Source organism: Bos mutus, chromosome 6, assembly GCF_027580195.1.
Source record: "Bos mutus isolate GX-2022 chromosome 6, NWIPB_WYAK_1.1, whole genome shotgun sequence".
NCBI lineage: Eukaryota > Metazoa > Chordata > Mammalia > Artiodactyla > Bovidae > Bos > Bos mutus.
This window is the reverse complement of record NC_091622.1, coordinates 85577320-85649408: the sequence shown is the minus strand read 5'-3', so window position 1 is coordinate 85649408 and position 72089 is coordinate 85577320. Positions and strand designations below refer to the sequence as shown.

At 39.3% G+C, this 72089-nt stretch overlaps 1 protein-coding gene and 1 pseudogene across 1 annotated transcript; one reads left to right on the top strand and one right to left on the bottom strand.

Annotated features, from left to right (window-relative positions):
• Positions 1 to 31348: 31348 nt before the first annotated feature.
• On the bottom strand, positions 31349 to 44716 carry AMTN (amelotin). Its single transcript, XM_005897063.3, has 8 exons — positions 44663 to 44716; positions 42167 to 42253; positions 41123 to 41188; positions 39922 to 40011; positions 36470 to 36505; positions 34776 to 34802; positions 32327 to 32591; positions 31349 to 31511 (listed from the first exon to the last, which is right to left on the bottom strand). Exons 1-8 carry the CDS (start codon positions 44714 to 44716, stop codon positions 31501 to 31503), a joined length of 636 nt encoding a protein of 211 aa, XP_005897125.2. The 3' UTR covers positions 31349 to 31500.
• Positions 44717 to 49708: 4992 nt separating this feature from the next.
• On the top strand, positions 49709 to 62087 carry LOC102270961 (mitotic checkpoint serine/threonine-protein kinase BUB1 pseudogene; annotated as a pseudogene).
• Positions 62088 to 72089: the final 10002 nt, after the last annotated feature.

Here is a 72089-nt window from a genome sequence, read left to right as displayed (position 1 = left end):
GTCATTCATAAACACTCACAGGACAACTTCTATGAACTAGTCAGTGGATTCTGATGCTGAGGTTACAAGGGTGAATAATCAGAGTCCCTTTCCTCTCCAACAATTGTGAGAGAGTCAGATATATAAAGAACTAATTAAAGTTTGGTCTGACAAGTGAGATGTGCTGAGAACTATGCTATCAAATAACGTTTAGAAGTTGGTTTATTGACTCAGCCAGAATTTACTGAATTCTAACTTTGTGCAAAGTTTAGTGTTAGAGGATATAGTCTGGTAAATGATTTTGTTTTCTAGGAGCTTGCATTCCATTTGGTGAGGCAATAATGCACACACATTTAAGATTAGCAATGGTAGTTCAAGGCAGTAGGAGATTAAATTTCAACTACTTATAGTAAATAAATAAGAGCCGTCGAACACAGAAGAGGCCTTCAGAGGCAGGAGTAGTTTCAAAAAGCTAATTATGGGACTTCCCTGTTGGTCCAGTGGCTAAGAATCCGAGCTCTCGGTGCAAGGCGCCTGAGTGTGATTCCTGATTAGGAAACTAGGTGCCACATGACTCAACCAAATATTCCGCATGCTGCAATGAAGATCAAAGATCCCGAGTGCTGCAACTAACCCAGTGCAGCCAAATAAACACATTAAGAAAAAAAATCTAATTGCGAAACTCCCTGAATGAGCCTTCTAAAACAGAGCCACAGGGCAGAGAGGAGGAACAAGGTGTCTGAGGGTGGAGGTGGCAAATAGTGTCCATTTTTTATCCTCCTCAGACCTGAAGCCCTCTTCTTAAATAAATGTTTCATTTCCTGAAATTAAATCCTTTCTGTAACCTTCATGAACACATAGTTTAAAAACTGAATTACATTAAGTATTCATACATATAATATCCTTACTATAATTTAAAGGAGAAGGAAAAATATAATAAGCAGTGTGCATTTCAATATATAATGCTTGAGTATGACTACAGAATAAGCCAAAATGAAGAAGTCAGATGTTTGTACCTACTTGTCATGATGATGACTTTAGAAGAAACAAAATTAAAAGCCATGTTGAGCAAGATGTAGAGGAAAATGAAAGAGCAGCGGTACAGTAGACACTAGAATAAAAACTAGTTTTACGATAAGTGATGACAGACTGGACCTGTCTATATATGATAAGAGAAAGAGGGAAGTAACCTTAATTGCAGTAGGGAAAACAAGTCAAGACAAATTACAGATTGTTGAAGTGAGAAAATGAGGAAGTATGATTTTCTTGCAAATGAGCTGTACCTTATTTACAAGTGTGTGTCAAATAATTCCCTGCGTTGCATAGGACAGAGGCGAGACAGAGTAGTTCAATAAACAAATTCTGTCTTAAAACCGCATATGGAGGCATACATTCGGTCTTGAATTTACTAAGGGACCGAAGAGACCATGTGCTTTGACAGTCAACAGGAAATTGGAGAACTATTGAAAAAAGAAAGAGCAATTCAGGGGATAATAGCAAAGTTTTGTGGCAGACCTCTGGGGAATAAGGTTGAAAAGAAGGCTCGTAGTACAGGTGGTAAAGAATATGCCTGCAATGCAGGAAACCTGGGTTTGATTCCTGGGTTAGGAAGATCCCCTGGAGAAGGGAATGGTAACCCACTCCAGTATTCTTGCCTGGAGAAACCCATGGACAGAGGAACCTGGCAGGCTGCAGTCCATGGGGTCACAAAGAGTTGGACTGAATGACTAACACTTTCACTTTCCTTATTTACAAGTGTGTGTCAAAATAATTCCCTGCATTTCGTGGGACAGAGACAAGATAGAATAGTTCAATACACAAATTCTGTCTTAAAACCACATGTTGAGGCATAGATTAGCAATTTAAAGAAACTTCAAGTTTTAATTTTCATAATATAGATAATAAGAATCTGTTATGCCCATTTGAATAATAGAGTTATTCATAAAATGTGGTGGTATCTGTGCATTTCATGTATCTCGATTAACATTAATGGTATCTCAATCTTCACTTTAAAAGACTGCCAAAATTCAACTACAAATGCAGATGGTACAAGTGTGGGCCATTAGCTCAAAGGCCAGGAATGGTGCTTGCCCTTAGGAACTTGAATTTTCCCAGTGGTTAACAACTCTTGGAAAAGTTTGAGCAAAAGCACAGTATACTCTTTCTGTAATGAAAAGGAAGGTGTGAAAGCCTAACATATTCTGAATGTATTAACATACAAGGGCTTCCCTGGTGATTCAGATGGTAAAGAATTCACCTGCAAAGCAGGAGATGCACTTTTGATGCCTGAGTTGGGAAGATCCCCTGGAGAAGGGACTGGCAAGCCACTCCAGTATTCTTGCCTGGAAAATCCCATGGACAGAGAGCGTGGCGGGTACAGTCCATAGGGTTGCAAAGAGCATTATGCTACAAAATAAAAAAGGCTTAGGCTAAGTTAAGTTATTGCAAAACTAATGCATTAGAGTGATTTGAAGGAGAGTGTGCAGGCCTTCTTTTGGATAGAGCCAATTAGTAGAGACTTTTAAACCAAAGCCTACAGATTTTATTCAAAAAGTCTTGAGAAGCATTGGAATGTTCTAATGTCTTAACTTACTTTAAAATTCACGCCTCTGTAGTTTTTCATATTTTTATACTATCATAGCTCAAAAGGATCAAAATGCTTGATAAAAAGACAGTGAGTTTGCAAGTTGTATCAATTTATTGTGAAAGTACAAGTGTTAGCTGCTCAGTAGTGTCCAACTCTTTGTGACCCCATGGACTATAGCCCTCCAGGCTCCTCTGTACGTGGAATTCTCCATGCAGTAATACTGGAGGAGCTTGCCATTCTCTTCTCCAGGGGATCTTCTTGACCCAAGAGTTGAACCTGGGTTTCCTGCATTGCAGGCAGATTCTTTACCATCTGAGCCATCAGGGAATCAGCTTACTAGGAGACGTTTAAGCAGAGTTCAAATTCCAGCTGTCACCATGGCTATTTGTGGTTGAAACATCAGTTGTAGGGAATATTCATTTCAGGAATGTCATTCCTTTAATATCACTCCTGCTTTCCACATCAAACAGGTAGCTACTGGTCATGTAATGAAAAGGGTAAGAATGGAGCATCTCTGGAATTTTTGTTTTGTGAAGTTTCACAGCCTTGCAGCAGTGTAAATCTTTAAATCATGTCCAAAGTTAGGAAAGAATCAAGCACATATCTGATTTTTTCTTAGGGCAGCTGACCACATTTTTAATCCCAAACTTCTCATGGTTTTGTGTTACTTTTATCTTTTAATGTCTAGATCTCTTCTTTTATGCCGACTGTCTCAGTTTTGGGCAATTTGAAGCTTAAATATGTTAGTATCTTCCAGAGCTTCCCTGGTGGCTCAGTTGGTAAAGAATCTGCCTATAATGCTGGAGACCTGGGTTCAGTCCCTGGATTGGGAAGAACCCCTGGAGAACGAAATGGCAGCTCACTCTAGTATTCTTGCCTAGAGAATCCCAAGGACAGGACAGAGGAATCTGGTAGACTACAGTCCATGTGTTCTCAAAGAGTTGGACACCACTGAGTGACTAACACTTCACTTCAGAGGGTATTGTAGAAAGGTGTCCCTGATTTTCACAGAAACATGTTATTTTCATAGTCCAGCATAATACATACCAGTCATCCTGTCTAGGCAGAGCAGACTTTTTTCTTGAGTCCCAGGCTCATAAAATCTTCTGGGGCTGGATAATTTCCTGGTGAAAAGTATAGGACAATTTCAAGGACTGAGATTGTATCTTATTTATTTTTATTTCTAGCACCAAGGATCATATCTAATACAAGCAGGTGTTCAGTAAGTGTCTTTTGATTGAATGAATGAGGGAAGGCTGTGGAGGGTAGTTGTGCTCTGTGATTTTCCAGATTTATTCTCAATTCAGTCTTTGGTTGTATCTTCCCTCTTAACTCAGTTGGTAAAGAATCTGCCTGCAGTGCAGGAAACCTGGGTTTGATTCCTGGGTTAGGAAGATCCCCTGGAGAAGGGAATGGTAACCCACTCCAGTATTCTTGCCTGGAGAAACCCATGGACAGAGGAACCTGGCAGGCTGCAGTCCATGGGGTCACAAAGAGTTGGACACGACTGAATGACTAACACTTTCACTTTCCTTATTTACAAGTGTGTGTCAAAATAATTCCCTGCATTTCGTGGGACAGAGACAAGATAGAATAGTTCAATACACAAATTCTGTCTTAAAACCACATGTTGAGGCATAGATTAGCAATTTAAAGAAACTTCAAGTTTTAATTTTCATAATATAGATAATAAGAATCTGTTATGCCCATTTGAATAATAGAGTTATTCATAAAATGTGGTGGTATCTGTGCATTTCATGTATCTCGATTAACATTAATGGTATCTCAATCTTCACTTTAAAAGACTGCCAAAATTCAACTACAAATGCAGATGGTACAAGTGTGGGCCATTAGCTCAAAGGCCAGGAATGGTGCTTGCCCTTAGGAACTTGAATTTTCCCAGTGGTTAACAACTCTTGGAAAAGTTTGAGCAAAAGCACAGTATACTCTTTCTGTAATGAAAAGGAAGGTGTGAAAGCCTAACATATTCTGAATGTATTAACATACAAGGGCTTCCCTGGTGATTCAGATGGTAAAGAATTCACCTGCAAAGCAGGAGATGCACTTTTGATGCCTGAGTTGGGAAGATCCCCTGGAGAAGGGACTGGCAAGCCACTCCAGTATTCTTGCCTGGAAAATCCCATGGACAGAGAGCGTGGGGGTACAGTCCATAGGGTTGCAAAGAGCATTATGCTACAAAATAAAAAAGGCTTAGGCTAAGTTAAGTTATTGCAAAACTAATGCATTAGAGTGATTTGAAGGAGAGTGTGCAGGCCTTCTTTTGGATAGAGCCAATTAGTAGAGACTTTTAAACCAAAGCCTACAGATTTTATTCAAAAAGTCTTGAGAAGCATTGGAATGTTCTAATGTCTTAACTTACTTTAAAATTCACGCCTCTGTAGTTTTTCATATTTTTATACTATCATAGCTCAAAAGGATCAAAATGCTTGATAAAAAGACAGTGAGTTTGCAAGTTGTATCAATTTATTGTGAAAGTACAAGTGTTAGCTGCTCAGTAGTGTCCAACTCTTTGTGACCCCATGGACTATAGCCCTCCAGGCTCCTCTCTGTACGTGGAATTCTCCATGCAGTAATACTGGAGGAGCTTGCCATTCTCTTCTCCAGGGGATCTTCTTGACCCAAGAGTTGAACCTGGGTTTCCTGCATTGCAGGCAGATTCTTTACCATCTGAGCCATCAGGGAATCAGCTTACTAGGAGACGTTTAAGCAGAGTTCAAATTCCAGCTGTCACCATGGCTATTTGTGGTTGAAACATCAGTTGTAGGGAATATTCATTTCAGGAATGTCATTCCTTTAATATCACTCCTGCTTTCCACATCAAACAGGTAGCTACTGGTCATGTAATGAAAAGGGTAAGAATGGAGCATCTCTGGAATTTTTGTTTTGTGAAGTTTCACAGCCTTGCAGCAGTGTAAATCTTTAAATCATGTCCAAAGTTAGGAAAGAATCAAGCACATATCTGATTTTTTCTTAGGGCAGCTGACCACATTTTTAATCCCAAACTTCTCATGGTTTTGTGTTACTTTTATCTTTTAATGTCTAGATCTCTTCTTTTATGCCGACTGTCTCAGTTTTGGGCAATTTGAAGCTTAAATATGTTAGTATCTTCCAGAGCTTCCCTGGTGGCTCAGTTGGTAAAGAATCTGCCTATAATGCTGGAGACCTGGGTTCAGTCCCTGGATTGGGAAGAACCCCTGGAGAACGAAATGGCAGCTCACTCTAGTATTCTTGCCTAGAGAATCCCAAGGACAGGACAGAGGAATCTGGTAGACTACAGTCCATGTGTTCTCAAAGAGTTGGACACCACTGAGTGACTAACACTTCACTTCAGAGGGTATTGTAGAAAGGTGTCCCTGATTTTCACAGAAACATGTTATTTTCATAGTCCAGCATAATACATACCAGTCATCCTGTCTAGGCAGAGCAGACTTTTTTCTTGAGTCCCAGGCTCATAAAATCTTCTGGGGCTGGATAATTTCCTGGTGAAAAGTATAGGACAATTTCAAGGACTGAGATTGTATCTTATTTATTTTTATTTCTAGCACCAAGGATCATATCTAATACAAGCAGGCGTTCAGTAAGTGTCTTTTGATTGAATGAATGAGGGAAGGCTGTGGAGGGTAGTTGTGCTCTGTGATTTTCCAGATTTATTCTCAATTCAGTCTTTGGTTGTATCTTCCCTCTTAACTCAGTTGGTAAAGAATCTGCCTGCAGTGCAGGAAACCTGGGTTTGATTCCTGGATTGGAAGATCCCCTGAAGAAAGGTATGGCAACCCACTCCAGTATTCTTGCCTGGAGAAACCCTTGGACAGAGGAACCTGGTGAACTACATACAGTCCATGGGGGTTGTAAGAGTCCAGCAGGATTTAGCGACTAAACCACCAGCACCACCACCACAGTCTTCTGTTGATGCTGTCTGGCCAGCAGAGGGAGTCCAAGATCCACCACTGGATTAGGGAGCAATTTAGGGAAAGGAGCATCGGTTCAGTCGCTCAGTCTCGTGTCCGACTCTTGCGGACCCCATGGACAGCAGCATGCCAGTCTTCCCTGTCCTTTACCATCTGCTGGAGCTTGCTCAAATTCATGTCCATTCAGTTTGATGCCATCCAACCGTCTCATCCTCTGTCATCCAGGTTAAAGCGTCCGCCCGCAATGTGGGAGACCTGGGTTCGATCCCTGGATCCGGAAGATCCCCTGGAGAAGAAAATGGCAACCCACTCCAGCATTCTTGCATGGAGAATCCCATGGACAAGGGAGTCTGGTGGGCTACAGTCCACGGGGTGGCAAAGAGTCGGACACGACTTCACTTTCACTTTCAATCTTTCCAGCATCAGAAAGATATTTCTAGCCCAAAAGAAACAGATATATTTGAAATTGCCAAGACGGCTTAAGTCTTTCTAGAAAATGCTACTTGCAGAATGTTAACTAATCTTGATACCATGTTGATAATATTTATGAAGAAAATATCTCTTTTTATATAACTTTGAAACATGGAGCAACCAAAACGTTTAAAGAAGAAAATAAAGACTGCTCAGAACTAACTTTGACTCACATTTGACTGTATCTATTTTTGTTTTTAAATGCATGATATATAGGGTGTAAGTAATTCAAGGAAAGGGATTTTGGCATTACTTACTAAATTATTCCAAGCACCTATTAGAATAGTGCTTGGCACATATAGGCACTAAATAATTAAATTTTTGATTTGATCAATAATTGAACTTATACTATTTGTATAATTTGCATTATTTTTAAATTTAACATTATGTTATCCATTAACAGAAAGATAAAGAAGATACATGTGTATACATGCAATATATATATATATATATACACACACACATACACATATTATTGTGTATATAATGTGTGGTAAAATGCTATTAAATCATTAGAAAGGAGGAAATTTTGCCATTTGTGTCAACATAGATGGAATTCGAGAGCATTATGCTAAGTAAAATAACTCAGAGAAAGAAATACTGCATGGTGTCACTTATATGTAGAATCTTAAAAATAAGTCAGACTCATAGAGTACAGAAGTTGTTGTCAGGGGCTGGGGGCTGTTGGGGGACAGGGGGAGAAGCTAGAAAAAAGAGTACAAACTTTTAATTATAAGATGAATAAAGTCTGAGGATCTAAAGTATAGGATGATAACTGTCGTTGATAAGACTATGTATAACTGAAATTTGCTAAGAGAGTAGAACTTAAGTTTTCTTAAAAAAAAAAAAAAGAACAAGACAAAGGATGTGTTAATTAACTAGATGGAGAAATCGTTTCATAATATATATGTCTACCAAGTCACCACAACATACATTTTAATTATCTTGCGATTTTATATGTCAACTATACCTTAATAAAACTAAAACAATTGGCATTATATGGTAAGCATTTTCCTGTTATATTTTTAACACATAATGTTTCATTAATTACTCTTAAAATCACAATTTTATCTATTCAATAAAATCTACCTTAAAAAGACAAACTACTTTCCAAAAGGTTGTACTGATCTACAGCAGAATGAGTTACATACAGCACACAGCTGTTTTCAGCCCTCATCATTATGGTTACAGTTTGTCTGAGTGCCTGAAGTGTGGCCCTCAAGCTCAGCAACATAGTCATCGCTTGAAGATTATGAGAAATGCAGACTCTGTCTGATCCTTTCTTTGCCTCATTGAATCAGGATCTAAATTTTAACAAGATCCTCTGGTGTTTTGAACATTCCTTAAAGTTTGAACTTGCAGAGGTTCAACTTTTAAATTTAAACTTTCTCTTCCAAATGTTTATTGTGCATTTTTGGCTCTTTTTGAATTGTCCGTTTCCATCCTTTGCCTGTTTTAAAATTAGGGCTATTTTCTGAGTTGTTTTGAAGATACAAAAAACCTGATGGATTTTAACAGGAACATGAATGAACTATGAAAAAGAGATCTAATGATGTTGAAGTTTAAATCTATCTAGAAGCAAGTGACATGAAAGGGTGATAAGGGGAGAATAGTTTGAACACAGGAAAACATTTAAACTGATCCTTATTTAGGACTCTTAGCATATATATCTCTTTTCTTAGCATTTATCAAATATCCATTCATTCACTCAGTACATTTTCTGACTGTCTCTGTATAGTACACTGTACCAATGCTGTGAATCCATGTAACCATAGGAAGTCTGTTTGCTCATCTTGGGGGCATTACAATCTATTTGGTGTAGTCACATGTATGCAAAATTAACTAATGACAAGAAGTTTCAATGATTATGGTTGATTGAATGCTAACTATAGGGCTCAGACATGGGACTCATCTGGATATTAGACAGTGGGTAGTGGAAGGAATGGGATGTATATTCATTGAGTGCTTACCCTGTATGTGTTCTATCTTATTCAGTTCCCTTTATAACTCTGTAAGGAAGTCAGGACATTTGGATCATAAATCATGCAAAGGCAATGGCAACCCACTCCAGTACTCTTGCCTGGAAAATCCCATGGACGGAGGAACCTGGTAGGCTGCAGTCCATGGGGTCGCTAGAGTCAGACACGACTGAGCGACTTCACTTTCACTTTTCACTTTCCTGCATTGGAGAAGGAAATGGCAACCCACTCCAGTGTTCTTGCCTGGAGAATCCCAGGGACAGGGGAGCCTGGTGGGCTGCCATCTATGGGGTTGCAGGGAGTTGGACACGACTGAAGCGACTTAGCAGCAGCAGTGGAAGGAATGGGATGTATATTCATTGAGTGCTTACCCTGTACATGTTCTATCTTATTCAGTTCCCTTTATAACTCTGTAAGGAAGTCAGGATATTTGGATGATAAATCATGCAAAGAGTTGGACAGTGATTGTTTTTGGTGACAAAGCAAATAAAGTTTATTTTGGGGAGAGGGGGACAACTTTTCCTTACATAAGAATTCCAATTAATAAATGTAGAAGGAATGAGGGAAATAGAAAACTATCATTAGAATGCCGTCGGAATCATTTTTGCAGGCAAGATCCACAGATGAATGTTAAAATTTTGGTCAGAGCTTTAAGGAGAAACAAAATATTTGCATAGCCAAAAATTATCTCCCCCCTAATGCTTATTTTGTCCAAAGAGAAACAGTAAATTTTATAGTGGAAAAATCTAGCAGGTACCACTTAAGTATCACATAAAACATATTGACACCATTTACTTCCTCAGGATGGACATGTTCACCTCTATGGTATTCTTCCTCAAAATTTATAACTTCAATCCAATTATGAGAAAACATAATTTGATAAAAAGGCTGAAACAACCTTTTTATACTACAAAGGAAAAAGTTTAACTATGCCTCTTTATCTTGATTCAGTCCTCAGCATAGGACTGCAATCCTAACCAGCTTCATGAAAAAGAAGAAATAAAAAAAAAAAATAAATGAAGTTAGGTTTTCCTTTTGTAAAGAGTGACCATTTCATTCCAGAATATAAAAGTATTGGCTCTACAGAGCCACTCCTTCACTGTCAGGTCTTTCTGCAAAGCATTGCTCATGTGAGATGAAAATTACATATTATACAGAATCATAGACAGTTCTGAACCTTCTCTTCACAATCAGTAGAGTTTTAAAATCTCGGTCATCGAGTTTCCCAGTCTGTTATTTTCACTTTGTAATTAAAAAAGAGGATGGAAATAACAGTATGTGTTTGTATATTACTTTATATCTTGCAAAGGAGTTTTAAATTTATATTTCATCTCAAGCTCACCAACCTTATGAGATAGGCTACTTATTATCAGCAGCCTTGTATTGGGATTTCAAAATACAGACTCTGGAACATTCATTAAGTTCTAAGGATACAGAGCCAGTTATTGCTGGTACTCTTTTCTACCTTCCTGGAACTTTCTTACGCTCTCCAAAAGTGAAAGTGGAGAGTCAAATTCTCTTGTCCTTGCTGCTGTTGTTCAGTCACTCCATCGTGTCCAATTCTTTGCGACCCCTTGGACTGCAGCATGCCAGGCTTCTCTGTCCTTCACTGTCTCTTGAAGTTTTCTCAAACTCATGTTCATTGAGTCGATCATGCCATCCAACCATCTCATCCTCTGTCACCCCCTTCTCCTCCTGATCTCAATCTTTACCAGCGCTGGGGTCTTTTCGAATGAGTTGGCTCTTCCCATTAGGTGGCCAAAGTATTGAAGCTTCAGCTTCAGCATCAGTCCTCCAGTGAATATTCAGGGTTGATTTCCTTTAGGATTGACTTGTTTGATCTCCTTACTGTCTAAGGGACTCTCAAGAGTCTTATCTTGTCTTTACAGGTCAGAAAACAGGGTCATACTCAGGGTAATACTTATGATAATAATAATAACACCTGTCTTTATTGCATTCTTAAAATATGCTTAAGAATTTGCCAATTATTTTCTAAATATATACTTTCATTAAATCTTTTTTACAATTTTACAAGGGGATTGAAAAGTAGCCATGGAGAGGATTGGCATCTGATTGGATGTAATGGGCAGGAGAAGAGGGAAGTGTATAGTGTTATGATGATTATGAACTTTGGTGATGTGGAATATGGTGGGACTACTGATAAAAACAGAGGATGCAAGAAGAGGAACATGAGGGAAGATGATTTCATTTTGAGTATGTTGTGTGTACTATGTCCTACAGTATGTCCCCAGTTTGGCTTCTTTAAAGCACTTAGAATAACTTGTGAACATCAAGCAAAAATTAAATGTGCATTTTATTATAGTGGTTCAGAGACCAAGATTTAATCAGATATGAGAATGCAAGCTCAGAACTCTCAGCAGACTCATCTAGTAGCCACTTGCTTGGCATGAGGGAAAGCTTTTCTAAGCAAGTTTCTGGAGACTGTGTTACTGCAGCTAGCTTCAATTAGCCTGGTGAGACATTACTTTGAAAAGCAAATCAGACTACAATTACAGTGTGTGGGACAGACGGGGTGTGGAGGAGTTAAATGATTGACAATTAACCGTGAGAAGCTTGCTGACACAAAGTCTGACTTGAACAGTGATTAAACAAATATGTCTACAGTTATTATAGTACATGGATTTTCCCCTCATTGTAACCCCACAGCTGTATCCCTTGGAGTGGAGGAGGATGAGGAAAGCACTACATTATTAAGCAATCATACGTCAGCTGATCAAGCATACACAGTGCCCACAGAATGTACAGAGCAGTTTTTCAGGGCAAAGACAAGTCCTTCAACCCACACAACTCCACAGGTACCAAGGATTCAGTTATCCTCATTAGTTATTCACAGATGACAGACCCTTCATCTCTCATGGAAGTAACAGCTTATACTTCTATATTACTTTATATTTTGTAGGAAAAAAAACCCAAGCCTTCTCTTGGGACTTAAATCTTTTCCATGGCCTCTAGATGCCTTTAATCTAGGGCTCCACTCTTTCTTGTACCAGATTTCGAAAGCCAGTTCATTCTCCACTGGATGCGGTTCATTGAGGTGGGTCTCATCTCATGGGTGGAGTGTCTACCAGCAAGTTCATATCTTCGACACTGCCAAGATGCACCACCTTTTAACTGGTCTTACATTTGGTATTATCCCAAGAAAATCTCTCTTTCCTTCCTATACTTACTTTTTCTTCTCTACTGAATGCTTACCTTGGTATCTCTTACCCTTGGTATCCATGTCACTATGATGGGAGGGATGAAAGAAAACATACCAAATCATCTCATTGACACTCATTTTCAGGTAGGGAGAAGGAAAAAAAGAATCTCCCCATGATTTGTTGTTGTTCAGTCGCTCATTTGTGTCCAACTCTGCAACCCATGGCCTGCAGCATGCCAGGCTTCCCTGTCCTTCACTATCTCCCGAAGTTTGCTCAAACTCATGTCCATTGAATTGGCAATGCCATCCAACCATCTCATCCTCTGTCATCCCCTTCTCCTCTTGCTTTCAATCTTTCCCAGCATCAGTGTTTTTTCCAATGAGTCGACTCTTCGCATCAGGTGGCCAAAGTACTGACACTTCAGCATTAGTCCTTCCAATGAATATTCAGGATTGATTTCCTTTAGGATTGATTGATTTGATCTCCTTGCTGTCCAAGGATTCTCAAGAGTCTTCTCTAGTACCACAGTTTGAAAGCATTAGTTTTTTGGCGCTCAGCCTTCTTTATGGTCCAACTCTCACATCCATACATGACTACTGGAAAAACCATAGCTTTGACCATATGGACCTTTGTTGGCAAAGTGATGTCTCTGCTTTTTAATATGCTGTCTAGGTTTGTCGTAGCTTTTCTTCCAAGGAGCAAGCGTCTGTTAATTTCATGGCTGCAGTCACTGTCCTCAGTGATTTTGTAGCCCAATAAAATAAAGTCTGTCACTGTTTCCATTTTTTCCCCATCTATTTGCCATGAAGTTGCAGCCTCACTTCTCACATAGACAGATCAACAGAGATCATTAAAGATTTCTTACTGTATAAAATCCCTTTCAAATATTAGGGAATTGGTTGTATAAATTATGACCAATTGATAAAATAGAAGATAATTTAGAGACTGAAATTGTTTTAGCGAAATTACAGCAGAAAATACTTATGGTATATATAATAGTTAAGTGGAAAAAATATGTTACATGACAGTATATACTGCTGCAAAATAAACAACTTTGTCAAAAAATACATAAAATGTTCACAGAAAAAAGTGACTGGAAAGTATTTATCAAAGTGTTAATGTTCATAAAATATGAATGATGGAGTTTGAGTGACTAATTTTCTTTCTTATAAATTTTCTTATAATTTATAATTATAAAAAATTAAACTTTTTTTTTTTTCATTTGCTTCTACTTTAAAAAACAGAGTCATGATAATCAGCTGGTGACTGGCTGACAAACTCCACCAGCTCCAAAGAATAGTGTGTATTTTTTTGTAGAGCTGGTATGATAATGTGCTTTGCTTTTTATTTTAAAAAAATTAATTAATTAATCCTGCTGTGCAGCTTGCAGGATTTTAGTTCCCCAACCAGGGATTGAATTATACATTGCTTTGAAAAAACTAAGACTATATGCAAAGAGATAAAAGCAAAGCTTGAAAACTTTGACAGGGAACAGGAAACTAAATAATATAATGTAGCAGATTTCAAAAATAGCCAAATAGAAATTCTGAAAATGACAATGTAAATAAAATTAAGAGAACCAATGGATCAGTATAGCAGCAGATTAGATACAGCTGGAGAAAGAACTCATGAACTCATAGGTCCAAGTTTAGAATGTAAGGTGACTGTAAACATCCTTAGCAATATGTATTGGCATCCAGGAAGTTGCATTCAAAACACTGAAGATGCAATTTGCAACATAAGTATGTCCACAATGCCAGTGGAAACTACCTGGGTGGCAGTAGGAGGGCAATGTGTTTATGTGAACAAAAGTGGTCATCAGTTCAGTTCAGTTCAGTTCAGTCGCTCAGTCGTGTCCGACTCTTTGTGACCCCATGAATCGCAGCGCACCAGGCCTCCCTGTCCATCACCAACTCCTGGAGTTCACCGAGACTCACGTCCATCGAGTCAGTGATGCCATCCAGCCATCTCATCCTCTGTCATCCCTTTCTCCTCCTGCCCCCAATCCCTTCCAGCATCAGAGTCTTTTCCAATGAGTCAACTCTTCGCATGAGGTGGCCAAAGTCCTGGGGTTTCAGCTTTAGCATCATTCCTTCCAAAAGTGGTCATATATGTGCTATTTTCCTTCCAGGACTTCTAGTCTATGACTTCTCAAATTGTTGTATTTTCAGTTACATAGGGACACTGAAATGGTAGGATCTTTGGATTCTAAAAATATTTAGTAGATTGTATAAGGGATATAAGTATACTACTTGAGATGTTCTTATATGTAATGTCTTCTTGAAGTTTAAAGGTAAAGGAAGTTTAATTCAAATTAGTTGTTCTTTTAAATTTTACTCTAAAGTGAAAAATTGTTGCAATTATTTGTTCTATGTGTTGATCTAAAATCTATTGGAACCTATTTCATGTTGGTATATAGTTACCTGTTTTAGTTTAACAAATGTAAAGTTTTAATTATATTATTAATTAAAAATTCTGTTTGTTTTTTCTTAGTCTCCTTGAGTTTCCTGAATGTGGCTTCTTACCTCTTAGATTAGATGTCTTTTGGTCTGATCTGCCAATATTTTCGGAGAAGGCAATGGCACCCTACTCCAGTACTCTTGCCTGGAAAATCCCATGGACGGAGGAGCCTGGTAGGCTGCAGTCCATGGAGTCTCGAAGAGTCAGACACAACTGAGCGAGTTCACTTTCACTTTTCACTTTCATGCACTGGAGAAGGCAATGGCAACCCACTCCAGTGTTCTTGCCTGGAGAATCCCAGGGACGGGGGAGACTGGTGGGTGGCCGTCTATGGGGTCGCACAGAGTTGGACACGACTGAAGCAACTTAGCAGCAGCAGCAACACTAAATATTTTACTAGGAGGATAGGCCTGCATTAAAAAAATAATTTTACTTTTTAAATTAGTTAATTTTTTGGCTGTGCTTGGTCTTTGTTGCTGCGAGGGCTTTTTTCTCTAGTTGTAGTGAGTGGGGGCTACCCTCTAGTTCTGTGCATGCTTCTCATTGCCGGGCTTCTCTTGTGGAGCACAGGCTCTAGGGCATGCGTTCTTCAGTAATTGCGGCTCCAGGGCTCTAGAGCACTGGCTCAAAAGTTGTGGCACAAGGGCTTAGTTGTTTCGCAGGCATGCATTTTTATGGCCCTTTTAGTATGACATTCTTCCCCATCGGCAGAGGTTTTCCTACCCTAGGGATACTTAGCCAGTTGAAGGATTTATAGAATTTGGTTTCCTTCGTTCAGAGTCACTCCCGTGGTATTGATTTTTCTTAAATTGTCCTTAGTCACCCTTCTTCCTGACTACTTGAACTATTACTTGGATTTATGGATGGCCATCATATTTCAGACCTAATTTGTTTTTGGAACTACCTTTTCCCACAAAAGGGGCTGTTGCTGACTTTTCCTTGGCTCTAGCTGGTTCATTACACGTGTAGTTTTTCTTTCTCAGAGCCACTAGGGGGCGATATTTTCTATCTCAGTCATTTCTAGCAAACTGCTGCTGCTGCTGCTAAGTCGCTTCAGGCGTATCCGACTCTGTGCGACCCCATAGACGGCCACTCACCAGGCTCCCCCGTCCCTGGGATTCTCCAGGCAAGAACACTGGAGTGGGTTGCCATTGCCTTCTCCAGTGCATGAAAGTGAAAAGTGAAAGTGAACTCGCTGAGTCGTGTCCGACTCTGTGCGACCCCATAGACAGCAGCCCACCAGGCTCCTCCGTCCATGGGATTTTCCAGGCAAGAGTATTGGAGTAGGGTGCCATTGCCTTCTCCGTTCTAGCAAACTACCAATTTGCAAATATTGTGGGCTAATATTTTAAAATACTAGCCAGTAATTTGGGGGATATATTTAAAAATTAATAAACTTAAAATATCAGGTTTAGGTTTACAGAAAAATTGAGCGTAAAAGTACAGAAAGTTCCCTTTTATCCCTTTTTCTCTCCCCCACAGTTAATTTCATTGTTAACAGTTTGCATTAGTGTGGTTTATTTGTTACAATTGATGATCCAATAATGATACATTTTTGTTAACTAAACCGCACAGTTACATTACGGGTTATCCTTTATGTTGTATATAATATCGGTCTTGACAAATGTTGATGTGTACCCACCCTCAGTTTCATACACAACAGTTTCATGGCCCTAAAAACCTCCCGTGCTTCCTCTGTTCCTCCCTCCTCCCAAAAATGTGGCAGTCACTGATCATGTTATTGTCACCACAGTTTTGCCTTTTCAGAAATGTCCAGCTGGAATTGTGCTGTGCATATCCTCTGCAGATTGGCTTCTTTTGCTTAGCAGTATGTGCTGTGATTCATGGGGTCGCAGAGAGTCGGACACTACTGAGCGACTGAACTGAACTGATGCGTTTAAGACTATTTCCTGACTTTCTGTGACTTGATAGCAGAATATTAATTATTTTGTTGTATGTTGTACCACAGTTTGGTTATCCATTCATGTATTGAAGAACATCTTGTTTGCTTCCAACTTTGGTAATTATGAGTAAAGCTGCTGTAGACATTTGCATGCAGATTCTTATATGAATGTATATATTTTCAACTCATTTGGGTAAATACTAAGGAGTGCAACTGCCGGATTACATGGCTAAAGTATTTTAAGTTTTGTAAGGAACTGCCAAACTGTCTTCCAAAGTGGTTATGCCATTTTGCACTTCTACCAGCAATGGATGAGAATTTCTGTTGCTCCACATTCTTAGCAGCAATTACTTTTACCAGTGTGCAGGTTTACATGTTCAACATTTCATTGTTTCTGAGTTTGCAATTTCATGCTGGCATAAGAGATTGAGTATTTTTGCCCATTTTCCAAACAACTGCCATCTTTATGCTTTTTTTTGGGGGGGGGGAATGTTGGTTTAGATCTTTTGACTTATCAAAAATATGGGTTATTTTCTTATTGTTGATTTTATGAATTCTTTGTACATTTTGGAGACCAGTCCTTTATCAGATATACATTTTGCTGAGATTTTCTCCTAGTCTGTGTCTTGTCATTTTACTCTCTTAACTCTAGCTTTGATAGAGCAGAACAATTTAACTTTAATGAAAGTCTTTCTTACTGCTTTTTATTTCAAGGAGAGTACTTTTGATATTATATTTAGTCATCACTAAATCTAAACTCATCTAGGTGGTATTCTTTTGTATATTCTAGGAATTTTTATTTTTGCATTTTACATTTAGGTCTATGAGCCATTTTGACTTAACTTTTGTGAAAGGTATAAGGTCAGTGTCTAGATTCTTTTCTCTTGCTTCATATCATCATGATTTTATATTATCACTTTATGATCTTGTCTTTTCTCTAACACTTTTGATTAAATTTGATTTTTATTTTTGGTAATTTAGAAAAGTTTCTTTTAACTTTATAACTTGTAATGCAAACCCATGTTCCAATCTTGTCTCTACCAAATGGTAGCTCCTAGGTGACACTGGAAATGTTACTTATACCAAGCTTTAGATTCACTGTTGATCAATAGGGGTGTTACTTTTAACTCTGTCCTTCTTCTTCCATTATATTTAGACCTGCACTGTTCAATATGGTAGCCACTAGCCAAATGTGATTTTTAAGCACTTGAAAAGTGGCTAGTTAAAATTGAGATGCTAATGGAAATACATATCTAATTCTAAAGATTTAGTAACCAAAAAAAAAAGCAAGATACATCATTAATTTTTTGATTGTAGGTATGTCAGGCTATATACATATTGGGTTAAATAAAATATATTATTAAAATTAACTTCACCTTCTTCTTTTAATCTTTTTCATGTGGCTACCAGAAAATTTTAAATTACATATGTGATTCATGTTGTATTTCTATTGGAGGGCACTTCTCTCTGGATTTTGGTGTCCATTTACCTTACCATGAGTAAATTAGAGTTCAATTTTCCAAAAATATTTTGCATTTCTTACATAGAATGCTCAGTATATAATGTTTCCCTTTGCTTTGTACTCCAAGCAGAACTTGTCACCTAGAACAAGGGAGGTGATATTATGAACTTTTTGCTTTCTAGTAAGGACATAAATAGGATTACTGCAAAAAATAATACACAATATAGGGGAAGGAAGAGCAAACACAACTGAGAAAAGTAGTGAGGCAAAGACAGATTAATCGTAAAGCTAATTAAATTTAAGTTTAAGCTACAATGCCTTTCACTTCAGGCTCCTTTCAGGGGCCTACGAGGATGCTAGCAGTGTGTTCATGGGGTCATATGTTTGTAGCTCTTGCAAATGTAACATATTTAAGCCGTAACCAGTGAAGACATCTGTTTCTCTCCATGCTGACTTTTCTTTCACCATACATATGTTGTGTCAGTGGCGTTGGGATAATCACAGGTGTTTTTGAGATCTGCTTCAGAAAGGTTTAATTGTGGAGGCACTGAATTTGGATTCAGTAGGGTATATGTATGTAGCTTGTGAATAAGTTGCTCCGGTTGTTTCATTTGAGAAATGTCTTCGGGAATACTCCTACGCACCACTGTCTCAATGTACCAAGTGTAGGGACACCAAGTGAAAGGTGAAAGTTGGCATTGCCATATGAACTTGCCTTATGGTGCTTGGCAGCAGAAGTAGGAGTGATGAAAGAGGAAAAGGTCTGTAATGGTTGAAGCCGGAAGCTAGTCTGTGTAAAATTCTACCAACCAGATAGTAAAATCAGAAGCAGAGGTTTCAGTTTTCACCAATGCCTCCTTTAAAAAGGGAAGCTCTTTTCTGCTAGGAATATATTTGATATTACAGCACATACAACTATACATGTATCATAGCTTTTTTCTTTTTTGGTGGGAATTGAACAAAATTGATTTTTTTAACAGAGTTATTGTTTTTGTAGGGCACAAACTATCAGTAAAATAAGCAATGAGAATGTCTGTGTGTAAAGTCATGCACATGTGGCACCATTTTTAATATATAACCAGGGAGAGGATTAAAAATATGAATGCAACATTATCCAAAGTTATTCTCAAAATTTGATGAGGATTCTTGGGGATTCCTGAGATTGTTCTGACAGGTCAGTGAGGTAAAATTATTTTTATAATAATATGAAGATTTTATTTTCCTTTTTCATTCTCATCCTATGAAGAGTATGTAGTAGAATTTTCCAGCAGCTTCATATGTGATATTGTGACAGATGAAGATTGAATGCAGAAGCAGATAAGAGAATCCTAATATCTCTTGTTAAGTCAGACATGAAAGAGAGTTCAAAGATAAAACCATTCTTCTCACTAAATGTTGTTAATTAAATTGAGCATTCTCATCAAATTAAAAAGTTATTTTTAATTTAAAAAGGATGTTATTTGTATTAACATGTAATTTACATGTTAACGATATTTTAAAATGAATTAATAACTAAGCACTTAAAATTTTGTAGTTTTAATTTCTACCATCAAAAACGCTTTCATGATCAAAATCATGTTCCAATAGGTCCTTATTTAATTTTATTGAAAGCTGAGAACAGGAAACTATCTGAATTGTAAAAGGCCACTGTCATTCTCAGCACCAGCTCCAGTATTTGAAATTCTTTGTTTTGTGTCTTGGAGGTTTTCTATAACAGAGCAATCTTCCACAGTGAGATCAGTGATAGATGAGACATGGGTTTTCTTGTGCAATGTGGGAAAAGAGTGACAGTGAAAGGAGAGGAAGAAAAGAACATGTTCTCAGGCAGATCTGTTTTAGTCAAGTCCACATGTGGGAGGTCAAAGTGGAAACTGAGCCCTTAAGTCCATCTGTTTACCTATAGCCTTGGGAAGTTTTCAGGTTTCCCCAAGAGTAGCATCCCCAAGAGATGCCCAGAAGGACATCTGATCTTGATGATTTAGCTGGCAATCATATACCTACACTAATAATTAAAGTACAGTGAGGAAGAATAGGGAGAAGATGTGAGGCTGAAAGGACAGGTAATTCTAATTGGTTTGAAGCATACTGAACATAAACAAAATTAATTTCTACAGTAGTTTGGAGTTCACAGAGCACTTTTATGTACCTTAATCATCATATTAATATATTTTACAGAGGGAATTTTTTTTGACAGAGAATTACCTAGGAAATCTTTGATACACACTTTAATTAGTATCACATGACACTAATGATAAAATATTCACTTTTGGAAACTTGAATCTTAATTTTCTTTCGTTTGGCTTTGAAAACCATAACAATTCATAACATGTTATTCAGCTCTGCAAATCTGAAATGTTGTGGCTAATAAATCTTTAGCCACCAGTAAAATTTTAACCACCTGGAAAACATAACATGGAATATATTTTGTGGTTGTATATTTAGGTTTATTCCATACTGATGGGGCTGACTCTAATATAAGGAAAACTTGTTGAGCCTATTCATAACATTCCTATGTGGGTGCTCTACTGTGGTTCATATTAATCCTTCCCACTCTATCCCACTCTGAATGAACTGCAGTAATCTGGGTTATGGAGAAGGCAATGGCACCCCACTCCAGTACTCTTGCCTGGAAAATCCCATGGACGGAGGAGCCTTGTAGGCTGCAGTCCAGAGGTCGCTAAGAGTCGGACAGGACTGAGCGACTTCACTTTCACTTTTCACTTTCATGCATTGGAGAAGGAAATGGCAACCCACTCCAGTGTTCTTGCCTGGAGAATCCCAGGGATGGGGGAGCCTGGTGGGCTGCCGTCTATGGGGTCGCACAGAGTCAGACACGACTGAAGTGACTTAGCAGCAATCTGGGTTATAAATTTAAATCTGATTAAATTTTACCTTTTAGGTGTGTGGAGCAAAAGTTTAAAGAGTGGGTACTTTAAAGCTTTTTATTTTATTAATTAAAAAATTGAAGTATGGTTAATTTATAATGTTGTGTTAGTTTCATGTGTACAGCAAAGTGATTCAGCTATTTATATTTATCTATATATTTTTTATCTATAGATACATACTTTTTCAGATTCTTTTCCATTATAAGTTATTACAAGCTTTTGAGTATAGTTCCTTGTGCTATACAGTAGGTCCTTGTTGTTTATCTATTTTATATAGAGTAGTGTATATATGTTAATCCAAAACTCCTAATTTATTCCCCCTCCATTATCCCCTTCAGTAACCATAAGTTTGTTTTTCATGTGAGTCTATTTCTGTCTAGTAAATAAGTTCATTTGTATCTTTATTTTTATTATTATTTATTTTTTTACTTTACAATATTGTATTGGTTTTGCCATATATCAACATGCATCCACCACGGGTGTACACGTGTTCCCCATCCTGAATCCCCCTCCCACCTCTCTCCCCATACCATCCCTCTGGATCATCCCAGTGCACCAGCCCCAAGCTTCTTGTATCCTGCATCGAACCTGGACTGGCGATTCATTTCTTATGTGATATTATACATGTTTTAATGCCATTCTCCCAAATCATACCACCCCCCACACACACAGAGTCCAAAAGACATCTGTGTCTCTTTTGCTATCTCACATACGGGGTTGTCGTTACCATCTTTCTAAATTCCATATGTATGCGTTAGTATACTGTATTGGTGTTTTTCTTTCTGGCTTACTTCACTCTGTATAATAGGCTCCAGTTTCATTCACCTCATTAGAACTGATCCAAATGTATTCTTTTTAATGGCTGAGTAATACTCCATTGTGTATATGTACCACTGCTTTCTTATCCATTCATCTGCTGATGGACATCTAGGTTGCTTCCATGTCCTGGCTATTATAAACAGTGCTGTGATGAACATTGGGTTCTCTTTCAGTTCTGGTTTCCTCAGTGTGTATGCCTAGCAGTGGGATTGCTGGGTCGTATGGCAGTTCTATTTCCAGTTTTTTAAGGAATCTCCACACTGTTCTCCATAGTGGCTGTACTAGTTTGCATTCCCACCAACAGTGTAAGAGGGTTCCCTTTTCTCCACATCCTCTCCAGCATTTATTGCTTGTAGACTTTTGGATTGCAGCCATTCTGATTGGCATGAGATGGTACCTCATTGTAGTTTTGATTTGCATTTCTCTGATAATGAGTGATGTTGAGCATCTTTTCATGTGTTTGTTAGCCATCTGTATGTCTTCTTTGGAGAAATGTCTATTTAGTTCTTTGGCCTATTTTTTGATTGGGTCATTTATTTTTCTGGAATTGAGCTTCAGGAGTTGCTTGTATATTTTTGAGATTAGTTGTTTGTCAGTTGCTTCATTTGCTATTATTTTCTCCCATTCTGAAGGCTGTCTTTTCACCTTACTTATAGTTTCTTTTGTTGTGCAGAAGCTTTTAATTTTAATTAGATCCCATTTGTTTATTTTTGCTTTTATTTCCAATATTCTGGGAGGTGGGTCATAGAGGATCCTGCTATGATATATGTCGGAGAGTGTTTTGCCTATGTTCTCCTCTAAGAGTTTTATAGTTTCTGGTCTTATGTTTAGATCTTTAATCCATTTTGAGTTTATTATTGTGTATGGTGTTAGAAAGTGTTCTAGTTTCAGTATTTTACAAGTGGTTGACCAGTTTTCCCAGCACCACTTGTTAAAGAGATTGTCTTTTCTCCATTGTATATTCTTGCCTCCTTTGTCAAAGATAAGGTGTCCATAGGTCCATGGGTTTATCTCTGGGCTTTCTATTTTGTTCCATTGATCTATATTTCTGTCTTTGTGCCAGTACCATACTGTCTTGATGACTGTGGCTTTGTAGTAGAGCCTGAAGTCAGGCAGGTTGATTCCTCCAGTTCCATTCTTTCTCAAGATTTCTTTGGCTATTCGAGGTTTTTTGTATTTCCATAAAAATTGTGAAATTATTTGTTCTGGCTCTGTGAAAAATACCATTGGTAGCTTGATAGGGATTGCATTAAATCTATAAATTGCTTTGGATAGTATCTTCATTTTCACTATATTGATTCTTCCAATCCATGAACATGGTATATTTCTCCATCTATTAGTGTCCTCTTTGATTTCTTTCATCAGTGTTTTATAGTTTTCTATATATAAGTCTTTAGTTTCTTTAGGTAGATATATTCCTAAGTATTTTATTCTTTTCATTGCAATGGTGAATGGAATTGTTTCCTTAATTTCTCTTTCTATTTCCTCATTATTAGTGTATAGGAATGCAAGGGATTTCTGTGTGTTGATTTTGTATCCTGCAACTTTACTATATTCATTAATTAGCTCTAGTAATTTTCTGATGGAGTCTTTAGGGTTTTCTATGTAGAGGATCATGTCATCTGCAAACAGTGAGAGTTTTACTTCTTCTTTTCCAATCTGGATTCCTTTTATTTCTTTTTCTGCTCTGATTGCTGTGGCCAAAACTTCCAAAACTATGTTGAATAGTAATGGTGAGAGTGGGCACCCTTGTCTTGTTCCTGACTTTAGGGGAAATGCTTTCAATTTTTCACCATTGAGGATAATGTTTTCTGTGGGTTTGTCATATATAGCTTTTATTATGTTGAGGTATGTTCCTTCTATTCCTGCTTTCTGCAGAGTTTTTATCATAAATGGATGTTGAATTTTATCAAAGGCTTTCTCTGCATCTATTGAGATAATCATATGGCTTTTATTTTTCAATTTGTTAATGTGGTGTATTATATTGATTGATTTGTGGATATTGAAGAATCCTTGCATCCCTGGGATAAAACCCACTTGGTCATGGTGTATGATCTTTTTAATGTGTTGTTGGATTCTGATTGCTAGGATTTTATTAAGGATTTTTGCATCTATATTCATAGGTGATATTGGCCTGTAGTTTTCTTTTTTTGTGGCAACTTTGTCAGGTTTTGGTATTAGGGTGATGGTGGCCTCATAGAATGAGTTTGGAAGTTTACCTTCCTCTGCAATTTTCTGAAAGAGTTTGAGTAGGATAGGTGTCAGCTCTTCTCTAAATTTTTAGTAGCATTCAGCTGTGAAGCCGTCTGGACCTGGGCTTTTATTTGCTGGAAGATTTCTGATTACAGTTTCAATTTCCGTGCTTGTGATGGGTCTGTTAAGATTTTCTATTTCTTCCTCGTTCACTTTTGGAAAGTTGTACTTTTCTAAGAATTTGTCCATTTCTTCCACGTTGTCCATTTTACTGGCATATAATTGCTGATAGTAGTCTCTTATGATCCTTTGTATTTCTGTGTTGTCTGTTGTGATCTCTCCATTTTCATTTCTAATTTTATTGATTTGATTTTTCTCCCTTTGTTTCTTGATGAGTCTGGCTAATGGTTTGTCAATTTTATTTATCTTTTCAAAGAACTAGCTTTTGGCTTTGTTGATTTTTGCTATGGTCTCATTTATTTCTTTTGCATTTATTTCTGCCCTAATTTTTAATATTTCTTTCCTTCTACTAACCCTGGGGTTCTTAATTTCTTCCTTTTCTAGTTGCTTTAGGTGTAGAGTTAGGTTATTTATTTGACTTTTTTCTTGTTTCTTAAGGTATGCCTGTATTGCTATGAACTTTCCCCTTAGCACTGCTTTTACAGTGTCCCATAGGTTTTGGGTTGTTGTGTTTTCATTTTCATTCGTTTCTATGCATATTTTGATTTAGTTTTTGATTTCTTATGTGATTTGTTGGTTATTCAGCAGTGTGTTGTTCAGCCTCCATATGTTGGAATTTTTAATATTTTTTTCTCCTTTAACTGAGATCTAATCTTACCGAATTTTGGTCAGAAAAGATGCTTGGAATGATTTCAATTGTTTTGAATTTACCAAGGCTAGATTTATGGCCCAGGATGTGATCTATCCTGGAGAAGGTTCCATGTGTGCTTGAGAAAAAGGTGAAATTCATTGTTTTGGGGTGAAATGTTCTATAGATATCAATTAGGTCTAACTGGTCTATTGTATCATTTAAAGTTTGTGTTTCTTTGTTCATTTTCTGTTTAGTTGATCTATCCATAGGTGTGAGTGGGATATTAAAGTCTCCTGCTATTATTGTGTTATTGTTAATTTCCCCTTTCATACTTGGTAGCATTTGTCTTACATATTGCGTTGCTCCCGTGTTGGGTGCATATATATTTATAATTGTTATATCTTCTTCTTGGATTGATCCTTTGATCATTACGTAGTGTCCTTCTTTGTCTCTTTTTACAGCCTTTGTCTTAAAGTCTATTTTATCTGATATGAGTATTGCTACTCCTGCTTTCTTTTGATCTCTGTTTGCATGGAATATCTTTTTCCAGCCCTTCTCTTTCAGTCTGTATGTGTCCCTTGTTTTGAGGTGGGTCTCTTGTAGACAACAAATATAGGGGTCTTGTTTTTGTATCTATTCAGCCAGTCTTTGTCTTTTGGTTGGGGCATTCAACCCATTTATATTTAAGGTAATTACTGATAAGTATGATCCCGTTGCCACTTACTTTATTGTATTGGGTTCGAATTTATACACCGTTTTTGTGTCTCCTGTCTAGAGAATATCCTTTAGCATTTTTTGGAGAGCTGGTTTGGTGGTGCTGAGTTCTCTCAGCTTTTGCTTGTCTGAGAAGCTTTTGATTTCTCCTTCATATTTGAATGAGATCCTTGCTGGGTACAGTAATCTGGGCTGTAGGTTATTTTGTTTCATCACTTTAAGTATGTCTTGCCATTCCCTCCTGGCCTGAAGAGTTTCTATTGAAAGATCAGCTGTTATCCTTATGGGAATTCCCTTGTGTGTTATTTGTTGTTTTTCCCTTGCTGCTTTTAATATTTGTTCTTTGTGTTTGATCTTTGTTAATTTGATTAATATGTGTCTTGGGGTGTTTCGCCTTGGGTTTATCCTGTTTGGGACTCTCTGGGTTTCTTGGACTTGGGTGATTACTTCCTTCCCCATTTTAGGGAAGTTTTCAACTATTATCTCCTCAAGTATTTTCTCATGGTCTTTCTTTTTGTCTTCTTCTGGGACTCCTATGAATCAAATGTTGTGGCATTTAATATTGTCCTGGAGGTCTCTGAGATTGTCCTCATTTCTTTTAATTCATTTTTCTTTTTTCCTCTCTGATTCATTTATTTCTACCATTCTATCTTCTATTTCACTAATCCTATCTTCTGCCTCCATTATTCTACTATTTGTTGCCTCCAGAGTATTTTTGATCTCATTTATTGCATTATTTATTATATATTGACTCTTTTTTATTTCTTCTAGGTCCTTGTTAAACCTTTCTTACATTTTCTCAATCCTTGCCTCCAGGCTATTTATCTGTGATTCCATCTTTATTTCAAGATTTTGGATCATTTTCACTATCATTATTTGGAATTCTTTATCAGGTAGATTCCCTATCTCTTCCTCTTTTGTTTGGTTTGGTGGGCATTTATCCTGTTCCTTTACCTGCTGGGTACTCCTCTGTTTCTTCATCTTGTTTATATTGCTGAGTTTGGGGTGGCCTTTCTGTATTCTGGCAGTTTGTGGAGTTCTCTTTATTATGGACTTTCCTCACTGTGGGTGGGGTTGTATCAATAGCTTGTCAAGGTTTCTTGGTTAGGGAAGCTTGTGTCAGTGTTCTGGTGGGTGGAGCTGGATTTCTTCTCTCTGGAGTGCAATGAAGTGTCTGGTAATGAGTTATGAGATGCCAATGGATTTGGAGTAACTTTGGGCAGCCTGTATATTGAAGCTCAGGGCTGTGTTCCTGTGTTGCTGGAGAATTTGCGTGCTATGTCTTGCTCTGGAACTTGTCGGCCCTTGGGTGGTGCTTGGTTTCAGTGTAGGTATGGAGGCATTTGATGAGCTCCTATCACTTAATGTTCCCTGGAGTCAGGTGTTCTATGATGTTCTCAGGATTTGGACTTAAGCCTCCTGCTTCTGGTTTTCAGTCTTATTTTTACAGTAGTCTCAAGACTTCTCCTTCTATACAGTACCGTTGATAAAACATCTAGGTTAAAGATGAAAAGTTTCTCCACAGTGAGGGACACCCAGAGAGGTTCACAGAGTTACATGGAGAAGAGAAGAGGGAGGAGGGAGTTTGAGGTGACCCGAATGAGATGAGGTGGAATCAAAAGAGGAGAGAGCAAGCTAGCCAGTAATCACTTCCTTATGTGTGCTCCATAGTCTGGCCACTCAGAGATGTTCATGGAATTATACAGAGAAGAGAAGAGGGAGGAAGGAGACAGAGGTGGCCAGGAGGATAAAAGGAGGGAATGAAAAGGAGAGAGACAGATCCAGCCAGGTCCCTAAGTGTCCTCCACCCGTCTGGAATACACAGAGATTCAGAGAGTTGGGTAGAGAAGAGAAGAGGGAGGGAGGAGACAGAGGCGACCTAGTGGAAAGAAAGGAGAGTCCAAAGGGGGAGAGAGCAGTCAAGCCAGTAATCTCACTCCCAAATAAAAATAGATACTGAAGAGTGGGTTTTTAAAGGTACAAAATTGATAACAAATACCCAAAAGCAAAGATTAAAATTCTAGAGTAGAGGTTGGATTTTCAAAAATACAATATTAAAGAAAAGAAGAAGAAAAAAAACCAAAAGTCACAAAAAGTTATTTAAAATATATATATATGAAGTTTGCTTTAAAAAATAGTCTTTTTTTTTTGAAAAGTAATAGTAGGTTATAAAAGTGAAAATTAAAGGAGTAATAGAGGACTTAAAAATTAAAAATTAAAGAAAAAAGAAAAGAAAAAAGAATGAAAAAAAAGAAAAGAATGATAGTAAAAATAGTAAAAATATATCTAGGACTTTCTCTGGTGTTGTTGGCAGTGTGGGATCAATTCATTTTCTGATCATTTCTTGGTCTGGCTTATATTTCTCAAGATCTATAGGCCCCTTCCCATGTAGTTGGTACTAACTACAGGGTTTTAATCTATTGCACCTGTCACTTCCAAGGCAGTTTCCTCGGTTTTAGCTTCTGTTTGTTGGTCTCTTCAGTGTCTGATTTCCGCCCTGACACAAAGGGGCGGTGGTGGACACTTTTTTAGGCTCACTTGTTCAGTCGCGCTGTGGGGAGGGAGGGACGCTGCAAACAAATAACACTGGCGTGTGCTCGCAGTGTCTCAGCCACACTGGGCCTGCCCACGCTCACGGTGCGTGCACCCTCCCTGCCCACACTGCTCAGGCTCTAGGTTGCTCCACCGGGAACCCTCCAAGGCCGGCCCTGGGCTGCATGCACCTCTAAGCCGCTCAGGTTCAGGCACTCAGGTAGTCCTCAGAGGCGCAGACTCCGTTGGGCCTGCGTTTTGTGCCCTTCCCAGCTCCGAGCAGCTCAGGTGATGAGGTGTTTGGGGAGCGCAGTCACTGCGACTTATGGCCTCTCCTGTCCCTGCCGCTTGGTTTTCTGGGTGTACAACTGGTGCACCTTCTCAGGCGGATGACTGTCCAGAACCCCAAGAAGTCTTAGTAAGCAAAGAAGCCTGCTTGCAGTTTGGTAGATAATGTCTCTCTGGGGCTGTGATTGCCCTCTTCTGGCTCTGGCTGCCTGTCACAGGAGGGGGGTGGTCTGCAGCCGGCTAGTTCTGTTCTGCCCTTTGTTCTGTGCGCGGGCCTGGTGGTGTCTTAGGGCTTTTTGCGTGGTAGCTATCCCACAGTCTGGTTTGCTAGCCCAAAGTAGCTTGCTCTGATTACTCTCGGGGGCATTCAGGCCTGATCCTTACTCTAAGCAATACAGCCCATGCCTCCCTGCCCAGCCCCTGCTTGCTAGTGGCTGGTGCAGGCGTCTGCGCTGCTTCTCCACTGGGGGAGTTACCGTTGGGCTCCTAATCTGTAGGTTTTAATTATTTACTTATTTTTCCTCCTATTATGTTGCCCTCTGTGCTTCTAAGGCTCAGCACAGACTCGGCAGTAAGAGTGTTTCCTGGTGTTTGGAAACCTCTCTTTTTAATGCTCCCTTCCTGGGACAGAGCTCTGTCCTTACCTCTTTTGTCTCTTTTTTTGGTCTTTTATATTTTTCCTACCTCCTTTAGAAGACAGTGGGCTGCTTTTCTGGGTGCCTGGTGTCCTCTGCTGGCATTCAGAAGTTGTTTTGTGGATTTTACTCAGCGTTTAAATGTTCTTTTGATGAATTTGTGGGGGAGAAAGTGGTCTCCCAATCCTATTCCTCCACCGTTTTAGGACCACCTCCCATTTGTATTTTTAAAAATTTTTTATTTTTTAATTAAAGGGTAATTGCTTTATGGAATTTTGTTGTTTTCTTCAAACATTTGTATCATTGTTTAAAAAGATTCCACATGTAAGTGATATCATCTATTTGTCTTTCTGTCTGACTTCACTTAATATGATAATTTCTAGGTCTGTCCATGTTGTTGCAAATGGCATTATTTTATTCTTTTTATGGCTGAGTAGTATTCTATTGTTTATACATACCACATCTTTTTTATCTGTTTATGGACATTTGAATTGCTTCCACGTATTGCTATTGTAAATAGTGCTGCAGTGAATATTAGGTGCACGCATCTTTTAGGATTATGGTCTTCTCCAGATATATGCCCAGGAGTAGGATTGCCAGATGATATGGTAGTTCTAGTTTTAGTTTTTTAAGCAACCTCCATACTGTTCTCCATAGTGGCTGTACCAATTTACATTCCCATCAACAATGTAGGAGGTTTCCCTTTTCTCCACATCCTTTCTAGCACTTTATTATTTGTAGACTTTTTGAAGATGGCAGTTCTGACTGGTGTGAGGTGATACCTCATTGTAATTTTGATTTGCATTTCTCTAATGATTAGCAATGTTGAGAATCTTTTCATGTGCTTTTTGACCATCTGTATGTCTTTGGAGAAATGTCTACTTAGATCTTCTACCTGTTTTTTGATTGGGTAGCTTGTTTTTTTGATAGCTGTATGAGCTGTTTGTGTATTTTGGAGATTAATCCCTTTTTGGTTGCTTTGTTTGCAAATATTTTCTCTCTTTTTGTGGAATGTCTTTTATTTTTTTATGAGTTCTTTTACTTTGTAAAACTTTTAATTTAATTAGATTCCATTTGTTTATTTTTGTTTTTATTTTCATTACTCTAGGAGGTGGATGGGAGAAGGAAATGGCAACCCATTCCAGTGCTCTTGCCTGGAGAATCCCAGGGACAGGGGAGCCTCGTGGGCTGCTGTCTCTGGGGTTGCACAGAGTCCGACATGACTGAAGTGACTTAGCAGCAGCAGCAGCAGCAGCAGCAGCACGAGGTGGATAAAAAAAGATATTCTGCAATTTATATCAAAGAGTGTTCTATGTTTTCTCTGAAAGTTTTATAGTATCTGGTTTTACACTTAGGCCTTTTTAAAAAAATATTTATTTTTATTTACTTATTTATTTTGGCTGCATTGGGTCTTCATTGCTGTGTGTGGGCTACTCTCTAACTGCGGTGCTTGGGCTTCTCATTGCTGTGGCTTCTCTTGTTGGGGAGCACAGGCTCTAGGGAGCACGGGTTTCCATATATGCAGCATGTGGGCTCAGTAGCTGTGGCTCCCAGACTCTAGAGCACAGGCTCAGTAGTTGTGGCGCATAGGCTCAGTTGCCCTGCGGCATGTGGAATCTTCCCAGACCAGGGATTGAACCTGTGACCTCTGCATTGGCAGGCAGACTCTCAACCTCTGGACCACCAGGGAAGCCCTACACTTAGGTCTTTAATTCATTTTGAGTTTATATTTGTATATGGTGTTAGAGAATGTTCTAATTTCATTCTTCTACATGTAGCTGTCCAGTTTCTCCAGTACCGCTTGTTGAAGAGATGTTTCTTCATTGTATATTCCTGCCTCCTTTGTTTTAGATTAATTGGCCATAAGTGTATGGGTTATTTCTGGCCTTTCTATCCATTCTATTGATCTATGTATGTTTTTGTTCCAGTGTCATCTGTTTTTATTACTGTAGCTTTGTAGTATCATCTGAAGTCAGGAAGCATGATTCCTCCAGCTCTTTAGCAGATATTTTATCAGTGTCATTCCTCAATATCAGACATAACAAATTAAACATTAAATGCCATAATCACTAGCTCTGTATTATAAGCAACTTGAAGACAGACAATATGACTTATAATTCTTGGCTTCCACTGCCTATTTTAGATGCACGTGTAATTTTCTTTGCTTTGCAATTAATTTGCTTATTGAAAATTAAATTTGTGGCTCTTCTGGGAAAGAGTGAGTCATAAGGTGATTTTAAGAAGATTAGAACTTGTTCTTACATGGCTTGGTGTCCACTCCCATGACTGCTGCGTTTCCTGCTTCCAAAGACAGTCTAGACAAGAATATCATCTAAGTGTCTGAGGTAATGCAGTTTCTGAAATGGTCAGACTTGTTTTCACTCCCACAGAGAAGACAAAGAGTCAGTTTAAAAGTATATTTTTAATATACATATCTTCTGGGTCCAAGGTGGCATAATATTATATTTGAAAGACACATTTATGCATTTCATTAGTATTTTTTTCAGAAGTCAGTATTCTCCAGGAAGTATATATTTTCTGAAATTTCAAGAAAAATGTTAAAATAAGCTAAGAATTAATTTCTTCTGATACTGTCCAGTATGTCTTAATCTATTCAATAATATGACCAATGAAAAAGATTCTCATGTGTCAACACATTTGAGATGGTTCAGTTGAAAAAAATTGAGACAGCTTACTGAATTCCTGGAAGAAAAAAAACCTCTTTTTAAATGTAGGTATAAGCATGTTACATTTAAATATTTTTACTTGAGATGAAAATTTCTTGGGGTGAGAGTATCAGTAACAAATCATTCTTTTGTCTCTTTGGATATTTGGAACATTTGGGTCTATACATCCTCACAGATTAAATGATTATCTGTTTGTTAATGCTAGGAGAGCTTATTTCTTACAACATTTCTTAAGTTTCATCTGAAGGGAATGGCACGTGAGTTCATCTATTGTGCTAACTCTAGTCTATTACTAAGAGCAGCTTGCCACCTTACGTTAGGAAGGTCCTGGGTCTCATCCGTGATGAGTGAGTGGGAAAGAGTATCCTGATTGATTAACTGTGTCCTGTGTGTGTTTGAGGGGGTGTATGGGGGATGGGAAAGGGAGCGCACCATCTGGTTTCAAATATTTTCAGCCCTGACCCAACATGGAAAGTATATTATGTCAGCAATTAAATGTTTTCTTTTGGGGTATATTCAATAGGAAGCCCAAGAATAATGGAGTTGGTAGACTATCCCTTCTCCAATGTATCTTCCCGACCCAGGAATCAAACCGGGGTCTCCTGCATTGCAGGTGGATTCTTTATCAACTGAGCTATCAGGGAAGCCCCAGTAGGGATAGTAATCCTGGAAAAATATTCCCTTATTGCTGGAATCAAATATGAGTGAATAAAGGGGCTCCCTGATATTATTAGGATCTGTATTTGTCAAGGCAAGACAAAGAACCCTTCTCTCTCACTCCACAGATGATGTTCATGGCCCTGGGGTGTCCTCCTGGCTTGGAGAACCTACCTTTGGGTGATCCTGTGGGGGTTTCCTCCGTGGTTGGCCTGCCCCTCTGGATGCCAGCAGGTGTGGTTGATGCAAAGTCATCGTCTGTGCCACTAGGGGTTGAGAAGGGGTCCTCTGGGGTTCCCTGGGCAGCAGGATTTGCTCCTGCTTGTCCTGCAGGAAGGATTCCATTCTGGGCATCTGGATTAGCCTGACTGGTGGGCAGGATGGCTCCAGGGAACAAGGGATGGAAGATAAGGCCTGTTAAGATTTGAGAGGTCCCTTGCTGGAATGAGAGAAGGAAATGGAAGACAAAGTCAAAAGAACACATTTTAAGGCTGGTCAACTAGCCTTTTCTTCTTTGAGAGCAGCAAGTTTGAGTAGGATGCACAGATGAAGAGGGTAGAGTCAGCAAAAACGGTAAAGATTGGGCATTCCTTAGAGAAAATGGCCCCCTAGCCTGAGCCAAGTCTGATGCTGGTTTCATTACTAAGGATCCTTGCTATGCTCCATTTTTCCCAGAAAGGGAAAGCAAGAATCAAGTCAGTCACAGGAAAAGGAACAATGCATCACTTGTTCACATAAATTGTATCTGGAAGTAGAACTAAGACAGAAACTCCATACAATTGCAGCAGGCTATATTTCTCTTATTGACCTAAACCACAGTCTCGCCTTTGCCCAGACTTTTCAAAAAGTAATTTAAGAGATTAAAAATCAATGGAAAAATGAAGTCAAGTAGATTAATCAATTCTTATCTCATGACTTTTATGCTTTCTTTTGATATATTTTTTCAAGGGCATTGGAATATTCAGTCAAGAACATTTCTTTTGGCAATTCAGCCACTGGTGTATTCTTTGAGGTTACTCAATGGATCTCCTTTCTGGTGGACTGTCAGTGATTTGCACATTGGTATTGAATGTTGTTGGTACTTAGACCTGTTGTTCTTCCCCTGGGAAAAAATTACCATGAAAAGTTCTTCCTAAGATGAAATACCTGGAAATCAGCTGGTTTTGGAGAGAGCTCAGGCAGAAACCAGTTCTCTGGGACCTCCCAGTTCTGATAGCATTTTCATAGAATAAAAAGGGCTAAGAACTTATAATTAAGATACAGGTCTGTTTCTTTGAGCATGATTCTCAATTGTTAGTATACATAAATACCACCTGGAAGGCAGATATATGCATTTTTAACCAGCACTCCAAATTGTCGTGGTTTGATGGTCCAGGACTGATGTTTGGAAAACACTGTCTTAGATTTATGAGGTACTGAAACCAGAATTAGGCTTGTGCTGGATGAGAGACAGAAGTAGAGTACAGAAGTTTTCAAACTGGGGGTGGTGACATCCATGCACTTGAAATAAAGAAGATGGTACATCATTAAAAAACAAGGCAAAAATAATAGACTATAAATTACCAGTGCACTCTCTATAATAAGGGTAAATATTGTTTCATAAAATGTGTATATTTTAGCAACATGAAAAATATAACTGTTACTGTGCATTTCACTAAAAAACCTTGAAAACCTCTGGAATAGTGGATAGAAAAATGGTTTTTAATCTAGATCTACTGTTTTATTGACCTTGGCACCTATGTTGCTTAAGTTTTTCTAGCCTCTGTGTCTTTTTCTGTTAACTTGTGTTAAAAATCTCTAATTTGTAATCTGGTGAGTATTAAAGTCAATATATGTAAAAAGAAAAATCCACCAAGGTGCTTGTTTTATAGGATCAGGTCCGTAACTGGTAGAAATGGGTGTTCATGTATCAGTGTTGGCAAAACAGCCCCATTATTTGATTTTACTTATGAACAATTAAGCAAATCTCTACCTTCCTTATAATATAAAAATTTAAAAACTATCTTCCCAGATATTTCCTCAACTCTTTACTTTAGTGTCAAGTTTAGATACCGTTAATTCAAATTATTTTTCTCTAAAAATGACTCTGGAGAAATGCATAGAAGTGCCTAGACATAGTACTACGAGTTTTTGGGTTCATCCTTTTAGTTATTCATATGTATAGAGCAGATTTCATTTATCATCATAAGATGCTAGAATAAAAATATATTTTTCTACAAGCATTAAACATTTAAGTAAAAAAAAGAATGTTTCCTGAGATAAAGATCAATATGTATATGATTCTAAATCTACATGTATTTCAATAACTTATAACACTAGATTTTAATCAACTTTAAATAAAATTTAAAAATATGCATTGACTTTCTGGATAGACCTGAATCTGACATCAATATGTGGAAAACAAAAGCTAAGTCAAATCAGTGGAGAAGTAGCTGGAGAAGGATGATGGAATCCCTAGCTGGAGAAAAGATAACCTAATGAGAAGACCTATAAAAGGGTTCAGTGTATGACAGCATGTACCAGGTTTAGGGGCTGAGGTCAAAAGTTATATGAGGATAGGAAACAGCATTGTGGTAGCAGTGAAAAGAACTTGAAATACTAGGAGTTAATTTTTTTTGTTTACCAGTTCCTCTGAGCTTAGGATAGTACCCTAAAAGGAAAATAATAACACATATTACTAGATAGATTTTAATATATTTGAGGCAATATATATATATATATATCATAATTTAAAAGCTTAAAATGGTTTTAAAGAGATATATATATTTTAATTTTCAGCAATAATTTAAACTGACTTTGAGACTTTTTATTACAAAACTCAAGTCTGCACATGGTATTGGACTGCTAACATTTTTTATCTGAGTGATGGGAGGTTTTATGCATTTCAAAAAGTACCTATTTTCTATTATTAGATAATATATACACATTAGAGGAAACTTGGAAAATGCAGACAGCCATAAAGAAAAAAAAAATAATCCCATCATGCAGAGTTGATATATTTTCTTCCAGATGTTTTTCAAACATTTCTTTTTTACATATTATAGAAGTCACATCATTTACACAATTTGTGTCTTACCTTTTCTTTTAATATTACACAGCAATTCTTTAACCATGTTGCCAACAAATTTTAGCAAATGTACTTTTGAATGGTCACAAGTATTTGCTTTTATGCTGTACAGTTTACATAATAATTTCCCTTCTGTTTAAATTTAAGTTGCATCTAATATACTTCTCTGGGGGCTTCCCAAATGTGCAATGGTAAAAAGTCTGTCTGCCAAAGCAGGAGACCCAAGAGTCGTGGGTTCTTTCCCTGGGTCAGGAAGATCACCTGGAGTAAGAAATGGCAACCACTCCAGTATTCTTGCCTAGAAAATTCCATGGATAGAGGAGCCTGGCAGGCTACAATCCATGGGGTTGTGAAGAGTTGGAAGCGACTAAGTGATGGAGCACACACACAGTATTCGTCTTTACTATAAAAATACTTTGATGAATGTATTTATAAATAAACCTTTGCTGTATTTCAGATTATTTCCTTGGGATGTGTTCCCTGATGTGGAATTAAGAGTTAGTGTGAATTTTACATTTGATTCTGCTTTTAGAAGTAAAAACTCAAGAGGGAGGGGAAGTATGTAAACTTATAGCTGATTCACGCTGTTGTACAGCAGAAACCAATATAGCATTGTAAAGCAATTATCTTCCAATTAAAAAAAGGAAGAAGGAAAACCTGCCATCTGATGCTCATATTTGATCTTGGCTCTTGGTAATTGTATCAGTGATCTCAAGAATTACCTTTCACAAAGGAAAAATAGAGAGAGAGGAAAGTTTATCATTTTTAGGGAAAAGACATATAGTTAATAAATAAATTTGAGATTAAAAAATCCCCCACACCATCAATTTTTAGATCAGTTAATTAATTAATTCATTCTTTTTTTTTTTTTGCTTGACAGTGTGGTTTAAAGGATTGACTGGTTGCTTCATCTGTGACATTTACTGTGTGATATAACTGAACAACTAACTGTGAGTGTCGCTAGTTAGTAACTAGCTAGTTAGTAACATCTTCACGTAGAAAATAAAAACTTTGACTATAGAAGATTATTAGAAGCTTAGATGAAATAGCACATAATCAATAAAAAGTGTTTGGGACAGTGCCTGGCACACAGTAAGTGCCCAGTAAATGTTCTTGTTATTATCCTATTTGTAGTGTTCATACAGTGAAAGTAAATAGGAAGCTTGGCAACTATCTGGTGAATTGATACAGAATTAAATATTTCACACTAAGATGATATAAAATAAAATCATATTATAAAATAATCTTACCTGGGCTCCAAAGTGTGCTACAATAACTGGTAACATCTGAAAAAAAAAGAGAAAAATTTAGTAAAAATATACTAAAAGTTAAATTCTGGCAGATGAAGTAAATATTGAAACTTTCAAAATAAGTACACAATATTTATTAAATAGATATTCCATTTAATGTATCATCTAAAATCATAGATATTGACTCATGAGAAAGATGGCAATTGGAACTGATTCAGTTTGTGAAAAGAAGATTAGGCCCAGAGAGATTTAGAAACCAGCTTAAGGCGGCACATTTAAAAGGCAGAAGTTAGTAAATTGGATGAAAATAATTTTGTTCTCAAGGTATCTGAAAACTTAAAATTATTCCAAGTAATCATGATGATAAAATGCATGTTTCTTTTACATGGCATCTCAGAAGATACATGAAAACATGTAGTGGATATTTTAAAATAATCAAGATTTCTTAAAGCATATATAGTTAGTCTCACAATGGTTGCCTGGATATTTTGCTATTAAAAGAGGCACAAGCAGGAAATTATGGATGATATTGTTCAACATCCCTGGTCCTAACAGAGTTCTTAGCACTAAGTGAGAAACACTCTAATGGTCACTGATGACTATGTGAATGGAGTGAATTTGTAGCTGGAAAGCTCTGGGTGAGGTGTTGGTATGCTCTAGCACCCTAAGATCTAACTTTAAGGTTTGTTAGAAAGAATTAGGGTTTTAAGGTTTATTTTTATTTCTATAGAAATCCAGTGTCATAAAACTTATCAAAATGGGACTTTTAATACAACCCAACCTAAAAGATTTGAAAGTCTTATAAAAAGACCTTTATTATTTCTCAAGAAGTTTGTACAGTAATACCCATAATGCCCAAAGATAAAAACTACAAACATTTAGGAAAAAGCCTTACTCTCAGTCAGATCCTTGGCTACTGACCATAAATAGTCTTCAGGGTGGCAATGAAAAAATGGATCAAAGGAAAGGGACAAAGGATTTGGGAGAAAACAAAATGGGAAGTTCTTCTTTAAAGGCAAATTAGAAGGAACAAAAAGATACAAAGAGGAAACCACAGATGTCTAAAAACTATAATGAAAGATAATTAACTAATGTAATACCGATGTAACAGTAAGGAGAGAAGTTGTTAGTTTTTCGTACAGAATTTGTTTGAAATAATAGCTAAATGTATTGAATGATTACCATGTGATAGGTACTGTTCTAAGTGTTTTATGTAGATTTACTCACTTAATCCTTCTAACAGCTCTAGTGGTAAAGTTCTAATTAATTCCTATTTTAAATGATGAAGAAAATGAGTCACAGAGGGTTAAGTAACTTAGCCACATAGGGAGTAAGTGGAGAGCCAGGATTTGGCCAGAAGTTGTGTGGTTCTAGAGTTCATTCTTAGCCGCACTGGACTTGCTTCACTAATGAGAGCTGTGGACATGTGCCCAGGTTTCCGGCAGGGGATATAAGGTACTCTGCATAGGGAGAGACACGGTCAGAGCCACTGCACCCGCTCAGGAGAAGGCATGTCTGAGGACCCTTGGTGGTGGTATCACCTAGAGACTGTGAAGAAGCCCCGCAGAGCATGAGGACTGAATTATATTATGGGATGAAGGGGCCATGCATGTCAAATGTCTCTACCGAATCTTTAAGACCATCTGCAGTGCCCACTACTGCCCTGGACTCCACTGGATATACTCTTTGGGGAATATGAAGATGTACCAAGTCTGACTTTGAGGTTAGAACAGGGCAGCAATTGAAACTGAAACTGGGGGCAGCTGGCAGGTGGACTATACCAAGGTCACACAGTAAACAACTCCCTCTAGTCTTTTTCAGAGGATCACTCTTATTATTAAGATATAAATAACAGGAAACACTTGGAGTGAAGGCTCTAATATATCTGTAAGAAATAAGTACTGACTGATCTACGAATATATACATCAGTATTAAAAAAGAAACGTAACAGTTAGTTACATTACAGAATTTTACAAATATGAGTAAATTAAGCAGTATAGTCCTTTGTGTTGTTATCTTGGACAAAAGAAGGTACAGGGAAAAGCATTGGTTGAATACTATGTAGAATTTAAATTGAGCAGCTTAAAGTAATTTTGTCAATTAAACTCAGCTTTGATTATAATTACTAATTAATGCAAGCTTGCTACTGTAAGTCGGGTGTCCATAGTGGTAGGAAGATAGGATATAGTCATGCTTCACTTTTTGGGAATGTATATTAAAAGTCTTACTTTTTTTAATGTCTTTGGACTCACAAATTCTATTCCTAGTCTTAAGGAAAGAATCACCAATATGGTCAAAGACTTAGTTAAAGGATGTTCACTGTGGTATTATTTATGGAAGTAAAAATTTTGGAAAAAACACAAATTTTTGCAATATGGTGGAATACTAAGCAGTCATTGAAAACAATATTATGCTATTCACAATATTATAAGTGAATATTCAAAATATAGGAAAGTCTTTTCAAAATGTATCATGTGAAAAAGTTAGATTATAGAACATTAAATATAGTAAGAACATATTTTCTTTAAAAACTATACTTATATGCACAGAAAAAAGACTGAAAGGTCATGCTCTAGAATGCTGACAGGGTTTAATTCTGACTGGTAGGCTTATGAGTGAATTTTAGTTTTTCCTTTTCTTATCTTTTTTTCTAAATTCTCTGTAATTAACATATAGCATGTATGTAATAATCAAGAAAGCTTCTACAAAAAATCAGACTATGTGGGAATGATAGGGACTGAGGGTATGTGTTAGGGAGAATAAGTTAACAATAACCAATTAGTCATAAAGGATCACTGTATTTTTCTCCAGAGTCATTAAACTATTTAGAGAAATTCCAAGAAGAAAAGTTTGGGCTTTGCAGTTAAAATGCAAGCATTTCTAAAAGAGGCCGTGTCCTAAGTATGTCATTTAAATCTTTGTGTGAGAAGGTTTTGGGGGGTTTTTTCCTAAAAGCAAATAATTACGGGAGAAGAAAAGGAACTAGAGGATTCTTGGGAACTTGAAAGGAGGCATGGAAAAGGGGCACAAAAAGGAGATTAGATTTTCTGGAAATAAGCTTTGTCCATCCCTTATCTTTTCTTTGGAATGATTCTGGTCACTCAGAAAGTCTTTCATAGAAACAGAGCAAGCTGGAGAAGAATCCTGATACCTCTCAATTCCCAGCTTTATTCTTTACTTCTCAATCTTCCCTAGCTCTTCACGCTTCCTGTTACCTGTTACAAGTGTACTCTTGAGAGGCGATGAGGCAGCATGCTCAGTTTTCTGAGTGTGTTTTCATGGAGTTTCAGCAAGAACCAAATTGCCAAAGATGGTCATAAGTTTAATAGGACCTCCCTCTGCAAAGTGTCTGGGTAAAATTTTCAAGAACCTTGAAAATATTCTTTCCCCTCCTTTAGGCTTTCACCTGAGGGGAAACGCCAGTGTTAAACTGAGTAAGGCTTTGAACTTACTTGTGGTTGCAGCTGCTGCTGTACCTTCAGTCCCCCCAGGGCCAGTGGGAGGGTCTGTGTACCCGATGGCATCCCTGCTGCAGGATTTAGCTGTAGGGCAATGAGGAAGATTGTGTTGTTTCAATTTGAACATCCAGGATATGAAACTGTATTTACTAGATGTAAAAGGGAGGATTTGCTTTGCAAATCTATAGTAGATGACATTGCATTTGGAATTAAGTATACAAATGAAGTTCAGAGACCTGTTTAGTCTGCTAGTACACACGTGAAGTCCAGGACTAACTTTTCTCACACTCAGGTTTCCTTTGGCATTTAACCCATTCTCCTGAGGATTACTTAGATGATCTCATACTTGCCTTCCCCTTTTGGCTATGACAGCAATAGTTCTGGGAATTTTCCTGATAGCTTTCTTATGAAGAAAATGAGTTCCTTCATAGATATCCCCATGAAAATTGTGAGGGTCCAAATAAAGTAGCTTGAATATGATCTACTACTACATTTAAATCTGACCACTGGGGAAAAAACCCACTTTAAGCAGGGAAGAAATTTATTAATTATTTTATCCTTAAACTATACAGACATTCTATGAGAAGAATGTAGCTTTTCCCATCCCTTCTCATTTGCTCTTGTTGTTGGGGTGATAATAGCAGTCATAGTGTTTGGATGTCGTATAGGCTGTGAGGAAGATGTGAAAAAGTGAAAGTGTTAGTCACTCAGTTGTGTCTGACTCTTTGTGATCCCATGGACTGTGGCCTGCCAGGCACCTATGTCCATGGGATTCTCCAGACAAGAATACTGCAGTGGGTATCCGTTCCCTTCTCCAGAGGATCTTCCTCAGGAATCAAACCTAGGTCTCCTGCATTGCAGGTAGATTCTGTCTGAGCCACCAGGAAAGCCCCGTGAGGAAGATATGTTGGAGGAATGAGAAGGGGAGCTAAGAGAGGAGGTGAGAACTAAAGAAGTAAAGACTTGAGAATTAGATTAATTCCTTTAGAGATAATCTTAAAGATAAGAAAAATTTTAATGTTGTACTGAATAGTATTCATCTCTCTTTGACTTTTTCTGTCACCTCTCTTTCCGTTTATCTACAGTGAAATGTATGTATGTGTACATCTGTGGATACCCACCCCATATATATACTCAACATGAGGTATTATTTTTATTTAAAAATGGACATTAAAATGATATAAAAGGTACTTACCAGTTGCAAGTTTGACCCCAGTGTGAGCATATGTGTCAAAGGAATTAGACTTAAAGAAGAGAAGACCTGCAGGGCATTGAAATTAATATGTGAGACAAAAAGTTGTCTGGTTTTACAATGCCATCAGTGGTTTATATCCTCAAGTAACATATACTTCTATCACAGGTGGATTTACCATGAAGCTAAAGCTTCAGGGCCTCTCACCAGCATTGCCCCTTCCATGGCCCTTGGAGGTACCCAAGCAATGTGTCAAGTTTAAGGTATTTATCAGCTTAAAAATATGTAATTTACTCATTTATTATCTCATTGTGAATTTTTCACTTTAGTAACTAATTTTGCATATCTAGTTTTGTATTCTTTTTTAAGGAAAGTCCTCCTAGCTTCAAGTTCCTTAAGACAGAAGGTTGGCTAGTGACTTGAGTATTGTCTAATGTCCATAGACCAAAATGAAAACTTTATTCTGGTGTTACTGTACCATTTTCACAAAGTCTAGATGTAGGTAAGAAGAGGTCTTTTTGAACAGAGGGAGGATGGGAAGAAGGGGGAGGGTAGCTAGGAGACCGTTCAGTTTTCAAAAGTATTTAAATATGCTTCAATGACAGATTTTACAGTAACACATCAGTTCATCAACAATAATAGTTAAAACCACTAGGAAATCTGCAACTGTTTTTATGGATTACCTCTTAATCCCTGTAGGTTCTGGCAAGTACCGTATTTGCTTAATTCACAGTTCTTCAAAGGCATAGATGACCAAGCTTTTTCAATAGGTGTAGCTATTGCTTTTCAGAATTGACTAGATTTGGTTGCTGAACCAAATTATTACTCAGACAAAAGGAATAGGAATGAATATGTGTTGAAATAATAAGAATGAAATAAGAAATATTAATAAAAAAGGTATGCTTCTTATTTTTATTTCCCCTCAAATAGGGCTTTTCTCTCTCTTGCTCAGTCATGAAACTTTGGGTGAATCTTGACTTTAAATCCACCAGCCTTAGCATGTTCGCTTTGCTGGTCTCTGTATGTTCAGCATTGTAGGACTCTTACCTGATTTGGCTGCTGTGGGTTTAGCAGTGTTGCCTGATCTGGAACAAGCTTGGTAGGAGGAAGCACCAAAGCAGGGTTGAGCTGCATCTGTGATAACAAATATTTGAAGAAGCAGCATCTACCATTTTTCATGTGTGTTCACAAGTCTTTTTGAGTTGGCCTTGAGTCTGAACTTAAAGAAAGCTAGCAGAATACCAAATGAAGAGACCTTATATACACACACTGGACCTGTCATGACCCAGCTGTCCCTCCCCCATATTGACTGGGAACAAGACAAAGAATTATTAAATTATTTGGTAGGATGAAGTTATCCAGTAGGGAGCATTCCTCCAGCTCAGGCTTGAGACACCAGACCTCAGAGTAAAGAAACTTATGTCAGGTGATCTGTAAAAAACTGAAAGAAGACTAAGGTTTAGAAAGAGAATGAACAAGGAGACTTTAAAAATTCTCTTCTCCTGGATGACCTGTTTTAAGACAGAAACAATATAACTTTCAGCTTTACCCATTCCTGACTGAAAGTCGTGCCAAGGTTGAATCTTAAAGGAAAACTAAATTTAAACCTCTTATAGAATATTTCACCCCCACCTAGGGGTAGGAGCAAGGAAAAAAAAATTTAATGAATATTGTAGAGGTATAATTTCAACTTAAAAATGGTTTGAGGTCTTGTATCCATTTATTTCCAGGAGGTAATAAGTTTACCCAAAATGCAAAAATCTGCCTTTAGCCCCTGTGTGTTTTGAAACAGTTTTAACTCCCTGGAACATTTTGTGCATGACAGGAGAGGCAGCTGTAGAAAAGGAAAGTGCCAGACCAGGAAGGGTGCTGTGGGGAGGGACAGAGGGTGAGTAGGGCCCATGCTACCTCAGAACCTCACTGCCACCTGTTCCCTCTGCCTGGAACGCTCTTTCCCCAGACATTGGCTCACTCCCTCACCTGCTTGAGTTCACCTTCTTTTTGAGGCTTACCCTGACCACTCTCCCAAACATCCAAGTGTCCCAGCTCCAATGTACGCTCATATTCCCAAACTTTTGATCTACTGAAACAATTGCTAGGCTACATTAAGTGTTCACATTTGCAAATCTATTCATTTCATATACCTTTATGATAATTCAACAAATTCATTTACAAGTAATTGAAAAAAAACCTTGCCCGTGTGTCCTGAGTTTTTATTTGATAAATCCTACTATGATACCTAATAGGCATTTTAATGTTACTTCTCACACTTCCTACACCTCTGATTCTTGCTGCTGTCCCAGTCTGCATGAATCTGTACACTACTCCTTGGTCCACCTTGAATGATAGCTATGCTTCTAGAAAGTTTTGTCTTGAGTTTTCACAAACTATATGGTAATTTAAATTCACAAGAGATACCCAACTTAGAACAAGCTTTTGGCAAATTTATTCAGTGAAGTGCAAAAATCCACATTAAAAAAATTAACTTCCTAATTTACCTTGTTTAAAGATTAAATTTTTACAGGAGACTTCTTTAAAGAATGACCAATGTGTGTTTGGAATGAAATAAGAAGGAGGTTTGTTTTTTATGTTTGTTCCATCCCCTCCATGAAGATCACCCTGTTCATCTCCTTCATAGAACTAATCATGGTTACAATTTATAATTTATCATTAAAAATAGTCCTCATAAACACCATGAAGGATTATGTCTTTTTTTTTCTCTCACCATTCTATCTTTAACAACTAGCACATTATTTGGTATATAGAGAGTTTTCAATAAATATTTGTTGATTGCATGGATGAGTAAGCAAGTATTAAGTGAGCTTGAAGCCTAATTGAGAATGTTATTTTTGTTCTGCTAATTCATAGTAAATATCCTTAATTTTTTTTCTCATTGTCCACACTGAAGCATCTCAAACAAAAGGAAATTTATGTAGCAATCCAAACCACTCATATTATGTCTATAAAATATTGGAGGATAGTGGAATACACGTTTGAATACTAGGTTCTCTTTTTGTTAAGCCTGTTATATGTGAACTTATTTTGTGATGAAATGTTCTAAGTAAAAAATATTATTTGCCTTCTAATATCCTCTTGTTATTGCACAATTTGGTAGACTTTTTAGAGTTTTTATAATTTAGATGTTTTGTGTTTCCAATTAGAAAACTCAGAAAATGTAGTTTACATCTTTAATCATGAAAAAATAATTAGTTGGCAAGAAAATCTTAACTTCTTTTTGGAAGTAAAATAATTAGCCATTTGAGCAGACATAATCCACCGCGTCCCTTTTTCTCTTAATTTCTGCCCTATTGCTCTGTCAAAAATAATCAAAATTCTACCATGATAAAGTGGATACAATGTAAGTACGTTGGAATATACACTAATACTTCATTAGCTTATCATCTTTCAGCTTGGGAAATAAAAACAGGAAACTAAGGGAATGGGTCACAAACAGAGAAGTTTTGGCAGAGAGGGAGAGAGAGGTCTACCGTTAGAGATGCAGTTAAGGTTGGGTGGTGCATAAAATAAACAGGGTGTACTTACCGGTAATGACAGCGTTGATCCTAGAAGACAAAACAGTAGAATCGCAGCCTTCATGTTCAAATTGCTACCTGAATCAACAAAGCAATGTTATTCTTTCACTCCGTTTTTTTCTTTTTTGAGACAAAGTGGTACGTGAAAAAAATGAGTGGTCTCTTTGAAACGTGGTCAGTTCTGTTACCTTTCTCTTCACTAGGCAAAATATACAGGTGAGGTGATTTCTCTAGTCTGTATGCTGAAAATTTTTACCCTTAGGTGAGCTATGAGTGTGTAGGAAGAATTTAAATTTGACTCCAGGAGGCTGGCAACTGAGGGGCCAATCAGGACTTAGCTGTCTGTGAAGTCATTTGGTTTCTTTCATTTCCCAACACTTCATTAGGTGTGTTATTAGCTGCAGACATCATATTACCCAATGTCTGCCATTTGAATAGAGGGTATTTCAGGAAGACATGCCTTGTATAATTAAAAGTGCAGACAATAAAAAGTTACAGTCTTTCTTCACTTCCATCTCCTTCCCAAATGACTTCCCAGAGTACCTGTTTTATCATGTGTACATGGGCACATAAATCAAACATCAAAATATAGCTGCCTATGTTAAAAAATGAGAACTATTATGTATATTTCTCTGCAATTTACTTTGTTTTGCTTTATAAATAATCAGCAACCTATTTGTCAGTAGGTGTAGATTTATTTCATTTATTTAATGGCTGTATTATATTCCATTTCCTTTTGGTGCCCAGTTAATCCATTTTCATTTTAGTTTGTAATTATAAAAGTGGCACAGTCAGCATCCTTATAAATTTTTTTTCACACAAGTGGGAGTATTTTTTGTAAATATTTTTCTTATAAGTACTGTACTAAAGGATATGTATGTTTAAAATTTCAATAATGGGGGAAATGGCCAGATTGCCTCCAGAAGCATTGAATGGTGTACTTTATTTTAAATGGGGGAAAAGCTACAGTAATCTAGGCAAAATGCAGGGGTCCACTGAGGTTTCTTTCACAAACAGAACAATGAAATGCTCACCATAGGCTTTCAGGGCCCTGGGCTTTACTGGGAGTTTTCTTTAGCCTTATGTGTAAGGAGGGAGGTATGCAAATTCTTAGTCCAAATCAAAAGTAAATCTGTGTCATGCTAGGGTTTCACTTGGAAGGCCATCTTAGAGTTGGCTAGTTTTAGGGTATAGAATGGGCTTCCCAGGTGGCACTAGTGGTAAAGAGGTAAAGCACATTGGTAAAGTGCTTGCCAATGCAGGAGACATAGGAGATGTGGGTTTGATCGCTGGGTTGGGAAGATCCCTTGGAAGAGGGTATGAAAACGACCCACTCCAATATTCTTGCCTGAAGAATCCCATGGACAGAGGAGCCTGGCAGGCCTCAGACCATCGGGTCGCAGAGTTGGATATGACTGAAGCGACTTAGCACACATGCTCACAAACTATAGAATGTCTGAGACAATGAGTTGTTTCCCAAAGCTTTTCTATAACTATTCATTGCACAGTCAACTTTCATTACAGTCAGGTAAGAATAGGGGACACACAAAGGTTAACCAGTATACCCTTGGTAAGTGTAATAATGTATGTGTGTGTGCTCACTTGCGTCTGACACTTTTTGTGACCCCATGGACTGTAGCCCGCCAGGTTTCTCTGTCCATGGACTTTTTCAAGTATGAATACTAGAATGGGTTGTCATTTCTTACTCCAAGGGATCTTCCCGACCCAGGGATCAAACTTGCTTTTCTTGGGTCTCTGGGCATTGGCAGATGGATTCTTTACCACTGCACCACCCGAGAAGCAGTAAGTGTAATCCTAGGAGTGTATTCACAGGTATGGAGGGGAGCCTGGTTAATTTGTTGGGGGCAGGAGGGCAGAGAGGGCTTACTAGAGGAGGTGACTTCTGAGCTGGTTTTGAAGAATAAAAAGGATTCATTCATTGTGAATGCAAGGAGAGCATCCAGGCAGAACAAGTTTTATAGATGGAGGACAAATGTTATTGCTCCTTATCACAGGAACAAAATGAGGTGAGGGCAGCGGTGAAAGACAGAGTTGGAGAGATACCTAATTTTAATCACCTGTAGTATTTTTGTTTGTCTGTTTCTCTCTCTCTCTTTTTTTTTTGTCTGTTTCTTTTAATATTACTTCTTTTGGCTCTCCATCGACATTGTCTCCTTCATCTCAATCAGACAGAGCTCCTTCATTATTTCCTGATTGTATGTTTCTCTTGAACTAGATGGAAAGTTCCTGAGCCGTGTCTTGTGATCCTTCAGTGTCTTCTATGTTAATGTCTTTGCAGAGCACCACATGGGTCACTGCATGTTGATGGATAAATTGCAGAGGTATATATTGTCTGATTGGACTTCCCTGGTGGCTCAGGTGGTAAAGCGTCTGTCTACAATGCGGGAGACCTGGGTTGGATCCCTGGGTTGGGAAGATTCCCCTGGAGACTGAAATGGCTATCTACTCCAGTACTACTGCCTGGAAAATCCCTTTGACAGAAGAGCCTGCTAGGTTACAGTCCATGGAGTTGCAAAGAGTCGGACTCAACTGAGCGACTTCACTTTCACTTTCATACTGTAGGGCGCTGGAGTGAGGTGGAGTTCAGAGAAGAGACGGGGCTTTAAGTGGATTTGAAGGATAGATACAATTGATGGGACAGTGAAGAGCATGGTAAATGGGGTAATATTAAGAGGGGCACTGACACATAAGGGCTGAGGGATGTACAAGGGAAGAAACAGTATGTTCTCACAGGCTTTCATAGGCATATTTATTCATTCTTTTATTCTGTCAGTTTGTTCTTCTAACCCATCAACTAGCATACATTCACTCTATGTTCTGCTCAAATTGTTTCAGTTTCTGGGAATAAAACAGGGGCAAAAATCCCTGCCCTTAAGGAGCTTGCCTTTTGTGCTATGCTATGCTAAGTCACTTCAGTCGTGTTCGACTCTGTGCGACCCCATAGACGGCAGCCCACCAGGCTCCCCCGTCCCTGGGATTCTCCAGGCAAGAACACTGGAGTGGGTTGCCATTTCCTTCTCCAATGCATGCAAGTGAAAAGTGACAGTGAAGTCGCTCAGTCGTGTCCAACTCTTAGCGACCCCATGGATTGCAGCCTAACAGGCTCCTCCGTCCATGGGATTTTCCAAGCAAGAGTACTGGAGTGGGATGCCATTGCCTTCTCCGTACCTTTTGTGGGCGGACATTAAATATTTGAGCCTCACTGAGTGGGAGAGAGGCTATGACACTGGGGAATCCTTTTTCCTGAGCATTATTTTCAACGAATGTGTAGGGGAAGGGGCTTCCTTAATTTTGTTTTCTTTTTGGAAGAAGTAGAGTTGAATTTTATGCCACTGTTGTTCCTGGGTTTAGGTGAGGAGACTTGGGTTCTGTTGCCAGCCTAGAGTTTGGTGCCAGTGGTTAGCCGATTCAGTTGAATTACTGTGTGACTGTCTGGACATCAGGTGATTCAGGGAACTGACAGTGCATCAGATGCCTGATGTAGACATGTCTCCAACCCCAGGCTATAATGGGACATGCCCTAGCTTGGAAATGAGCAGTTCTTAGTTTTTGGCCAAAATAAACGTGGGAAATAAAGAAAGTGGAGTACTTTCTTAGATAAGGAATTTTAACTTCGAAAGCTGATAACTTGCAATAATATAATTATGGAGGTGGGAGTCAAGAAATATGTAATATAAAAGGAGAAAATTACTAAATCTTTCGAAAACTGAGAGACATCAGTAAAAACAGAGAGGTAAACTGAGCAGTCCATAGGTTTTGACCAAAATAAATGTGGGAAATAAAGAAAGCAAAGTACTTTCTTAGACAAGGAATTTTAGCTTTGAAAGCTGATACTTGCAATAATATAATTATGGAGGTGGGAGTCAAGAAATAGGTAATATAAAAGGGGAAAATTCCTAAATCTTTTGAAAACTGAGAGACATCAGCAAAAACAGAGAGGTAATTTATTTTTCTTAAATGGCTTAGGCTATCAGGGTTCATCACAGTATTTTGTGAACTACAGGCAACACCTAGCCCTGTAGTTCTAGACATTTCTTGGTATTTCTTATTGGCTTTAGTGTACGTTTCTTTGATTTATGGACACTGTCTCCTCAGGGAAAATGCACAGATGCCCATGAACACAATGTGTATCCACCAACTTCAGGGGTTTCATGGATCTCCTGAGAGCCCCACTGTGCACAACTGAACTTTTGTTGTGTTCAGTCGCTCAGTTGTGTCTGACTCTTTGTGACCTCGGGACTGTAGCCCACCCAGCTCCCATCTGTCCATGGGATTTCCTAGGCAGGAAAACTGGAGTGGGTTGCCATTTCCTTCTCCAGGGGATCTTCCCGATCCAGGAATCAAACCTGCATCTCCTATATTGACCGGGGTGGGGGATGGTGGTTCTTCACCACTGAGCCACCCTGGAAGCATCCACTCTACTGTGGTAGAATTTCGATTATTTTTGGCAGAGCAACAGGGTGGAAATTAAGAGAAAAAGAGATGCCTTAGATTATGTCTGTTCAAAGTGGTAATTAGTTTACTTCCAAAAAGAAGTTAAGATTTTCTTGCCAACTTTATCACCTGTAACCAATGGCCAAACCACTCTGCCAAGAATTCTGGACATATTTTCCCAATACCCAATCTAAAAAAACGTCATGAGATTAGTAATAAACCTATATAGTTTTTTTCCTAATAAAATTTTTTGTGTTTAGTCACTCACTCATGGATTGTAGCCCACCAGGCTCCTCTGCCCATGGAATTTTCTAGACAAGAATACTGAAGTGGATTGCCTTTTCTTACTCCAGGGGATCTTCCCAACCCAGGGATCAAACTCACTTCTCTTGCATGGCAGGAGATGTTCTTTACCACTAGTGCTACCTGGGAAGTAGAATTTTAGATACACAGAAGGCTGTCCTTCTGGCATTCATTCATCAAAGCACTCCATAGAAAAGTGGCTCTACAGAAGGTTTTTGGGCATATATCCTAATTTTCTGTGGGTAGTACAGGTTTGTGTTTGAGGGTGAGAGCTTGAAAATGAAAATGTTAGATCTGGATGTGGGTTTTGATAGAGGAGCAGGTGAGGAGATATTTCATTTTGATGAGATTGAGTTTGTCCAGGTCTTTTGTTGATTTGTGCACTTGGATAAAATTTGGTGTGATCAGATTTTTTTTTTTTTGGTATAGTCAGTTTTGAGGTGGCTTTCAGCAAGGTTAAGGTTTTAAAGTGTTTCATGAATACCAGATTTTAGAAAATGCTTTGAGAGCTCAGAGTTTGATTGACTATAGAGTTTGATATGAATTTTTGGAGAGCAAGTGCCTGACTGAATAGCTTTTTTAGGAAGTGCTTTGGTCAGGACAGTTCTTTGCCTAACAAACCACTCTTGGATGACTGTATGGTAAGACAACACCTAATTAAACAGCCATTTTGGGGTGCATTTTAGATGGGTTGGTTCTTTGCTTATTAGTTATTCTTGAGTAGTGTTTTTTGTACATACAGGTCTTAGATGATCTCTGTTTTCCAACCAGCTGTGGAAAGGGAAACACTTTTTTGATGTTTTTTATAGTTTTTGGAGAGTTTGTTTAGAGGCAGCTGTTTTGGATGAGTATTGACTTGTTTTGGGTGAGTCTGTTTGGGGTAGCTCATTGCTGAACAACTTCTTTGGACAAAAGAATTCTCTGCAGATCAGCTTGTCTTGGGTGAATTTGTGTAGAACCAGGTCCTGGTTAAACAGCTGCCTTTTGATAAGCTTTGGATGAGGAAGCTCTTTTCTGATAAGTTGATTTCATATAAACTTGAATAAACATTTGGGGATGAGTTTGTGAATGGTAAACTTTGTTGATTAGCTGGTCTCCAGTGAATTTGTTTAAAGCCAACTCTTGGCTGACCAGTTATTTCTGGATGAGTTTAGATTGGGACTTTTTTTTTTTTTTTTAAAGATTGGTTTTAGAACAAGTTGAATTTTATCAGAGATTTACTGAGATGAAGCTGGCCTGAAAGCAGGTGAATCAGACTGTGCTCTTTCCTTGGTTCTACTTTTCCTTTGCTGACTTACGAGATTGATCAGTTCAATTCAGTTCAGTCGCTCAGTCATGTCCGACTCTGTGACCCCAAGAACTGCAGCACGCTAGGCCTCCCTGTCCATCACCAACTCCCAGAGTTTATCCAAACTCATGTCCATTAAGTCAGTGATTCCATCCAACCATCTCATCCTCTGTTGTCCCCTTCTCCTCCTGCCCTCAATCTTTCCCAGCATCAGGGTCTTTTCAAATGAGTCAGCTCTTCGCATCAGAGAGGTAAACAAAAAAACGATCACTGTATCTTAGAAGAGAAATAAGCGAGTAAATTGGTGGTAGTGTCTTTATTTGACACTCATTTTACTGGGCGTTCTAATATAGCTTTTATTTGGCTGTATAGTTAAGCTGTATGATTTTCTCGATTGTAGACCCCAGGCTAAATACTCCAGACAACCTCCTGATCATATTTTAAAATCACCAGATGTCAAGGATATCCTTAAGTGTCTATTGTTGGACAATTGTTATCAATTAGTCTAGGTAATTTATGTTAACTATTAGGAGAAACTGTTGATTTGGGGTGGGGAGGAATTTCTTGTCTTGAGGCTCACTTTAGTGGCTAGTTTTACATTGTGTCCTCTTCCCTTTACCCTAAACCCAACTGAGTTCTGGTCTTATAACTAATTATTCAAACACATAGCTGTTGGATATTTACTATTTTTCATACAGTGGTGATGAGCTGGAAGGTTGCCAATTTGTTGTCTTTGATGTAAAATGAGAATGCTGCTGCTGCTGCTGCTGCTAAGTTGCTTCAGTCGTGTCCGACTCTGTGCGATCCCAAAGACAGCAGCCCACCAGGCTCCCCTGTCCCTGGGATTCTCCAGGCAAGAACACTGGAGTGGGTTGCCATTTCCTTCTCCAATGCATGAAAGTGAAAAGTGAAAGTGAAGTCGCTCAGTCGTGTCTGACTCCTAGCGACCCCATGGACTGCAGCCTACCAGGCTCCTCCATCCATGGGATTTTTCAGGCAAGAGTACTAGAGTGGGGTGCCATTGCCATCTCCGAAAATGAGAATAGACAACACCAAATATACAGTCGTGCCCAAGGCCAACATCTTGAAGTTTGGATGGAGGTGGAGAAGTCTGTACAAGAGATTGCAAAGGAGCAGCACCACAGGAGTAAAACTTGGAGGGGACAGTTTTAGGGCAAAGTAAGAGAATTTTTGAAGAATGACAAAGTGATCAAAGTGTGGGGAGTTGATAAGAGATCAAGTGTAATAGCTACTGAAATAAGTCCATTTAAATTAGCAGCAAGTAAATCATTGGTGAGGGCTTCTTTGGTGGCTCAGTGGTAAAGAATCCACCTGCCAGTGCAGGAGATGTAGGTTTAGTCCCTGGGTGCAGAAGATCCCCTAGAGAAGGCAATGGCAACCCACTCCAGTATTCTTGCCTGGGAAATCCCATGAACAGAGGAGCCTGGTGGGCTACAGTCCAGGGGTTCACAAAGAGTCGGACACGACTGAGCGACTGAACAACAGCAATGAAATCATTGGTGAACTGAGAAATTGGAATCCTGGGATGAAAGCTGAATCAGAGGACATTGAGAGGTGAGTGAAAGGTAAAGATGTGAACACCGGATGATAGGATATCTGTAGATAACTTGGCCTTTTGAAGACTTTAGCTGTGACTTGGTGAAGAAATAAAGGAGTAAAGGCGCTGGGAAGGCAGGGTATTTTGTATCTAGAGCACAAATAGAGGATTTGATCTTTGGCTGGGCCACTGTAACAGGAATAAAGACAAGTAAGATGGAAACCGGAGAAGGCAATGGCTCCCCACTCCAGTACTCTTGCCTGGAAAATCCCATGGATAGAGAAGTCTGGTGGGCTGCAGTCCATGGGATTGCTAAGAGTCGGACACGACTGAGCAACTTCCCTTTCACTTTTCACTTTCATGCATTGGAGAAGGAAATGGCAACCCACTCCAGTGTTCTTGCCTGGAGAATCCCAGGGATGGCAGAGCCTGGTGGGCTGCTGTCTCTGGGGTCGCACAGAGTCGGACACGACTGAGGCGACTTAGCAGCAGCAGCAGCAGCAGCAAGATGGAAACAATTGCAGGCAGATTTGTAGATGTAGTGGCAATACATTGAGGGAATTGTTAAATATTAGGTAAGTTCATTTACTAAGAGCTGAGGGAGAAGAGCGATAGACTGAGATTTTAGGCTGAAGAATATATAACATAATCCTTTTAAAACTGAACTGGGCCCTGTGGAGTTCCCCCAGGGTCAGAAGCCTTTCTGTGTCTCCCATTTTTTGTTTATAGAAAAAGGCTTTAATCTCCTAGACCTTCCCTGACTTCCAAAAAGCAGATTCAAAGTTACTACCTGGGAAAGTGAGAGAATGCAAAAACAAGGGAAAAGCAAGCCCAACATAATCTCTTCCATGACTGTTAGCTTAAACCAATGCCTTGATTTATGACCCGACACTGTTGAGATAATGTCCTGTGGCTTCAACCGGCTGGCCCCAAACCGACTTAAAATTGATGACACAGGGAGGGCCAATTAAGAACTGAAACTCCCGAACCATCACCAAGGCTCTAAGTCAATTATAAAATGCCACAACCATCGCCTTTTTCTCTCTCCTGGAAAGAAGTTAAGGGATCACAAGACCACGATTTAATAGTTTGCTTTACAGAAACACATAGTTCAATCACAATCGCCACAGTGACACATCAAGCAATAAAAGCAGTTCCAGGAAATCTGCATCTGCGTCTTATCAGGAAGCTAAAATCATGAAGAATCCTGCCCACTCCCCTTTATCATTTTTGCCTTTATAAACCTTGCAACCTGGCCAGGAAACAGGGTGCTTTTGAGACAGTCGACATCTCCCATCTTCGGGGTTGGTGCCTCCTTGACTACTAAACCTTTCTTTGCTCCAGACTTTGAAGTTTTTGCTTGTTTGGATTCACTGTCCATCCAGCACATGGACTTGGGTTTGACAATACTTTGAAGTGTGAGTGAACATGCTGACTAGAGACTGGTGGTGTGGGGCAAGCGTGTCCAGTAATTCCAGTTGTTCTGCTGTGAGATCATTTCCAATAATCCTCAACGACTTGGTTAAGTGGTGTGGGTTCAGATAGCTGTGTTTTCAGTGAGAAGTCTTTATTATTATGGACACTTAGCCATGGTGCTGAGGATAGTCAAAACTTCAGGGCAAGGATGGATCTAACCAAGGATCCTCACTTGGGATTATCCCTCTTCAAATCTCTTCCTCCTCCCTGCTCTTTTCAGCCATTCACTTTTCCTTCTTTAACTGAAACAACATGGAGAAAATAAAAGCCATTATAGGGAAACTCTCTTATCTTCTCAACCTACCTGCATCTGGGCTTATCTTTCTTATTACAGGGGAAGAAGTATCCTTACTCCTACTGATGGACAACTCCTCTGCTCAGATGGCAAAGAATCCACCTGCAATGCAGGAGACCTGGGTTTGATCCCTGGGTCAGGAAGAACCCCTGGAGAAGGAAATGGCAACTTTTCCATAAGGAAATTGCCTGGAGAATCCTATGGATAGAGGAGCCTGATGAGCTACAGCCCATGGGGTTGCAAAGAGTCAGACAACTCAGGAACTTTCACTTACTTTCTACTTTTGTTCTGGATCCCATTCTTTTCTACTTTCTTAAGAACTTCACCTTTTCAGTTCCCTTCCCATCTCATTTTCCTTGGTTCATTTCTATCAGCAGTCTCCACATTAAGAAATACAAAACCAAACTCTCTTGACTCTACAGTCTGCCTTATTTTTGACTCCAATTCCCAAAATAGGAATTGTTTGCATTTTCTCTATTTTTTCACCTCCCTCATTTCACAGCAGCTTCCATTCCCATGACTCCATTAAAAACACTCTGGTGGCTCAGTGGTAAAGAATCCACTTGCCAATGCAAGAGACTTGAGTTCGATCCTTGGGTCAGGAAGATCCCCTGGAGGAAGAAATGGCAGCTCATTTCAGTATTCTTGCTGCGGAAATCCCATGGATAGAGAGCTACAGTCCTTGAGATTGCAAAAGAGTCATATATGACTTAACAACTGAACAGCAATGATCTCCAAGATGCCAGAGCTAAGGGATACTATTTGGTTTCCATTCTATTCAGCCTTTTGGTGGCATTTATACCATAAACCATGGCCTCCTTCTTGAAATACTTTTCTTTCCCCTCCTAGCTTCCATGGTACCACTCTCCTGGTTTTGCTGTTACCTCCCTGATTGTTCCTTCTAGTTTTCTGAACTGTCTTTAGAAAAGTGAGAGTGCCTCAGGTGTAAACCTGAGCTTTCTTCCCTTGCCTTCTCGTTCATTCTCTTCCCTTCCCTTTTCAGCTCCTTTCCCACCTATCTCCCTATATGAGCTCATTCAATTCCATGTCTTTAAGTAAAATTTCAAATGCTTGTAACTCTCATATTTGTATTTTTGTCCAGAGTTTTCCTATAGAGTTCAACCTCTATATCAATTTAACTACTTGGGGTCTCAGTCTGAATAATAGTCATCTTGAGCACAGTGTACTTCAAACTGAATACTTGATTAAACTCCTCTCAATCTCATTTTTCCTCAGGTCTTCATTATCTTGGTAATTGGCACCTTTGCCCTCCCAGTTATACAGATCAAACATTGAGATTTTATACTTTATTTAACCCTTTTTGGTGCATCCTGTCTATACTTACTAAAATATATCTCAAACTTCTCTTTCTCCAATTTTGTTATTTTCCTCCAATTTTGTGGGTCTTTTAGCCTTGGTACCATTGACATTATGGACCAGATGTCTATTTTTTTCAGTGACACAATCTTCTGTATTGTAGCATGTCTAGCAGCATCCTTGGTCTCTGCCCACTAGATGTCAGTATTGTCTCTCCAGTTTTGACAAAAAAAAAAAAAAATGTCTCCAGATGTGCTCCATGTCTCCTGATGGATGCAACTTTGTACCCAGTGAAGAACCACTGTTCATGGGGTTCTCAAGGCAAGAATACTGAAGTGGTTTGCCATTCCCTTCTCCAGTGGACCACGTTCTGTCAAATCTCTCCACCATGACCCGCCCGTCTTGGGTTGCCCCACGGGCATGGCTTAGTTTCAGAGTTAGACAAGGCTGTGGTCCTAGTGTGATTAGACTGACTAGTTTTCTGTGAGTATGGTTTCAGTGTGTTTGTCCTCTGATGCCCTCTTGCAACACCTACCGTCTTACTTGGGTTTCTCTTACCTTGGACATGGGGTATCTCTTCACGGCTGTTCCAGCAAAGCGCAGCCATTGCTCCTTACCTTGGACGAGGGGTATCTCCTTACTGCCGCCCTTCCTGACCTTCAACGTGGGATAGCTCCTCTGGGCCCGCCTGCGCCCACTTCAGTATTCTTGCCTTGAGAACCCCATGAACAGTATGAAAAGGCAAAATGATAGGATACTGAAAGAGAAACTCCCCAGGTCAGTAGGTGCCCAATATGCTACTGGAGATCAGTGGAGAAATAACTCCAGAAAGAATGAAGGGATGGAGCCAAAGCAAAAACAATACCCAGCTGTGGATGTGACTGGTAATAGAAGCAAGGTCCGAGCAATATTGCATAGGAACCTGGAATGTCAGGTCCATGAATCAAGGCAAATTGGAAGTAGTCAAACAAGAGATGGCAAGAGTGAATGTTGACATTCTAGGAATCAGTGAACTGAAATGGACTGGAATGGGTGAATTTAACTCAGATAAGCATTATATCTACTACTGTGGGCAGGAATCCCTCAGAAGAAATGGAGTGGCCATCATGGTCAACAAAAGAGTTCGAAATGCAGTACTTGGATGCAATCTCAAAGTGACAGAATAATCTCTGTTCGTTTCCAAGGCAAACCATTCAATATCACAGTAATCCAAGTCTATGCCCCAACCAGTAACGCTGAAGAAGCTGAAGTTGAATGGTTCTATGACCTACAAGACCTTTTAGAACGAACACCCAAAAAAGATGTCCTTTTCATTATAGGGGACTGGAATGCAAAAGTAGGAAGTCAAGAAACACCTGGAGTAACAGGCAAATTTGGCCTTGGAATATGGAATGAAGTAGTCAAAGACTAATAGAGTTTTGCCAAGAAAATGCACTGGTCATAACAAACACCCTCTTCCAACAACACAAGAGAAGACTCTACACATGAACATCACCAGATGGTCAACACTGAAATCAGATTGATTATATTCTTTGCAGCCAAAGATGGAGAAGCTGTATACAGTCAGCAAAAACAAGACCAGGAGCTGACTGTGGCTCAGACCATGAACTCCTTATTGCCAAATTCAGACTGAAATTGAAGAAAGTAGGGAAAACCACTAGACCATTCAGGTATGACCTAGATCAAATCCATTATGATTATACAGTGGAAGTGAGAAATAGATTTGAGGGCCTAGATCTGATAGATAGAGTGCCTGATGAACTATGGAATGAAGTTCGTGACATTGTACAGGAGACAGGGATCAAGACCATTCCCATAGAAAAGAAATGCAAAAAAGCAAAATGGCTGCCTGGGGAGGCCTTACAAATAGCTGTGAAAAGAAGAGAAGCGAAAAGCAAAGGAGAAAAGGAAAGATATAAGCATCTGAATGCAGAGTTCCAAAGAATAGCAAGAAGAGATAAGAAAGCCTTCCTCAGCGATCAATGCAAAGAAATAGAGGAAAACAACAGAATGGGAAAGACTAGAGATCTCTTCAAGAAAATCAGAGATACCAAAGGAACATTTCATGCAAAGATGGACTCAATAAAGGACAGAAATGGTATGGACCTAACAGAAGCAGAAGATATTAAGAAGAGATGGCAAGAATACACAGAAGAACTGTACAAAAAAGATCTTTACGACCCAGATAATCACCATGGTGTGATCACTGACCCAGAGCCAGACATCCTGGAATGTGAAGTCAAGTGGGCCTTAGAAAGCATCACTATGAACAAAGCTAGTGGAGGTGATGGAATTCCAGTCGAACTATTCCAAATCCTGAAAGATGATGCTGTGAAAGTGCTGCACTCAATATGCCAGCAAATTTGGAAAACTCAGCAGTGGCCACAGGACTGGAAAAGGTCCGTTTTCATTCCAATCCCAAAGAAAGGCAATGCCAAAGAATGCTCAGACTACCGCACAATTGCACTCATCTCACATGCTAGTAAAGTAATGCTCAAAATTCTCCAAGCCAGGCTTCAGCAATATGTGAACCGTGAACTTCCTGATGTTCAAGCTGGTTTTAGAAAAGGCAGAGGAACCAGAGATCAAATTGCCAACATCCACTGGATCATCGAAAAAGCAAGAGAGTTCCAGAAAAGCATTTATTTCTGCTTTATTGACTATGCCAAAGCCTTTGACTGTGTGGATCACAATAAACTGTGGAAAATTCTTCAAGAGATGGGAATACCAGACCACCTGATCTGCCTCTTGAGAAATTTGTATGCAGGTCAGGAAGCAACAGTTAGAACTGGACATGGAACAACAGACTGGTTCCAAATAGGAAAAGGAGTTCATCAAGGCTGTATATTGTCACCCTGTTTATTTAACTTATATGCAGAGTACATCATGAGAAACGCTGGACTGGAAGAAACACAAGCTGGAATCAAGATTGCTGGGAGAAATATCAATAACCTCAGATATGCAGATGACACCACCCTTATGGCAGAAAGTGAAGAGGAACTCAGAAGCCTCTTGATGAAAGTGAAAGTGGAGAGTGAAAAAGTTGGCTTAAAGCTCAACATTCAGAAAACGAAGATCATGGCATCCGGTCCCACCACTTGATGGGAAATAGATGGGGAAACAGTGGAAACACTGTCAGACTTTATTTTTCTGGGCTCCAAAATCACTGCAGATGGTGACTGCAGCCATGAAATTAAAAGACGCTTACTCCTTGGAAGGAAGGTTATGACCAACCTAGAGAGCATATTCAAAAGCAGAGACATTACTTTGCCAAGAAAGTTTCCTCTAGTCAAGGCTATGGTTTTTCCTGTGGTCATGTATGGATGTAAGAGTTGGACTGTGAAGAAGGCTGAGCGCTGAAGAATTGATGCTTTTGAACTGTGGTGTTGGAGAAGACTTTTGAGAGTCCCTTGGTCTGCAAGGAAATCCAACCAGTCCATTCTGAAGGAGATCAGCCCTGGCATTTCTTTGGAAGGAATGATGCTAAAGCTGAAAGTCCCGTACTTTGGCCACCTCATGCGAAGAGTTGACTCATTGGAAAAGACTCTGATGCTGGGAGGAATTGGGGGCAGGAGGAGAAGGGGACGACAGAGGATGAGATGGCTGGATGACATCACTGACTCGATGAACGTGAGTCTCTATGAACTCCGGGAGTTGGTGATGGACAGGGAGGCCTGGCGTGTTGCGATTCATGGGGTCTCAAAGAGTCGGACACGACTGAGCGACTGATCTGATCTGATCTGATCTGATCTGAAGAACCACTGACCTAGTCTAGGACAGGATGATCTCTAGCATGAATTGCTGCAGTAAACTCCAAACTAATCTCTTGCCTCTTACCCTCTGCTTCCTGGTCCTGGGTACCATGACATCGATGGCTGTGATGGCTTTTTCATTAATCCCCTGCTTCCATGCTGATTCTCCTTCAGCTCATTTTCTAGATCATTTTCTATGTAATTCAGATAATGTCCTGGTCTATTTAGCATCCTTACTGACTTTTCATTGAATCGTGAGTAAAATACAAACTTATTACCATGGTCTACAAAATCTTCTTAAAAACTTGTTACATTATAAATTTGAAAAAACCGTAAAATAATTGGTTTCTGTTCATCTCATCTGGTACCAGTTCCTGCACTTCGGATTCCTTCCTATTCTCCTCAAACATGTCCGAGGCTTTGTTTTTGCTTTTCCATCCATCTGAAATCCTTGGTCCCTAGATGTTTGCCTCAGTGGTTTCTTTTCCATCTTTAAGACTTGACTTAAATGTTTTATTTTCAGAGAGAACTTTTCTGGAATGCTCTAGTGCCAAGGAAGTGCTTTCCATCACTTTTCACCACATCACACTGCATGCTTTCTTCTCAGTTCCAACTGCCACTTCCAGTGACCTTGCTTATGTACTATTTACTTGCACGTTGTGTGTTCTCCTGTCTAGAAAGTGAGTTTCACGGAAGTGAGGACATTGTCTTTTCTATAGAGACCTTGCAGCTGGGTACATAATAAACACTTGATAAATATTTATTAGACAAATGAATGATGCAATTTGTAATAGTGGAGAGAGCAGTGGCATGTTAAAATCAGACTTGTTTGCATCTGAATACTGTCTTTGTTTCTTGAGGTAGGACTGTATTGCTATAAACTTCCCTCTTAGAACTGCTTTTGCTGCATCCCATAGGTTTTGCATTGTCATGTTTTCTTTGTCATTTGTTTCTAGAAATTTTTTGATTTCCCTTTTGATTTCTTCAGTAACCTGTTGGTTACTTAGAAACCTATTGTTTAATCTCCATGTGTTTGTATTTCTTACAGTTTTTTTTCTTATAATTGATATCTAGTCTCATAGTGCTGTGTTCAGAGAAGATGCTTGATACAATTTTCAATTTTCTTAAATTTACTGAGGTTTGATTTGTGACCCAAGATGTGGTATATCCTGGAGAATGTTCCATGTGCACTTGAGAAGAAGGTGTATTCTTCTGCATCTGGATGGAATGTCCTGAAGATAGCAATGAGGTCCATCTCATCTAATGTGTTATTTAAGACTTGTGTTTCCTTATTAATTTTCTGTTTTGATGATCTGTCCATTGGTGTGAGTGGGTTGTTTAAGTCTCCTATTACTATTGTGTTACTGTTAGTTTCTCCTTTTATGTCTGTTAGTGTTTGTCTTATGTATTGAGGTGCTTCTATGTTGGGTGCATAGATATTTACAGTTGCTATGTCTTCCTCTTGGGTTGATCCCTGATCATTATGTAGTATCCTTCCTTACTGGAGAAGGCAATGGCACCCCACTCCAGCACTCTTGCCTGGAAAATCCTATAGACGGAGGAGCCTGGTAGGCCGCAGTCCATGGGGTCGCTAAGACTCGGACAAGACTCCAAGACTTTACTTTGGACACGACTGAAGGGACTTAGCAGCAGCAGCAGCATCCTTCCTTACCTCTTGTAATCTTCTTTATTTAAGGTCTATTTTATCTGATATGAGGATTGCTACTCCAGATTTCTTTTGCTTCCCATTTGCATGGAATATATTTTTCCATCCACTTACATCTGTATGTGTCTTTAGGTCTGAAGTGGGTTTCCTGTAGACAGCATATATATGGGTCTTCTTTTTGTATCCAGTGGGTGCATATTTTCTTTATCTTCCAGTGGGTGCAAGAAAATATGGTAGCAAACCAGCACACCCATGTGGCTTTGGATTCTTGTGAAAGAAACAAGGTGGAACCCTTGAAAGAGAGAAAGTTCAGTCTAGTTGAAGAGACAAGCCCAGACCCAGTGTGCCCCGCAGATGGCCCTTTGGGCCATCTTTGCTCTGTCTGGGCCAGCCTGCTGCAGCTGTGCTGACAAGCGAGGCAGAGCAGGGTCTCAAGGCCTGTAAAGTCACAGACCCCGACTTTGCCACTGCAGAGGATCCGGGAGAAGCCAGCGCTGGGCTCCAGGCTGAACTGATGCAGGCTGGCTTGCTTGGGAATGTCGACGCTCCAAACTTCACTGTTGAGAACCCCTGGGATGAGGAGTTGATTCTCAAACTTTTATCCGGGCTTTCTAAACCAGTGAGTTCCTATCCAAATACTTATGAATGGGCATGTAAGCTTCCAGCCATCAAGCCCAAGACTGAATTCCAATTAGGTTCTTTGCTGGTCTACATTGATCACTTTATTGGAGAAGCGGCTTTCACCCAAGTCTATGAAGTTACCCATGGAGATGTGAACAACAGCAAAAATAAGGAGAATTTGCTTTGAAGGTCCAGAAGGCTCCCAACCTCTGGGAATTCTACATTGGGACCCAGCTTATGGAAAGACTGAAGCCAAGTATGCAACACATGTTTATCAAATTTTATTTGGCCCACCTGTTCCAGAATGGCAGCATGCTAGTAGGAGACCTCTACAGTTATGGCACATTATTAAATGCCATTAATCTCTATAAAAATATCCCTGAAAAAGTGATGCCTCAGGCACTAGTCCTCGCTTTTGCTATCAGAATGCTCTGCATGATCCAGCAAGTCCATGACTGCAAAATCATCCACGGAGACATCAAGCCAGACAATTTCATACTCAGAAACAGATTTTTGGAACAAGACAACAAAGATGATGACTTATCTGCCAGCTTGGTCTTGACTGACCTGGGTCAGAGTATAGACATGAAACTTTTTCCTAAAGGAACTGCATTTACAGGAAAGTGTGAAACTTCTGGGTTCCAGTGTATTGAGATGCTCAGTAACAAGCCATGGAACTACCAGGTAGAGAACTAGAGAGATCTGAAACGTTTCCTGTATTACATTCACCGCAGTCTTGAGGTGAGTTTGGGCATCCAGGTAGTTTGAGCTGGTGTAGTCCTCTTCTTGGAGAAGGCAATGGCACCCCACTCCAGTACTCTTGCCTGGAAAATTCCATGGGCAGAGGAGCCTGGTAGGCTGCAGTCCATGGGGTCGCTAAGAGTCAGACATGACTGAGTGATTTCACTTTCACTTTCTTTTTGTATCCATTCAACCAGTCTGTGTCTTTTGGTTGGAGAATTTAATCCATTTACATTTTAGAGTAATTGGAGGCCTTACAAATAGCTGTGAAAAGAAGAGAAACTAAAGGCAAAGGAGAAAAGGAAAGATATATCCATTTGAATGCAGAGTTCCAAAGAATATCAAGGAGAGATAAGAAAGTCTTCCTCAGTGATCATTGCACAAAATAGAGGAAAACAGTAGAATGGGAAAGACTAGAGATCTCTTCAAGAAAATTAGAGATACCAAGGGAACATTTCATGCAAAGTTGGGCACAGTAAAGGACAGAAATGGTATGGACCCAACAGAAGCAGAAGTTATTAAGAAGAGGTGGCAAGAATACACAGAAGCACTATATAAAAAAGATCTTCATGACTCAGATAACAACGATGGTGTGATCACTTACCTAGAGCCAGACACCCTGGAATGTGAAGTCAAGTGGGCCTTAAGAAGTATCTCTACGAACAAAGCTAGTGGAGGTGATAGAATTCCAGTTGAGCTATTTTAAATCCTAAAAGATGATACTGTGAAAGTGCTGCCCTCAGTATGCCAGCAAATTTGGAAAACTCAGCAGTGGCCACAGGGCTGGAAAAGGTCAGTTTTCATTCCAATCCCAAAGAAAGGCAATGCCAAAGAATGCTCAAACTCCCACACAATTGCACTCAATTCTCACACTAGCAAAGCAATGCTTAAAATTCTCTAAGCTAGGCTTCACCAGTACATGAACCATGAACTTCCAGTTATTCAAGCCAGATTTAGAAAAGGCAGAGGAACCAGAGATCAAATTGCCAACATCCATTGGATCATGGAAAAAGGAAAAGAGTTCCAGAAAAACATCTACTTATGCTTTCTTGGCTATGCCAAAGACTTGGACTGTGTGGATCCCAACAAATTGTGGAAAATTCCTAAAGAGATGGGAATACCATACCACCTGACCTGCCTCTTGAGAAACCTGTATGCAGGTCAGGAAGCAATAGTTAGAACTGGACATGGAACAATAGACTGGTTCCAAATAGGGAAAGGAGTACATCAAGGCTGTATATTGTCACCCTGTTTATTGAACTTATATGCAGAGTACATCATGAGAAACGCTGGGCTGGATGAAGCACAAACTGGAATCAAGATTGCTAGGAGAAATATCAATAACTTCAGATATGCAAACGACCACCCTTATGGCAGAAAGTGAAGAAGAACTAAAAAGCCTCTTGATGAAAGTGAAAGAGGAGAGTGAAAAAGTTAGCTTAAAGCTCAACATTCAGAAAACTAAGATCATGGCATCTGGTCCCATCATTTCATGGCAGATAGATGGGGAAACAATGGAAACAGTGTCGGACTTTAATTTTCTGGGCTCCAAAATCACTGCAGATGGTGACTGCAGCCATGAAATTAAAAGACACTTGCTTCTTGGAAGAAAAGTGATGACCAACCTAGACAGCATATTAAAAAGCAGAGACATTACTTTGCCAGCAAAAGTCCATCTACTTAAAGCTATGGTTTTTTCCAGTAGTCATGTATGGGTGTGAGAGGTGGACTATAAAAAAAGCTGAGCACCGAAAAATTGATGCTTTTCAACTATGGTGTTGGAGAAGACTCTTGAGATTCCCTTGGACTGCAAGGAGATCCAACCAGTCCATCGTAAAGGAGATCAATCCTGACTATTCATTGGAAGGACTGATGGTGAAGCTGAAACTCCAATACTTTGGCCACCTGATGTGAAGTACTGAGTCATTTGAAGAGACCCTGATGCTGGGAAAGATTGAAGATGTGAGGAGAAGGGGACAACAGAGGATGAAATGGTTGGATGGCATCACTGACTCAATGGACATGAGTTTGAGTAGGCTCTGGGAGTTGGTGATGGACAGGGAATCCTGGCATGCTGCAGTCCATGCAGTTGCAAAAAGTTGGACATGACTGAGCTACTGAACTCAACTGATGTTCCTATTGCCATTTTCTTAATTGTTTGGGATTGATTTTGTAGATCTTTTTCCTTCTTTTGTATTTCTTGGCTATATAAATCCCTTTAACATTTTTTTGTAAAGCTGGTTTGGTGGTATTGAATTCTCTTAACTTTTGCTTGTCTGAAAAGCTTTTTATTTCTCCATCAATTTTGAATGAGATCCTTGCCTGACAGTAATCTTGGTTGTAGATTTTTCCCATTCAGTATTTTAAATATATCCTAACATTTCCTTCTGTCCTGCAGAGTTTCTGCTGAAAGATCAGCTGTGAATAATATGGGGTTTCCCTTGTATGTTACTTGTTGCTTCTCCCTTGGTGCTTTTAATATTCTTTCTTTGTGTTTAGTCTTTGTCAGTTGGATTAACATGTGTCTTGGCATGTTTCTCCTTGGGTTTATCCTGTATGAGACTCTTTGTGCCTCTTGAACTTGATTGATTATTTCCTTTTCCATGTTGGGGAAATTTTCAACTATAATCAGTTTCAAACATTTTCTCATTTCCTTTCTTTTTCTCTTTTTCTTCTGGGACCCCTATAATTTAAATTGGTGCATTTGATATTGTCCCAGAGGTGTCTGAGACTATCCTCAGTTCTTTTCATTCTTTTTACTTTATTGTGCTCTTCAGAAGTTATTTCCACCATTCTACCTTCCAGCTCACTAATTTGTTCTTCTGCTTCAGATATTCTGCTATTGATTCCTTCCAGAATAATTTAAATTTCAGTAATTGTGTTGTTTGTCTCTGTATGTTTATTCTTTAATTTTTCTAGGTCTTTGTTAATTGATTCTTGCATTTTCTCCATTTTGTTTTCAAGGTTTTTGATCATCTTTACTATCATTATTCTGAATTTTTTTCAGGTAGTTTGCCTATTTCCTCTTCATTTATTTGGACTTCTGTGTTTCTAATTTGTTCCTTCATTTGTGTAGTATTTCTCTGCCTTTCATTCTTACTTTTCTTTTTTAACTTATTGTGTTTGAAGTCTCCTTTTCCCAGGCTTCAAGGTTGAATTCTTTCTTCCTTTTGGTTTCTGCCATCCTAAGGCTGGTCCAATTGTTTGTGTAAGCTTTGTATAGGGTGAGATTTGTCCGAGTTTTTGTTTGTTTGTTTGTTTTTCCTCTGATCAGCAAGGCTAAGTGAGGTGGTAATCCTGTCTGCTGCTGATTGGGTGTGTATTTTTGTTTTGTTTGTTGTTTAGATGAGTTGTTCTGCACAGGTTGCTCCTGGTGGTTGGGTGATGCTGGGTCTTGTATTCAAATGGCTTCCTTTGTGTGAGTTCTCAATATATGATACTTCCTAGGGTTAGTTCTCTGGTAGTCTAGGGTCTTGGAGTCAGTGTTCCTACTCCAAAGGCTCAGGGGTTGATCTTTCCCTAGGATACCCCCCAGCATGTGCTGATCTCTGGATCTGTTGTGGGGGCAGCTCAGATTCTAATCTGGTCCTATTCCTGTGTGTTCTTGCCTCCAATGTCCCCTGCTATCAGAACTAGTGCATTTTCTTTTGTGGGAGCTCTGAATGTCCTTTTATATAGTCCATAGACACAGAGTCTGCCTATTTGATTGTGGATTTAATCTGCAGTTTATACAGCTGGTGGGAAGATTTTGTGTCTTCTTCCTTAGCCACACTGCCATTGGGTTTCAACTGTGGTTTTATTTCCACCTCTGCATGTGGATCACCCACTGGTGTTTGCTCCTGAGGCTTCCTTGGAGGACTTGGGTTTGCCCTTGTGAGGGCCAGATTTGCAGGTGGTGCGGCTGCTTGGGTCGCAGGAGTTCTGGCAGCACCAGGTACTCAGGGGAGTTGGTGGCTAGGGCAGCAGGAAATACAGTGCTCTAGAAGGGTATGGCAACCAGTATTGGCCAATACACTCCAGTACTTTTGCCTGGAGAACTGCCCTGGCAGAGAAGCCTGGCAGGCCACAGTTTACAGGGCTGCAAAGAGTTGGACATGACCAAAGCAACCCTGTGTGCATACACACAAGATTTTTTTTGCCTGTGGCAGCTCTGCCCCAGTGAGAGTTGAGTGTGAAGGTGGCACAGCTGCTTGGTTTGCAGGGACCCTGGTGGCACAAAGTGTGCAGGGACACGGACTGCCTCCACTGCAGGAGTTATGGCCCTATTAGAGTCTTTCTTTGGGCCTCTTGTAGGTGGCGATCAGAAGGCCTCTTTGGTTAGCCTTTCTCTGTAGCTTTGCCTATTCAGGCACTTAGAGGACTCCCTTGCCTAGGATCCTTCTCTGTTGTTCAATGTGTCAGGCACATAGAGGGGGCCCCCCTGGCTGGGGTCCTACTCTGTAGATCAGCACATTAGGCACTTAAAGAAGCACCCTGGGTGGAGTCCTACTCTGTAGTTCAGTGAGTCAGGTGTTCGATGGGCCAGACTCTCTATTGTTTAGCTGCCCCTGCTGGCGTGTGGGGAAAGAGAGGCTATGGTGATGGCTCCCCCACTATGTGTGACTCAGCAGTATAGCCTTGCTTCCATGGCTGCCCAGCTTTCCACCACAGGCATTTCCCACCACTATCTCTTCCCTCACATCCCCTCAATCCATCTCCTCATAGTCAACAGCAGCCTTTGCCATGGGATTGCTCCACAATCCCTAAACTTCAGCTCCCATCTGCTGCGCCTTCCAGGGGATCTGTGTCCCTGTCCAGGGTATGTATGGCTGAGGTAAGGACTGATTCTCACTCCATTTAGGCTGCCTCAGATCAGCTGTTTCACTCTCAGCCTTAAATGTTTCTCCTCTAACTCAGACAATTGTCCCAATGTGGGATCGAACCCCTGCTTCAGTTCCCCCCGCAGGTCCAGTTCTACTAACACTCCTGTTTTCCCCCTAGTTCCTTTGTCCTACTGAGTTTTGGGTGATTCTATATATTCTTTTCCACTGGTCAGGTACTCCTGTCCACTCTCAGCTGGTGTTCTGCATACACTTCTGTGTCTGAAGGTGTATTTCTGATGTATCCATGGAGAGAGATGTACTCCACATCCACCTGCTCCATTGCCATCTTGTTCTCCTCCTGTCTTTGTTATTTACTGGCTGGGTATATGCTTAGTCACTCAGTTGTGTCCGACTCTTTGCGACTGCATGGACTGCAGCCTGCCAGGCTACTCTGTCCATGGGGATTCTCCAGGCAAGAATACTGGAGTGAGTTGCCATGCTCTCCTCCAGGGGATCTTCCCAATGCAGGGATCGAATGCAGGTCTCCCACATTGCAGGTGGGTTCTTTACTGACTGAGCCATCAGGGAAGCCTGGGTATTCTTAGGCTTTAAGTCTGGCTGGGTATCCTTAGGCAAATTAAATAATATTGCTAATCTTTAAATCTTCATTTATAAAATAGGAGTTTTTGTCCTCGCCTTATAGAATTGAAGGTTTTTGTTGCTATGAACATCTGGCAGTATGCTGGGTAGTAGATACTTATATTTATTTTCATTTGGAATCTGAGAGCCAAGATTTAAATTGACAGCAGATTGGTAATGGTGGGAAGGACGTGTTTGTTGAGTCCCTTTGCTTCTGGCTTTAAGCAATAACAGATGACCTCTTCATAAAAGGTGAGGGGCTTCTCTCTCCCCATTCACCATCACTGCTGGTTCTCTTCTTGATAAGAGGTGTGTGTTTTCTAAGCACGTGTCGGATATGGACTGTCAGTATCACTGGGGATCAATTTTTCTGAGGATGCTCTTGTTGCCTGAGGCTCAGATATTCACTTCCTAGGTGGCACTAACAGTAAAGAACTTTGCCAGCGCAGGAGACCTAAAAGACAGGGTTTGATCCTTGGGTTGGGAAGATCCTATGAAGAAGGAAATGGCAACCCACTCCCATATTCTTGTCTGGAGAATCCCATGGACAGAGGAGTCTGGTGGCTATAATCCATGGGGGTCGCAAAGAGTCAGACACAACTCAGCAACAAACACACACACAGATGTTCACTAGAGAGCATCCACTGATTATAAGAGTTACAGGGAGCAGTTTAGATAACCTGGTTCTAAGATCTTACCCTCTGTCACTTTCAGACTACTAGCAGAATATTCCCATGCTTCTGACATATTAATATTCAGAACTATTTTGTCCTCTCTTTGCTTACATCCAGCTGTGTGTATGTTCAGTCATGTCTGACTCTGTGACCCCATGGACTGTAGCCCACTAGACACCTCTGTCCATGGGAGCAAGAATACTGGAGTGGGTTGCCATTTACTCCTTCAGGGGATCTTTCCAACCCAGGGATTGTACCCATGTCCTGCAGCTTCTGTAGGCAGATTCTTTACCACTGAGCCACCTGGAAAGCCCACATTCCACTCTTGTAGTCCTCAATTCTATCTTTGCAAATTAAAAAAAGTTAAAAGGAGGAACAGTTTTGTCTCTAAAAGGAATGCTACTTTCTCTAAGACTCAAACTTCAGACAGTCCTAAAAGTAACATATCTTTCCCCTTCTACATTTGCAACTCAGTGGAGAAATAAAGTTAATAGATTACTAATGAATACTGTTCCTAAAATATGCCCAACACTGACATAGAGTGGAGAAAACAAGAAGGAACCCAGTAAAATATCTAAGTGTTCTTTGAGGATTATTTTAGAAATTATCTGACAGAGCTGTGGTGTTTGTTCGGGGGGACTACGTGAGAATGCTTCTTGCTGTCCTTGCTCAGTGCAGTGAGGTAAAGGACCATATACCTCTAGGTGGCTTCTAGGCAGATCTGCTCGTTTTGGAAGACAGTGTTCTGCAACCCACTGGTTTCACTTTAGAGAAGAGAACCTTGCTTCTAAGGTAGTTGATCTTCAGAAACCAAGTCCGGATAATGGGTCTTTGTTGAAACCTCTTGCTGATGATTTCCACACTTTTTACAAGTATATCCACATTCTTATATCCTTTGTATATGCTGCTGAGTATAAGTAATATAGTTAGCAAATTAAAGATTGAGATTAAATTACATCCTGCATTCAGTTCAGTTCTGTTCAGTCGCTCAGTCGTGTCCGACTCTTTTCGAACCCATGGACTGCAGCATGCCAGGCCTCCCTGTCCATCACCAACTCCCGGAGTTCACCCAAACTCATGTCCATTGAGTCGGTGATGCCACCCAACCATCTCATCCTCTGTCGTCCCCTTCTCCTCCTGCCCTCAATCTTTCCCAGCATTGGGGTCTTTTCAAATGAATCAGTTCTTCGCATCAGGTAGCCAAAGTATTGGAGATTCAGCTTCAACATCAGTCCTTCCAGTGAACATCCAGGACTGATTTCATTTAGGATGGACTGGTTGGATCTCCTTGCAGTCCAAAGGACTCTCAAGAGTCTTCTCCAGCACCACAGTTCAAAAGCATCAATTCTTCAGCACTCAACTTTCTTCATAGTCCAACTCTCAGATCCATCCTGCATTACAGTTACTTAAAACATGATGCAGTGTGCCGTTTACTGTCACTTTTTAACTTCCAGATTTTTAGACTGTACCTTTTAAAGAGACCTAGTTATCCCCTACAGAAACAAGTAAACAAAGTCAGTGAGCAAACAAGCAAGCAAACAAAACCCACACCGACACCAGAACCTGCACTTGAGGAAAGCTGCCACCAGAGGGTGCAGCTGTTAAAGCCAGGCTGTGAGATTTATGTGAATAGTTTTGCTAAAGACACAAACACCTGTTCCCTTCCTGTCAATAGTCAGAATTAAAATTCATTTAAAAAGTGAAAGGACAACATACTTAGAAATGATGCTGAAGAACAATAGCTTTTAAAGATATACTTTGGTCATTTAAAAACCAATATTCTGTAATATTTCTGACTCCAAATTAAAATTTCTAGAATCCCTTGATTAGAAATTTACTTTATTATTTTAAATGCATTATTCTACTATTTTTAGTCCCAGTAGTGGACAACCATAGCCCTAAAAGCCTAAACTAGACAACTTACTTGAAAATTATGAGAATGGGTTACTCAGGTGGTTCCGACTATGAAGAATCTGCCCGCAATGCAGGAGACCTGGGTTTGATCCCTGGGTCAGGAAGATCCTCTGGAGAATGAATGGCAACCCACTCCAGTATTCTTGCTTGGGGAATTCCATGGACAGAGAAGCCTGATGGGCTACTGTCCATGGGGTTGCAAAGAGTTGGAAAGGACTAAGTAACTAACACTCAGACACATCTTAGGATTCTTGGTTTTAGAGTTTTTCAACTATTGATCACTTTTTGCTTTGAAAGCTTGAAAGTCTCGTATTTTTAATGAATCACATTTAAAAAATTTTAAGCTCATAACTCTTTTACATGTATTTATACCATCTGGAGCCTCATAACTGGAGTAAAATGTGCAGAAGATTGTATATTGGTGAGTGAGAATCATATCAACCTTTGGAAGCTTAATCCTGTTTCTCTAGATCTGGATTTATGTCCATATTCATAATATTAAACTCATCCTCCATGAAACCAGCATAGATAACTGTTGGGGTCCATCTTACCCAGACCAAGTATAGACCATCATACTCTGCATTATATAGTACTCAGTATGACTGCTAAAACATGATACATAGGTCCTCAGTAATAAGGGAACTTCTCACCCAGTCATTCATCCTCCTCCTCAGATCTCCACAACCTGGTCCAAGTATATTTTTCAAGTTGCTTGCTATTGAACCAAAACAAGCATTAATCTCCAGATGTATCCAGAAGTTGTAGATAAAAAGTCCATTGAATAAGGAGCTTACCCAGCAAAAGAGTGAAATGGTAAAAATGGTAATATTTATAGCTATTTCCTGATTTTAATCATCATCATTTTACTCACCATTTTCCTTATTACCATCCAATATACATACTGACAATTCATAGCACATATAAACTTGCTTCATGCATAGGATAGACAAAAAATATAAGAGAACCTAGAGCTTATTGGATTGTGGTTCAAGGATGTGTGTGTGTGTGCACTGAGTTGTTTCAGTCGTGTCTGACTATTTGCAACCCTATTGGCTGTAGCCCGCTAGGCTCCTCTGTTGTTGGGATTTTCCAGACAAAAATACTGGAGTGCATTGCTATGCCCTCCTCCAGGGGATCTCTCCAACCCAGAGACTGAACCCACATCTCTTAGGTCTCCTGAACTGGCAGGTGGGTTCTTTACCACTAGAGCCATGTGAGAAGCCCCAGTTCAAGGATAGAAACATTCATTTTATCCACTTTTCCTACCATTAAAATTCCAGATCAGGGAAATTAAGTAATTTGTCCAGAGCAATTAAACAACTAGTGGCAGTTTCAACCTATAGGATCAAAAAGGCCTTAATCTTCTGTTACATATTTCAAAGTGGTTTGAGATATGTTGGGCTGGTTAAAATGTAAAGCCAAGTACTAGAAAGAAGTAACCATCAAAAGTACAAGCAACTTATTTTAATTGTGGTTTGTTTAAACAGTCACTTAATGATAATCATGATCTACTCAAAGCTGTTTAAAGCTCTGTTAGAGAGTCTATTGTTTTGTGAAATCCTATCATGTTGCTCCCCAGGGTTAACATGGACTGTCAGTGGGGAGAGGTACACAGCTGAGGCCAGGGTCCACCATACATCTTCATTAAATGGATTTCATTTCTAACACACTTCTTCCACCCAGTTAAAGCACTGGGGATTGAAGGAAAGCTTCCTTACTAGAAATAGGAGTTTTTTAATTTAACAGCTCCTTTAAAAAATTTTGAACTTTTCTACTTAAAGACATATTTTAAATAACTTAATTAAGAAGTTTAAGAAGGTGTGCTGGCAATCCCTACACAAGTAAGATTTATGGTGACTAATCTGATAAGATTACACAGTAATTTGATGTTCCCTTAGTGTATCTTGGACTTCCCTGGTGGCTCAGATGGTAAAGC

Bases quoted from the DNA above. Each gene is read 5' to 3' on its own strand.
- AMTN (XM_005897063.3), bottom strand. From the start codon at position 44,716: ATGAAGGCTGCGATTCTACTGTTTTGTCTTCTAGGATCAACGCTGTCA. The intron at 36,506-39,921 runs GTAAGTTCAAAG...TTTTTTTTTCAG, and splicing joins AGCAGCAGCTGCAACCACAA to ATGTTACCAGTTATTGTAGC. The intron at 34,803-36,469 runs GTAAGATTATTT...TTTTCCTTTTAG, and splicing joins TAGCACACTTTGGAGCCCAG to GGTACTATCCTAAGCTCAGA.